The sequence below is a fragment of the Erithacus rubecula genome, assembly GCF_903797595.1.
Source record: "Erithacus rubecula genome assembly, chromosome: 1".
NCBI classification, from domain to species: Eukaryota; Metazoa; Chordata; class Aves; order Passeriformes; family Muscicapidae; genus Erithacus; species Erithacus rubecula.
Genome location: NC_136658.1, coordinates 9,773,209 through 9,831,760, shown reverse-complemented (window position 1 = coordinate 9,831,760; position 58,552 = coordinate 9,773,209). Strand labels below are relative to the sequence as shown.

Below are 58,552 nucleotides of genomic sequence, written 5' to 3'. Positions count from 1 at the left end.
TAATGTTCCCCACCCTGGTGAGATTTGTCCTACCCATGTTACTATTAAATGCCAGCAAGGGGTTTACTGCTTTTTTTCCCAGAATTGTTTATTTTGCCATCTGCCTTCCTGACAGGCTCTCTGACTTTAATGTATCTCTGTAGGTTTAGTGTCTTTAGATTTAGATTACAGCCAATGGCAAGACATCTCATTCTTTGCATCTTCATTCTACCAACTGGCTCAATTGAAGTTTACAAAAGCTGGATTTTCATTTTTGCTGTTTAAGGATCAAGAAGAGGACACTGGTGGTTTACTATGAGAGGGTCGGAGAGGGTTGTGCAGATGTTCTTTCTGATGTTGATTTATTTATTAGAGTAAAACCAATATATTCAATAATATTCTTCTCTATTCTGTGAGAAAGAAGGTATGGTTTCATTTTCTTGAGTTAGTAGCCCCTGTGTTGTCTCTGCTGCAGCAAGTTGTGCAGGAGACAGCTGGAGATGAACTATCAAAATGGTTGTTGGTATGTCCTGAATTGAGACCCAACTGACAGATGCAAAACAAAGATCCAAGACTCTGCTATTCCATCAGCAAACTGCTGCTGACCTGGCTTGGGGGACAGACAAATATCTAGATCAGACAAATATTATCCAGACATATCTCAGCAATGCACGCAAAGCTGATCGGGCCTGGCCTTTATTAAAGCTTGAATGGCAGATAGCAAATTAAGTAGTTCTCTTCTTTAATCACAATGAAAGACATGGATCTCCATGACAGATTGCTGTTTAGAGAGACAAAATATCCTAATCCTAATTCCCTTCCTCCAATTTCTTCTCTTGACTCCCTCTTCCTTTCTTCCTCATCAGCAGTGAAGACAGCGCCCTTATGGTGCTTCACATTGCCAGTTTCTGCCACCTAAACCAGTAAAGAGGCTGATGGAAGTTGTCTAGACAAGGACTGTGAGAGCAGACTCCAAAAAACATCTTCAGCTCCAGCAGGCTCCTCCAGCTACTCTTCCTTCAGCCTTCCCCAGTTAAGCCTTCAGTAACCACCTGGACAGTCTCTGGCACAGGAATATTGCAGACCACTCACATTCCACCCATCCTGTCATGGTGCCACTGTTAGATTCTTTGTGCAGAATTAACCACAGGTCTTTTTATATATATATATATATGTATGTATGTATATATATATTCATCATTCAGCTTCTTTAAATATAATTAGTGCTTGGTCAAAATTTTGCTAAGGGCAACATAAAGAATTTGGGGTTTTTTTGGTGAGTCAAGCTTGCCATGTTAAATTATTGTTACTGGTATTCTTTCCAGAGAGATTTAATTTATAAATAGTTCTTCCTTAGAAAGTAAAGAGTATATTTAAAAAATAGAGAGTACTTGAGGGAAAAAAAAAAAGAGAAAAATATCCTTGCATGCTTCCATAGTAACTACTCTGCTGAATATTTTTCTTTTATCACAAAGTATATTGGGAGATTTGGTCTGATGTTTGTGATGTTATGAATCAGCTGAAAAGCAGGCAGAGGATGGAAGAAAAGATTGTCCAGACACCACTTTAACAACCACTTGACCTCAATGGGAAAGGTTATTGGGGTTTTATACTTCTTTTTATTCCTCAGGCTTAACCCTGCAGAAAACAGTTAAGCTGTCTGTCTCAGACTAGTTGTTGGGTTTTTTTTGGGGTTTTTTTGTGTTTACTGAAAGCTGCCCTTCTGTCATCTGTATGCTAAGATACTCACTAGCCTAACAAAGTAGTATATTTGGAAGTGCCATGTTCATATGACTTTTATTCAAGCACTTTCAGCCTTCTGTTGCTTTTTCTTAGTCTGTACAATTTCATAAGACTTTTGCAACCTCATAAGGCAGGAAAGATCTACAGTCAGAGGATGGAAGCTACAGGAACTTGCAAGGCTTGAATGGACCTGAAAAGCACCATGGAGTATGGTGAGGTCACAGCTGAGGTCCTCTTCACAAAAGGGTTCCCAGACTATCCTGGACAGTCTGAGACAGAGAGAAGAGATGCAGATGAATCTTTTTCTCCTCTCCATCAATACTTTAATGTACTACATCACTGGCTGACCCATCCACTCCCCCAAAACCTGTGAAATATGGAAGATGTGTTTGTAGAATCACACAGGCGTCCTTTACAGGAAAGGGAGAGAAAAACAACATCCTCTGTTGGAGACAAATCAGCAGAGAGTTACTGGAAGTGGGTTTCTCTTCTTCACACACCTTAGCAGCATGGTTAAGTTTTACAGAAAAAGGATTTAGTCATTGATACCATAAGAATATTTACTTCTGCGACCTGTGTTTGGCATTCAATGAGAATGAAATACGAGGGACATTTCCCAAGACTAAAAAGACCTGGGATTTTGGTGAGGAGAAAGAAAAAAAAATCTAAAGGTACTGCAGAGAAAGATACATTTCCTCTCCCATTTTCAGGTTAAGAGGAGATTAGAAAGCTTCAAAAGATTGGCTTCTATCTGATATGAATGATTACATTGTGGCAGAATGGACAGTAAGTTTGGGGAAACTGCAAAAGATTTTATACCAATTCCCGTGTTCATTCTTTCTGTATTTATCTCAGGAAAGTGTTATGGTCTTATCACAGTTATGTTTACCCTGCTGTTACTGGCCATGGTCCTCTGCCATTTCAGTGACCTGGTGGCTTTTCCCTTTCCTCCTGGTCTGGCTTGCCTCCTAGTCAGACAAGCCATTTCTCAGCATCTCCATTTGACCCCCAGGAGACATGGCAAGTTTGAAATTCTTTTTTTTTGTTGAGAAACACTCTAATTGTCAACTCTGGTTTTGTCCATTTCCTTAGTCTAACTTTTCCTGACTGTACATAGTAGGTTCTGGTTGCTGGTTGCCCCATGTCAGCCTTGTTTCCTTGCTGTGGGTGCTCCTGCACTTCCCCTGCTGCTTTTTGATCATTTTGGTTCCCAAAAATGTGCTGCATTATTGCCTGGAGGATTCTGCAGGCATTGGGTGTCTGTGATACCAGTGACTGATCCCTGCTCCCTGGACTAGTGGAGTGGGGAGGAAGGGTGAGGACAGCTGGCAATGAACAAACAGGGCAGGGTGTTCTTCTCTAGCAAAATGTGCTCCAAAGCTGAAAGTTGTATTTGCACTGCCCAGAGAATTGCTGTGGGAATATTTCTGCTCCATTTCAGCCAGCAGTTTCTGCTGCACACCAGAATGCTGTGGGCTTTAATGGACTTTCTGACTGCTCAATTTTCTTAAGCAATTTGACTGTTTTCTGAAGTTTTTCCTTTTTTCAGCTAATACCTTTCTGTTGAGAGACACCTGAACATGCCTCAGAAGAGCTTTCTCAATTGCATTTTGAATCTTCATTTGGCACAAATATAGCACTGAAAAGAATGCCTGGAAATCCCCAAATTGCTTTTCTGAGACACCAATTTTCAACTGCTGTGGTCACTCTGGCTGCCTCACTGTCAGTAATAAGTGCTCCTTTTAAAAGCTATAGCTCTTGTTCCTATTTCAGTGACAAGGTAGGAAGCCAGATCCTCACCAAGAGTAAATCTATTTTCTATGGGTGTTAGAGAGTCCTGCTCAGCTGCAGCCAAGCTGAGTCCCAAAGTCTTTGCCCAGGGAGGAGATAAAGGGCAGCTGAAATGCAATAAATAAAACCAATCAAGACATGCATGTTCAGGTGACAAGCTGTGCCTAAGACATAAAAACACGATTTGTTTTCAAAGATATGAAACTGTCCCCAGCTGCTTCTCTTTCATCTTGTCATATCTTCATTTACAAGACCCTCGACAGGTTTCCTGTTGCTTTTTACAACATTCTGGCTAATTTCAGTGGTTACCCTGCTCTCCCCATTGGTTCACCAGCTCAGCCCTTCTCCCTCTGTATTCAGCACCTTTCTTGCAAGGTAAAGAGACAGCTGGAAACACCCCCATGCTCCCCAGACTGCAGACATGGGATATACAGGAACTGATGGACAAAAAGGAACACTGCTACAAAGGCAGTCATTGTTTCCCTATTCAAACCCCGTACCAGAAACTTGTGAAAACTTATTTTGAATTTTAAGAATTTGTGAGTGGGTAGGGATTGAGATTTATGCAAATCTGTTGTAGAAAAGTGCTGATGACATTTGAATGGCTTTGTTTTTTAAAGTGATGAAAAGCCAAGAGCCACAACTAAATTTTCAATGCTTTCTTTTCCTGGAAATATGTAGAAAAATAAAGACTCATAATAAAAAGACACAAATGCTAGTGAATTTGAGAACACTTATTTTCTTGATACTTCAGAGTCTGTAGAGTTTTACTTTTCCTTCTGTCACAGGGACCTTTATTCAAGAAACAGTTACAGCAACAAGTTGGTAAACATGATAAGGCTTGCTTCTGTTAAATATAAAAAGTTAGAGAAAATCACCTCTTAAAGTGCAAAGCTTCTCTCAAGCTTTGTGCTGGGAAAACAGGAAACTGGGAGGGTGTTCATCCTCACTAAAGATACACCATTGCACTGTGCTGATAGCAAATATCTGCTACTGCCACTCCACTTCCTACAGTGATTTTTGCTATTTCTTGCATTGTAACACAAAAATTTGGTGTCCTCATCTGTGATGACTTTGACCATGCACTCTTCAAGCAGGTTTTAAAAAAATGAGAAAAATCTGATGCTGTTATTCTTCACTATGGTAACTCTTTTTCCTATTTTTATTTTTAATACCTGACTAGAATTTTCATAGCTATATAGAAACTGATATAATATTTTCCATTAATCTTAGAAGCATAGATTCCTAACTACCAAAAAGATTCCCAAACTTTTTTTGCCACAAACTTCTGGGCTGTTTAGTGAAGTTTCATTGCTAGTACTTGCTTGTATACGAGGCAGTATGATAATGAAGTGAATTTATTTTCACTAAAAGATATTTTAGAATACCACAACATTTTTAATACCATTGCAAATAACTGCAGAAGAACATTGTGATTCACCTCAGCAGATTTCATGGGTTTGCTCCTGACATAGCTGCTAGGTCCTGCACAGCTACAGCTAGAGAGAGAAATGAAAGATTCTGAGTTACTGTCATGAATATAGTATGAAGGGCAATGTGATCATTGAAATTTCAGGGAAAACTGTGTATTTGGTAGACTTACTCTTTGTAAATAACATATGAATTCTTGATAGAAAAAGAAGAGTGCTACCTGCTTCATGAAACATGATTAAGAGTCAAAATATAATTAAGCTAAGTGATGCTGTTGGTAACAAACTGTCTGGTGAAAGGATGACTTCCAGCTAGCCTGCTTTAGAACTGCCAAAATGATGCACTTTTGCATACTGAAGGAAATAGATTGCATCACCTATCTGCTGTTTTATTTATTTACTTATTTATTTATTGACAATATTATCCTTATGTGGGTCTGCTGTCAGTCCAGTAGAAAAGACATTTTTCTTGTTGTTTTTTTAATTAAAAAATATATTTAAGGCTATTATTTCTTCCCATACACCATACAAAGTAAAAAAAACCCAAAAAAACAAAAAACCAAAATAAAACCCAACACATTACTCTGCTTGATCTCTTGCTGAATGAATCAGCTAATACAGGCTATGTTTTCATGCTGTGTTGTGCTAATGCATTAGCTCGTGGTGCTGGCAGGGACATCTTGACCAATGAAATCATCAGGCAACTTTTAAAATTTTTACAATGCAATTTACCTCCTCTCACAAATCAATGTAGTTTTGCCTCTGTGTAGAATCACTGCTGAAACCTAAATATTTTATAGATCTTTTGCTTGTTGAGTTGGTGACAAGCTTCCCATTTGTAGCCAAAATGTTCAATCTTCACTGTGCTTGCAGTAGCTCAGTGCACTGTTTGTGTGTGCTCATCCTCATGCAGGAGAACGAGCAAGCTTAGCTTCAGATTTCCTCAGAGTCCCTGATGAAGCTGAAATTAAAGTGCTGCCCATGTGGCTAATTAGGTAAGGATTTTGAGGCTTTGGTAAGGATGACTCAAGGATCCTTACTGACCCCAAGTTGCAAGAATAGCTGAGTGGTGGCTGGCAGTGCACACCACAGTGCCTGATGCTCCTTGTCTTCTCCTCTAGCTGACTGCAATGTCTGTTCTTTGGGACATCAGTTTTCTGGAGGTTCTGAGATGCTCAGAACCTGGTTATGTTTGCTTGCTTCTCTTATAAGTGTAGATTAAGCTTGTTTTTATCTTTGGTAAGTCACTTTCATATAAAGTGCTCCCTAAAGCCTATTTGTGAAATAAGCCTTTCATAAATCAGAAGAAATTAGTTCTGTTTTCATCCTCCTCACACAGAAAGGAAAGTCACATGAGATCAGTGCTCAGCAATGGCACAAATGGAAAAGTGAGGATTTCCAGTGCCAGAAAGGTACCAAGGTTTCCAGGGCTGCAGCATTGTTATAATGGATGTGTTTCAAAGCCCTTTAAAAGAAGCACTTCTGTTGTGACATTCTCCAAAAGCAGGGCATATCTTGCATAATTCCAAGCTTGTTTTTAGAAACTGAAAATTTAATGTGAAAACTGTGTGTTCATCCAACTTGGAAAAAATACTTGTGGGTGAAATGAACAAGAATGGGGCCTGGAAAATAAGACTAGAAATGAAACAATGAGCACAGAACGGACACACCTGTAATTCTGCTATTTAAATACTTTCAGATATATGGACAGATCATTGGAAAACAAAGACCAGGGCTTTTCAGAAAAAATGGACAGTGATTTGTATCTGAGTATTCACTTTTATTTTGAAAGGAATTCACATATGGTAATGAAATTTCTGGATGGTATTTCTGTAGACATTTAACTGATTGAAGAAGTTCACCTTCCCTAATACATAAGGAAAGCAAATTGGAAACTTGAACATAACGTAATTATTGCTGGAAGTGCTTACACTCCAGTCCATTTGAGGAAATCTGGCTGAATAATTTTTGCAAAATAACCAAATTAATTAGGTTAAATGATGTGAAACTTCTTGTTCGCTTCTACTTAAACTTATCTCTGATTGCATAGTACAAGAAATGATGAGAAACTGTGTGGGAAGTAGGAAAATTAGATAGCATAAGATCATGAGACAGAAACTTTTGCAGATATCTTGAGGGTTTCTATATTTAGTTCTAGATTGTGTAAGTGTTTTAATACCTAGATTTCCTTCTTCATATTTATGCTTTGACACAAAAATTATGGTAGGGTAATATTCAAATCTTCCAGTCTGAATGACATGAAATCAAACTCCCCAAACTTTGCTTGCAGCTATATTTGCTCAAATTTTCTGCACATCTAACCACAGGGTCACACCCTGAGAATTACATGCAGTTAATGATCAATTACAAAGTAAATAACTTTTAACACAGTTTCTTAGTGCTTGCCTGAACTGGAATGACAAAATAAATCCTTACTCCAGTTCCCTACAGCAGCACAGCTTCTTTAAAGTCATGAATCATGATCCAGTGATTAAGGATGTAGATAATGCAGATTCAATTCCCTGCACTACTACAGACCTCTTGTGTGAAATTAGACAAATCACTTCACTTGTCTGCCTCAGGCTTCATTTGCAGAATGGGGATGGTGTGTTCTTGTACACATCAAATGGCTGTTGCACAAGCAAGGATACACATTCCAACTTGTGCCCCAGAAGGGCTGCAGTTCAAACAGTTTATTTGCAGGCTCTGACACTGTCATTCCGATTCATAGTTTGCACTAAATTAGACAGACATTCAGTAGAGAAAATGTGGTAAATATTACAGTTGTCTTATTAAAACTGTACCAAGTAACACACATGTATGGGGTGAGAATCAGGTATCACAGACAGCAATAATTCTGCTTTTCCTTGGCTTCAAAAGTTTGGTTTTTTCCTCTAAAGAGTTTGAGTGTGTGTGGTATATAAGGGTGCTGATTTTTTAGGGGCTTAGGTATTATTCTTTCCACCTCTAGGGGTGTTTGTACCCAAATGTATTTAAAAGGTTCTTGTGAACTTTTTTCTCACAAACCAGAGGAGCATAATATTAATGTTTCTCTCCACCAGTTTGTATATATATTGAAAAACAAAAAAACTTGTTGTAAACTAGAGGCCTAAATCTAACTTTCAGAGTTTCCTCCTGAAGTGAGGATACTCTCCAGTTTGCTGTCTGTAGCTCTGTAGAACTTTTATCAGGTCATGGAGCTGTTTGAAAGAAAAGTTTTGTTGCCTTTTCATCAGCTTCTGCTTTCTGTGGCAGCAATAAGGCAAAGGAGGCAGAAAACATAAAATAATGCATGTTATACGAAAAAAAAAAATATATTAGTGAGAATAGATGGTAAAAAACATTCTGTAGAGAAGAGGTATGCAAGATGTGAGTCAAAAGCTCATACACTTTTTGGGAAGCGAGAGGGGAAGGAATTTGATAACAGATTGAAAAAAGGTAAAGATTGGTGGAAGGAATATGGAAGAAAAGTGGGATGTTTGTGAAGAGGTAAAAAACACTTATCTCTTTCTACAGAGCAGAGTTTTGGAGACAGCCTTCTATTTCCATTCCTTGTCTCCCCAAAGACAAGTTACTGACACATAAGTAATTACCTTAAACACACTGAGCTCTGTGACTGTCCCTGTGAGTGCCTTTAGCCCACAGCCTGAGATAAAACACACAATCTCAAACCCTTAATGAAATAAATGTATGTGACTGGGCTTCACTTCTTGTTGAGGGGCTGAGAGCAAGTCTCCACCCTGTTAGTGAGGCTCAGCTGGCCTGGGGCAGCTTATTCAGCTGTGACCATTCAGCCTGAAGCATCCCATGAAATCCTGAGTGAGCCAAGGGAGGCACTAGCCATGACCAGCACAGGGTGCAGCAATCACCTTGCCACTCCTTGGTGCCAAAATCCAGCAGGAAAAACATCCTCTCTCCTTTTTCAGGAAGCCCAATGTGGCTGCAGCTTGCCCAGCCTCCCTCATTCCTGCCCTGGATGGATCCAGGTAATCTCCTACAGCTGCCAGGCAAGCACAGAGCATGAGCCAGGCTGTCCTACTGAGGTTCAGACCTGGAAGTAGGAGCAAATCAGCCTCTCAAGTCTCATTCCCAGTGTGTGGGATTTGGAAGGTCTGCTGATGGAGCTAGTTTGACCCACATCCTGCCAGATTTTGAAGGTATTGCCATTCATGGTAGCTTGCTGCAGTAACCCTACAGCTCTAGTACAGAGCTTGGGGAGGAGAGATGAGAAGAAAAGATTAAGATTGCAGGTGATCACCTTTCCTCCATGATGACTTTGTTTCTGCTGGCTATCAGTGAGGTATCACATCATTTAAATGGCTAGAAATAGATTTTTAAAACCAATTACAAACAAAACCATCTTGTCCTTCTCTGTCACTTCCAAATTACAATTTTCACCCACTTTAAACCATGTTAAAGGAGAAAGGGAGAATAACATTTTCCTGTAGAATCAGTATGAAATACAAGCCCAGTAAGTGAATGGATGTGCAGGGTGCTGTGTTATTCCTTTTCCTGTTAGCTTTTATAGCAGTCCCAATGCTGTGATGGCACAGCAATGTGACACTCTGACACCAGTGAAGAAATTCAGCAGGAGATGTTTACTGGGAAAAGATGGTTCCAACTGCAGAGTGTTCTGACAGCAGGCTGGCATTATAGTTAATCAGAATTTACTTCTGTTGATCTTGATTCTAATCAGAGATAGGCTGGCAGACATCATGTACATACCTTGAAAAAATCCCCTGCTGCACTGTCAGTGCTCCTGTGTTAAGCTGGTCTTCTAAATAGCAAATGAAGCATGTCATGTTTTGTGTATGAGATTAAAACAGAGAGACTAAATTTATTTCTATATCACTTTCCTTTATTGAAAATCTCATATTTGAGCTTTTAAAATAGATGCACAAGGCAACCGTCACTATTTATCTGTAAGTGCATTTCTGGTAGGCTGATCTTCAGCTAGATGACTATAAAACAAGTCATACAAACCTGCAAATTCTGTGGGATAAAATGCCCTTGTAGCTGATTAGTAATCATGGTGTTCACCAACAGAATCCACTGAGATGTTCTAGGTATGAGCACTGCAGTGTAGCCTTGATTTTAACATTCACTCTGAGAAACAGCGTGGCTGCTCCCCTGCACGTCTGAACTCACAGCAGCAGCATCCTGCCAGTGGCTCTCTGCTGTTGATGACAGACTGTAAAGTGTACTCTGCTTGCAGAGTACAGGAATTGGACAGGAAAACCACCAGTGACGCAGGTTTCTGTAGAAAATTATTACAGGATGCTGGATAAGGCTGTGGCTTCTGCTTTACAAGACACCAACCTTGCTGACTTTGAGTTTTCTCAACAGGAACACCTGGAGGATATAGACACAGCTTTGGCTCTTACTCTTCAGGCTAATAAGAAAGGGATTTGTTCAATAGGTGAAAGCCAATCTCCTTGAGAATCCTTATGTCACAGTAGTATAGATTTTTATTAGTGTTAGGGCTAACCTGACACAGTGTAGGTATGACTGATCTGTTCATCTACTGCTAATGCAAGAGAATGTGTTGGGATCAAAGCTTGAGATAAGTTCCTGGTACTTCAATTTCCCTTCAGGCCAGCTGGAGCTGGGAATATGCCAAGGACACAGTCTGAGGGCCTGGCAATGAGACACTTTTTCTTACTCACAGAGTATCAACCACTCTTTTGGACTAGACACTTCTTTAAACTCTGCTAGTGGTGTTCTATAGCCTGTCCCTGCCATAATTCTTCATGACTCCATTGACCTTAAAGGGCAAGGATTAGCATAAAAGAAGGAAGAATCACAGTAACATTTTTTTTTTTTCAGGGAGAGAAGGAAACCCAATAGTCTGAGAAGCCAAAATCACATTTCCTGGGACCTGGCATGATGAGGGTATTTCTGTTCCTCTGCATCCTGATGGTTGCTTAAACAAGCTTAGACTCTCATTCTTTGTGGTGTCTTATGCCTTTTCTTTTTATGTATGTCATTAAAAATCCACCCAATGTAAATGATTTAACAAAAACTTAGTTTTTGAAGCACAATTTAGATGTTATTCACTTTGCTGCATAGCCTGATTTCAAATATATTATAATTTGTATGGGATAGGAGTCTTCTTTATATAGGGTCAACAGAACCACACATCAAAACTGTATGCATAAAATATTCCTTAATCGTGTCCTATCTCTCTAGGACTCTGAGGTTCTGTAGCTTCTCCATTTTCTATTCCTGATGAGGAAAGCACATGGGAGCCTATTCAATAGGAAATCATACACGTTGTTTGAAGTCCCTAAGTATTTTGGACCAATATTCAATACTAAATTCTGAATTAAGAGTTCTCAGATAGTGTGGGAGTCTTAAATATGGGGCTTTAAGCATCCAGTTCCATTCCCCAGCATCCCAGTGGAAAAGTCACAGCCTTGATCTTTTGAATTAAAATTAGAGTGTGTTGTTTAAATAGTTCAGCCTCTGTTTTCTTTCATGGGTTGTTGTCAGTGGAGGGAGGGCTTGATTTCACTTTTCCACACTTGTTCCTTTTAGTTTCTGAAGAGTCTTTGCTGTGGTAGTTTCTGGAGAGAGCTCTGCTGAGAATTAGCAATGACTGTAACTGTGGCTGGCTCAAATCAGACCAGGAGAGGGAAGTATCTAGCTAAATTCTGGCCCATAATTAATACATTTGAGGAAATTGTGTTCTGCTCACGAACATTCCTTGAGGAAATAAAGATTAAATTTGTTGCGTAAATTATTCACTGCAAATTATTCACTCGGCTTCACTTGCTATTCTGAGATTTCTGCAATATCTGAGTGAGTTAGATGGCACAGGGAGACACATGGCCATAAAACCACAGGATGAAGGCAGGATTCCTTTCTTGTGCAAAATATGTCTTCTTTTAATTAAAATAAATAGACTAAGACACTCTAGGCTTGTTTAGTATTAGGGAAAGCAGGTATCTGTGAGCCTCCAGTTAAACTTGGACCAGAGAAAGTCTAATTTCATTTGCTTTTTGACAGATAGCCAGTGTGCTAAACCCTTTAATTTACTTCATGCCCTACTTTCTAGTTTTATCAGAATAATCAAGTATTGGAAGGACAAGTTTACTCTTGCAGTTTATTCTGGAAGAGATCTCTCCTCCCAGGGAAGGAAACTGGATGGAGCCCCTGAGGGAATATGATACCATGTGGGAGGGAGGCACATAAAGCACTTGAACATCCAGGACCATTCATCACGGTCCATTCATTAGAAGTGAGTAATGATAATAATAAGCTATAAAGGATGTTGCCTTTTATAAATATAATGGCAGTGGGAATCATTCTCATGGGGTCATCTTAATTATTTTTAAGTGGATAGCCTTTTTGCCCATAAGACTTTCCAGATAAAAGAGTGACATTGCCTGGTTGTTTCAGGATAGAGGAGTCAGTCCAAGCCCCATAAAAATTACCTGAAAAACTTCTATTGATTTCACTAGGATTTGGATCAGATTCAAAGTCCAGCAAGGAAATGAAATAAGTTACATGCAGTCATGTCCAACAGAAAACTAAGTATAAGAATTTTTCTTGTAATTTTACACAGGTACTCATTCCCCTTTGAAAAATTGTCTTCAAATACAGAGGATATAAGCACCAAGCTTATTATTAATTTTTAATTCAAAAGAGCTTCTTTGAAACTTAATGGTTAACTAAATTAACTTAATGTTATATATGTTTGATTTTCTTCACTTTGTTACTTTTTAAAACTGGTGGGTCAACCTTCCAAGGGCAAGAACATAATCAGGTCAGCCTTCAAGCTGCTATAATTTTTCTGATATGTGGATGAGGAAAGGAAATAGATATGGGTGGGTACTATATCTCTTGAAATAGCCTCTTTCTTCCTGTTTAACAATAAATATTCTACAGAAAGGAAGCTCATATATTACTCTTCAGCTGAGTTCCCATTTTATTAATCATGAAGATTTTAACAGTGGCCTGAGACAGGAAATCACAGTCTAATGATCAGCAGAGTCTGATTTAATCCTCACTTTTGGATCAGATTAAAAAGAAAACCAATATACTGCAATGTAAATCTATGGAGATAGTAATCAAGTTTAATTACTATTAAACATACATACAGCTTTTGTAACAACTTATGGCTCTACTGAATTATTAAGGCTGATTAAATATCCAAGGTAAAACCTCCTTCTGTGTAGAAATTTAAACTGTTGTTTCTAGTGGAGTTTTCAAATATAGGGAAAAAAACCCCCTGAGTTAAACTTTATTATTATTTAATTATTATTACTAATCTCAATTATTGGGAACTCTGATGGATATGTTATTTTCAATAAAAACCCCTCATTTTCAGCTTTGGTTTAAATTAGTGTTGTTCTGATTAAAATGTGAAGTGAAGCATCATGGGCTGAGGTTCAAAACATGGCCCACTGCAACCCACTAACCTAGAGAGTTTTGGGCTATTCTTGACAGAATTTTGGTACCTGAACTGCAGCTCCTCCTCCCCTTCTTACCAACCTCCAGCTTAGAAGGCCTGGAAAGTAAAATCCCATAATACCATCAGTGTGTAAAATGTATTCCTTCATCAGTCAGTCTCTGTCCATCCAGCTGCCCATCCACCAGAATCCAAAATACCCTCCAGAACTTCTCTGCAACATTTAAAGAGAAATCCAAATAGCAAACCAAAATGGGAATTCATCTAATGGGCAATGTCTTATCCCTCCTTGGAATATTCATATGGTAGAAGAGAAAGAAGAGTATTTTTAAAAGAGCTTTCATTTATGCCAAAATTATGAGTTAAGGCTGCTTAGAATATATTTGCTTGGAAAAAGATCATTTTGAAAAAATAACAAAATTTTGAAAAAAAAAAAAAAATTACTGAAGTATTTTCTTGGCAGTTACTCCTGAAACTTTCCCTTACAACTTACTAAGATACTTCTTTTACTTTTGTAGTAATCCTAAATTAAGATTTAAATGAAGCTCTGTGGGGAGCCTGAAAATTTGGGGGTTGGAACTGAGAATGTACCTCCATTGTTCAGCAAAAAGTTGGGAATATTTCATAGTTTCAAGGTTTATGGCCTATGATTCACTACAAATACGTTTTACTTAGGATGCTCAAGACTTTTGTTTGTTTCCCTAAGATGAAAAAAATTCAAGAAAAATGAAGCAAGAATTTAAGCTATTTTAATAGTTCCACTTTCTTTTGCCTTTTGGGCTGATTTTCAAGGGTTATAGAAGATCTCTGCCATTTCCCTCAGCCTCTTGTTTAAAATCTTTTGTAAGACTTGCCTTTTCTCTCGTGACTTTTTCAGCAAATCAAGGAAAATTCTGTGATGAATGGCAAGAAATTACTTAACCATGCAAGAGAAAAAGATGGCTTTAGGTAATTCCCTTCCCTGCCAAACAGCAACCTTTAACCTTATGGCTTTTATTGCATTGCTGGAGAGCCAAGAGAGGAATGGAGGAGTTAGGGGCCAGCTACACCCACAGTGTACCTCACATCTGATATCAACAATATCTCTTGGTCCTCTGAATATCAGCACACCTTCTTCACACACAGGTCCCAGCACAGGTGGAAATAAAGGTGCACTTAGTGCCATAAGGCTGAGAGGGAAAAATTGAGAGAGGAAAAGAGAATTATTTTCTTGAGGGTGTCTTGAGGCCTGATGGTGAGCCAGCAGCAGATAAGTTTTAAAGCATCTCTCACTTTGACCCCTGCCCTAATTCTCAGCTCATCTCCTTGGTGCATCTCTCTCTTCTTATCCCCGTCACTCCCTCCCTTCCTTCCTCACCCCCTCCCCAAAGGGAGAGTTCAGTTTACTCCCCCATGCAACAAGCTGTGTGAAGTCACATCCTGACAGAACAAGGAACTGCATAACCCATGTGCACGTCCAGAGTGCCCTCCCTTGCTCTTAGTTTGGTTGCAAACTTGTAGCAGTTGCACATCCAGTGGATTAACGTGAGCTAAACATGCTGAAGAGAAAACCATCTAATGTGTCTGATAAGGAGAAAAGTCAAAAGCCAAAGGTAAGAATGTCTCATTCTTGTCATCAATTAATAATAATAGGAATTCTTAACAATTTTTAATATGAGGGTTTCCTCTTAAATCCTAACTTTAGGATTTTCTTAAATGCTTGCAAATGCATCAGTGCTATAATCTCAGGAATCTGTTTGCATATACTCACTTTCTAATAGTAGAGATCCAATTCAAGGGATCAGCATTGTGAAACTGCTATAGCTGTGCTAAAGAATTTGGGTGCTGGACTTTGTTGCTTTATGCTCTGCATCAGTCTTTCAGCAGATGGGCACACAAAATCCCCTTTCTTCATTTCATCTATGATAAACAAGTGATGTCCCAGAATGGAGTGTGAGAATGAGTGAAGAATTAGAAAAGTTTTTAAATTAATTCCTTATTTTAATAAATGTGCTTTTGCATCACCATAACCACTGGAGAAGAGGGTACTTGGCAATCAGTGTTTACCATTTTAATTTCTCTGGGAATCATTAAAACACCAGCCCGAAAGAAATGCTCTGAACAGATTGACTATGTGCTACATTGGATACTTTCCACAACCTGGAATTGTAAGAAAGGAAGTTAGAGTTTTGCAAGACACACAAGGATTTATCCAATGCTTGAAATTTATTTTCAGTCCCTGGACTGAGTGCAAAATGATCTCTGTGCATTGTATTGTACAAGTGCTGTAGAGTATTGCAAGGCTGCAGTGCCACAGCTACTGCTCGACCTGAGCACTTCAGTCTCCATTTCTGCCTCAGTTTATTGGTGCTGAAAATTTAACAAGGAGATTAGAAAAGCCTTCCAGGATTTCTCTGCTCTCAACAACTGGTGTCTCCCAGTTTACAGGCCCACCTTCACATTGTTTGGGAATAGAGCTCCCTTAGTGACTTCTGTGTCCTAAGAGATTACTGCAGACACTGTTTCTGCAAGGATGCCTTCTGGTTTTACACAGCATTGGCTTTTGTGGATTGTGCTTGCAATTTTAGACTATGACTCACTAACAATTAAAATTAACAACTTTTCCCATGGATTTGAAGTGATTTTGATAACATTTACCTCACATTTTAATATATTTTTTAAGCGTTGCACAAATTGGTTTGATATGCATTGTTTTTCTGCTCATGCTGTGTTTTAATGACAAGGAAGAATTATAATTAATATCTAATTACATTATCAATTAAACAAGAAATGACCATGAAAGTCTCTGGGTGTGGGCTTTGTTTCCCTGTCTGTCAAATATTTTCAAAAGCCAGTTTTGTCCATTTTATTCTTCCAGAGTAACACATTCTTTAACAATAGTCTGATTTTTTTTTTTTTAAAGCCCACTTTTGCTCACAACTGTGAAAACTTTGCACAAGGAGAATGCCTTTGCTGAATGTGCTGCTCACAATCAGGGCAGGGGAGCAGACAGTCCCATGTTGCATAGAATGGGAATCTTGGTTTGTTGTAGCACATTTTGAAACTTGTCCCGGGGAAGCAACGTAAATACTGCAGTTGCTTAATGCTGAATTGGGTAAGATTAGGTCCTCATCCCTTGGAGAAGTTACAGGATTTCACAAGTGACCTCTGAAGGTCACATCCTGGCTGTCCCTGCTCTGTGCCAGAAACATTTGGCACCTCCTTCTGCTCACAGGGCACAATACCAATGACCCTGGGCAGCTCTTGGGCTACCTCATCCTTCCTTTAGGCCACTTAGACATCCCAGTGTCTCCAACATCCACACAGACCTGTGCCAGAGTCATAATGCCTATTTAAATTTTAAATGAAAATCATGTTTGGAGCCTTAGACCCTCAAAGAGTCACCAAAAATATTTTAGGTAATTGAACCTTAACCATGGTGACTAATTTTCTGTATCATAACTGTACACATTTCTGTGCTTTAATTAGTGTTTCAACAATATTTTCTTTTTAACCCTTTTGGTTTTCTTACTTTCTAATGTGAAGAATAGTGGCATGAGTTTAAAGATGGATGAATATCACAGAAGGCTGGTGTTAAAGCCTTTCTCAAGGCAGTTTTCTGTCCCTATATAAAACCCCTCATAATGGTGTACAATTCAATGACCAATGCAAGAGTAATACAGGTTCAGTATCTCACTGTTCACTGTGTGCAATGCATTTACCTTAGTTATTATTCTGGTGCTTAAGGGAATTCTGCAGATGTGTTAGATGCTGCATAGACAAAAATCTATTTTAACACTCTCAGTGTACACTATGGAAAAGTTGATCTATGCCACAAAAGAATAGTTTTGCAGGGTTTTTTTGTCATGCAGCAAGATTTCAATAGTGCTTCAGCCATGCTAATAACTTATTTGAATGTCTGGCAGCTTTTGTGTATTCATGGGTATGCATATAACTACTGAATGGATTTATATAAATAAACATTCATTGTTAGGCAAAAAGACATCTGAACCAGGTGTCATTCCAGAGAAAACTGGGAGACAAATGAGAGAGAAATGCATTTCAAGGAGATACTGGAGGGATTCTGATCCTTTGCAAATGTTTATCGTTGTAGCTGCACACACATTTATACCTTGTGTAGGAGCTGAGGAAGCTGAATTATAAAGGAAAAGTCCTAAGGGATAAAAACACCCTGGTTAATGTTGAAGAAATTAAATTTCAATTCACTTGAAGGGCTAAGCTCTCTAATCCAAGCGTATCTAACCTAACCTATGTGTCTATCCAGGACCTTAAATGACTTTATATCACCACAGAAGCTGTGCATCTCCCATCCCTCCCTTTGGGGAGTCCTTACCTGCCCTCCTTTCCTTTCTGCCAGATCAGACACGGCTTGGTATACGTGGTGTAGCTGCTCAGAGCTGTGGAATTATCTGTGGGCAGGTGAGGTCAGGCAAAGTAGGTCTTGCACAAAGCCCTGAGGTCCCTGGTCACGCTGGTGGCTGGGGCAGCTCACTGCAGGGACAGTGTGTGGCTCCTGCAATCCTGGAGCACTGCAGAGAGGGAACACAAGGGGGGAAAAGTGTCCTAGATGTGTTTCAGCTATGGGTCTGTCTGTCCCACCATCTCTCAGAGAGCTGGGGAGGATGGGAGCAGCTCATTTGGAGGATGAAGGAAAGTCCTGAAATCACCTGGATTTCAGCCTCTTTGCACTGTTTTACACATTTGTTCAGGTGCAAATAATCTGTAAAACAACCCTGCATTGTTTTGCCCACTTGCCAGCACATGTAATGTGCTGGGCAGAACCTGCTCCTTCCTCTTTCTCTCTGTCTCTTCCCCTTTCCTCCGGACACAGCAAACTTGAGAACTGCCTGATGATTCTCGGCTTTACTTCAACGTGAAGCAAAGATGACTTTGTGCCATTTTTCTGGCTTGACTGAAGAAAGTCTTGTGTCATTATTCTACATGACAGTTGATCTATGTTTATGCTAAAGGTTTGAGACATTTTTGTTCCCTTATTCTGCTTCCAAATGCACTTGGTGCTTTAAACTCAGCTTACTTCTGGTGTCTAAGACAATTCAGGGTCAGTGCCTCTACTTTTTGTTTAGGCAAAAAGATGTCCAAGCTTCTAATTAAATCAATATTTGCTTACTTAAGTAATAAACCATTATTTGTTTTCAGGGCTAAGAGAAAAGAGTTGCAAATCCAATGGGAGGAGGCATTTTAATATGCAAATCTATTCCCTAGTACCATTTCAATTTCACCAGTAATTTTACTTTATGTAAGCTTAAAATGAAACCCTGACACTGCTGAAATAAATGCACATTTTTGCCATAGACTTGAGGCCAGAATTTCACCTTTTTCTATATTCTTCATAGAAGGCCTGATCCTGATTCTGACTTAAATGAATAAATTAGCTGTGATCCCATTGATTTCAGCAGGATTATCTGAGTAAAGTTTATCGCTTGCCTAAGTGTTTGGAGCCTGTAATGCAGCCAGATGCTATAAGCAAGTTTTTTTTGGTGCCACATTCTTCTCAGACAGTGACTCATGCCTCTCCAATGGGGAATACTTCTTAAAAAAAAAAAAAAAAAAAAAAAAAAAAAAAAAAAAAAAAAAAAAAAAATAGGTACAGGAAGCCTAAACACCGAAAATAATTCGAGACATAATTAGATCTTCTGTAGGACAAGATATGCAGTGAAGAGATTGCTCAGTATTAATGAATATTAACTAGGGTTTATCCTTGAGTGGGGAAAGCTGAAGGTTTTAATTTTATTTCAAAGGTAAAGACTGGTAAAGTTATGAAGTTTTATATTCTTTTCTTTCCCCCTGAAATTTCGAGTGCATAATAGATGAGCCAGTGCTAATGTCACAGATGTTAATTTTCACAGCCATGACTGAAGTGCTGTTTGTTTCCATTTGCATTTCATTCTAACAATGATGAGAGGTGATGAGTTGATGATAAGCTGTTTGCACCGCACTGCCCGCTGTGCAAATTTATGCTCATAGGCAAAGATGACACATAGTTCTGTCATTAAAGGGCTTTACTGCCTTGCCTCTTGAAGAAAGACTGTTTGTCAAAATCCATTTGAACTCTGGTAAATAAGCAGGGGCAGATGACAACATCTGGGAAGTATTTTTAAGAACCTGGTTTATGGTGTAAATACCTGTGGGCCTTTAGTGGGGGGGTTCAGAGAGAGAATAATGATACTTGTAAAAACCATGTGTGTGTAGATGGGGAAAGGAGGGATTGCAGGTGACACTTCAGAAGATGTTTTCTGTCTCCTCTAGGCTTCATAAAACACTGGAACAAGGTTAGAGTGAACCTTGGGTTGTTTTCCTTGTGTGAGTGGGTGGTTCTACATATTACAGCTCCTCTTACTTCTGCTATTTTCTCTTTATTTATATTATCATCATGCTTCTTGGTCATCACTCTTTATTTTCAAGAGCAGCTTCAGAAAGTGGTGTCTTAACTATATATGTTAAAACTATATATGTGTCTTAACTAATATATGTTAAAATTCCTCTTCTAGAAAGCTATTGAAATTTGAGGAATTTTGTTTTCTCAGCAGGAAGCAAAGGTCCAGAGTGTTTCTGGGGAAAGAACAGCCACCTCTGACCTGGCCCTTGGCAGAAGGCTGATTAGGATGACCATACTCCCCATTTTGATGCTCACATCAAGATATAGTCTTATTAAGGACTCTCACAACTCTTGGCTAACTTTTGTTACAAAGGAAAAATTATATCCGTGGCTTGTTCCAGTACTGATGCATTTCATGTATTCTCTTGATTAAAGCATCTTTTACATTTTCAGCAATTTTACACAATACTAATTTAATTTTCTTGTTTCTTCCCTATCTTGGTTTCCTTCACTAGCCAGGCTTAAGTCCTTAAGAGCAGAATATTTTAAAACAAGTGAGAGCAATCTTCCAAAGAGAATATTTGCACATTAATATTCATTTTGCTTACAGTAACAAATCCAGGGTTTTGTTTGTTTTCTTAAGCAAGTAGGAGCATTTCAAGAAGTCTGCCTGAACCACCTTATCCAGGCATTTTTAGAAACCAGACTATCAGCCACAGCAATATAACTGTGCTCTGTGATAAATAACGTAGCACAACCACCAAGGTGACATAAATCAACATTAGGTGCCTCTTAATTCTTTAAGAGTTGTTTAAGAGCACTTGACTTACTTACTGTGTTTCTAGGAAAACCAAAATACCCCAAAGTAAACAGTGGTCAGGATATCTGTCATTGCTGGGAAAAAAGCAGTAACAATGTATGGGCAGGACTAGCAGAGGATGTGGCCTACAGTTTCCTGTAGTTCAATATTCATCTAGTAATCTATGTCACAGCATAAATTCAGACAAAAGCTGTTACAAAGCCATCACCTGGCAGCTGTATAAGCACTTTCTAGGTGGCTACAAATGCTTCAGCCAGAAGAATCAAACCCCTTGATCTGTGGGCAGAACCCAATGGGAATACCAACTCCAGAGAAGGAAAAAAGTCTTCTGAGTCTCTGTAATCACAATATCCCTCAAGCCTTCTCTTCTGAAAGGCTGCAACAAAGGCAGCAGAGTTACTCCAGTTGTTAGAAACAGTTATACTCTGTTCCACAAATTGGCAGTGTCAGTGGTTTTGCTCAACATTTGCTGCTTGGCACCAAGCTACAGATTATATATGCTCTGAATATTTAGAATACCATATTTCCTTTAAACCATACTAATAGAAAACTTTTTTTTTCATTAATCAGATAGATTGTGTATGTGTTGTTATTCCACGGGAAGATGAATGACCGCTTACCTTTTTCCTAAGTGAAATATTTTCTGTATTCATGCTTACTCTTACCCTTGTAGCTTTTAAAAATTTTTATTCCACTGACAGTTCACCCAAGACCATGTTCTTAATATTTTTCTTCTTAACTTGAGAGTGAAATTCAAGCCTGAGAAAAAGTTTGGAGACTTCTTCAGGAAAGCTGCTTCTTTGATTATGCACAATATACATCTTTCTGCCAGCTTTCCTCTTCATATTTTCTTTGGCTTATTCCATGGATACACAGAACTCTGGATAATGACTTCACCTGTGCAGAGTTTTCAGGCTGCTTATTGTCAGTCATAACATCTTCTGGCTCTTTCTGGAAAGCTGAAGGTCAAGAGCAATGGGTCTTCTATCTCATCACCCAGCACTGAAGCTGACAGGTTTTCTCTGGCAAGAAGCTCTAGTTCTGCATCATTCTGTCTTCTGGGTGGAGTTTTAGTCCTTTTCCTACCTTTCTATGCCTTCATCTCTTTTATCACCTTCACAAGAACAACCATGTAACCTAGCACTGTTGAACTTGATTTCCATGAGGTGCTGCATGGTCACTTCCTTGAGCACTGTAAGAAGTGACTCTACTTGTCCCTGCTGACCTCATCAGAAAGTGTGGTAGGTTTGCTGTTCTTCCAGGTATGTTGAAGGACAAGTGGGATATGAGTCCCTGAATACTTGAGTACTTGGCTTTAGGTTTTTCTGCAGTGCTCTTCATGGCTTCTCCAGGGAGAAGATAAACACTAGAGGAGTTCTGCTCAACCTGAGAACACGGTGCAGTTTCCTGTCTTCCCTCTACCACTATGTTTGAGACAGGGATGGAGATGTGTCACTGACAGGCTGCAGCCATGAGATAGAGAAATCAGCTCCACTCAGCAACAGCACAGCCAAAAGCAGATGTGTGAAGAGGAGACAACACAGCGGCTGAGACAGCTGAGTGAGCTCACACAGCTTCTCTGCTGCCTCTACCTGTGCAAAGGGGATGCTCAGCTCCACTGCTCCTGAGCTGTTTCACTCAGAGCCACAGCTCTGCTCTTTGGCTCTTACACTCTGTCTCTCTTCCTCCTTCTTTAAGATCAGATGTAAAGTTCAAAAACCTCTTCAAAAAGCTGGAAAGGGGACGTTGTTCACTGCTGGATAAGCAGCTCAGAACCTGTGGAGAGGATGCATGAAGTGACTGATGATGGTAGAGCAGGCATTCAGCTCTAGCACAAGCATGTGGCAGGGCTCTTCTGATTTTGGCTATTGGCATGTTTACATTATTTTCCTCCTGTCTCTATAATGAAGTTTATATTTGCTTGACTAATGCATCTTGATAATTGTGATAAAATATTTTAAAATGTCTTTGTGTTTGTGATTTTAGCCAGTATCTGAAGGAATGGGAAGAGGCAACATCTTCCTACCCCTTCATGACAGCTTAAAATCGTGTAGTTGGCACAGTTGCCTTTGCAGTGATAGGGCTGATTTCAATAGGATTTGGAGTATTAAATCTGGGGCTCAAAGCACACCTCAAAGCCATCAGTGCTGTTGCTGCCCCACTGGGGAGTGTCTCTTCACTACGTGTGGTTCTCGTGGAGGCTGTGGGAGCAGGGCAGGAGGGAAATTCTCAGTCTCACTTTTCTCATGTGTCAGGATGAAAACACACTGCAGGCACCTGGAACACTTGTTTTTCATGAAATGAAGCTGTAGTTTTCCACTGAGCTGTGCTCACAAGGACTCATGCCACAGAGATAATCAAATGGAGAGGGGGGAATTGATGTGCCCTTACTGGCACCCTGGTGAGCTGTTGATTGTATTAATTCCTTTCCTGGAGTGACCTAAGCAGAATAAGGATGATATCTTCAGATTCCTAGATTTTCTTTTTTTCCTAGAATTGTTATTATTAAGTTTACATTACAAAGCAAAGATAGAATTTAATGCATTATAATTTGAACACTAAGAAGGATTATTACACACTCCCAAATTATATGAAAACCCTGAGCTGGCAACCTTCTTTCAGCTTCCATACAAAACCAAAAGCCTTGCTGAACTTATGAGATCAAAATTCCAAGGAGCATATTTAGGATTCCCAGGCATAAACTGTGTGAGCATGTCCAGTTTTTGAGGCCTGAGAAGCTGCAATGAAGTGCCACATGTGCTTTCTTCAACTGGGCAATCAGGATAACTTTGGCCTGTGTATGATAATAAGCCAATGCTGGAACACAGCCATTTGACAAGGGAGGAAACCAGATAAGGGAAAAAATGGTGACCCTAGTCTACATTTCAAAGGAGTCAAAAGTTAACCCACTCTAATGAGTGTAGTATTTTATTTCTTTGTTGTTTTTTCCCTTTGTTTTCCAATATAAAAATAATTTAAATAAATGAACATCTAGATCTGATGAACCACTCAAATTCACAGTGAGTGATGATAGATACTGCACTGAATTTTGCTTCTCTACTGTAGTGCCTCTCCATTAAGGCAATTTCAGCTAATCTCACTATGGATTCATTAATCAAGTGCAGTCAGGATGTCTGAAGGGAGATAATGAGGGGGAAAATGGCCTACAGTTTGGATCTTATTCTTCAGCTAGTTATTTTGTTTATCATGTTCCATAATATTTGTACCCCGATAAATAAATTCCAGTTGCAATTAGTTGTCATAACAGATGACTAGGACATCTTTATTTACAAATTCAAAATCATCCCATAAATAGATCAATTAATTTTGTGTTCTCTTTTACATCACATGCCTATACAGTATCAGTTAGCAGGGAAATGGAAATGAGGTGGACTGGTACATTTTAAAATTTTCTCCCTTTATCCAAAGATGCAAGAATCTGTGGAGATAAAGTCTCTAATCCCACATCTTTTTCTCTAAGCACTAACATCCTGCAGTATCAGCAGTTCTTAGTGTCTTCCAAAATTTCTCCTCTGAAATGCCCAAGAAAAGATTTGTTCATTTTTTACTTACTTTTTACTCATTTAGGATTACATATGGTATATCTGCCCCACATAAAGCTGTCACTATATTACTTTAAAAAAAAAAAAAAAGTTGAGATTCTAAGAGCCTGGTGGGTTTGGAGACTGCTGAAGATGGGAATGTTTATAAGCTCTGTGATATTAACTGCAGCACTCAACCTCAGGTGACATAAAGCATGCAAAAAAGAACTTTCTGTCAGTTTTATTATTTCTAAAAAGGTTCCCCTTGAAAGAGAAGAGTGACCTTGCTCTGCTGAGCTGACATATGCCACTGAATTAATGGCTAGGCTTTGCTGTAGGGAAGCTTGCAGAAACATTACAACTCCAATGGCTGAGTTCGCTGCGAACATTAATCAGGGGAACCAAGATGATGTATCAAACACTCATTTAAAAGTAATAAAAACTAACTCTCTTTCTGCCCCCCTCCCCCAAGTTTCTTAGAATTAGCTTGTTGTTGGTCATTACCTGTTGTCAAGGGTAAGGCTGCAGTAGGGCAGTAAAACTCGTGCAAGGGCTTTCTGAAGTTTGCTTACTCTTCAGAAAAAGAACAAACGAGCTTTCGGGACGGTCAGACTTGACCGTGACTTAGAGGTGATTTTTTTTTAATCATGTTTTCATCTGGAAGGTCATTTGAAGGAAGACCTTCCCCTGAAGAGCCACATTCCCACCTCCTCTGCCAGAGCACACTGGTTATCCCACTTGTGGGAGTGCTGGCCAGGCGTGGGGGAAACTGAACCTTTGGGGCTGGATTCCTCTCAGCTCCTCTTTGGCCATAGGTATTTTTGCCTTCACTTAAAGCAAACATGTTTATGAGTAATTTTTCTCAGACAGGAAATCCAGCAAAACCCTGCAAGATCAGGACCTAGATAACACACAGCATTATTAAAATTATGCTGCATATGTAAGCAGGAAAAGGACCTTAATTGAAGCTGCTAGGTGATTTGGTTTTGAAATGTGAGAATTCGTCTGTGAACTCAGCTAGTTTGAAGAGGAGGAAGTTTCAGGAGAGGAAAGATGTTGGTATTTAAGGGATTAAAGATCAAAGCCTGCAATGCTTACCAAGTGTTTAACCAGCCTTTACCCAGGCAGTGCTCCCCTCGGCTGCAGGGATGGTTTTGTGGAGGGTGGATTTCAAGGCTCATCTCTCAGTGCTTCTGCCCATGTGTAAATGAAGGGTAAAAAAAGGATAGCAGGGAGGTGGAAGTGCACATCATGCCAAATCCTTAACTGTCATTTTCATAGCTCCTCTGAGTTTGTCACACATCCTTAACCTTCTTTTAAAGTCATTTTCTTTTCATGGTTTTCTGTGCCACTGAAAGTCACTTTTAATTAAATGTCATATAAATAATAAAGTCTTAATTGCATAATTATTGCAAATACCTGTGTGCACACTCCCAGAATTGGACAGACTGCCAGGAGAGCACTTGGAGTGACTTTTCTCACTGGGAACTGAGAGTGCTCTGCAGCAACTGGGCAGGAATGATGGTGCTCAACATTCAGGGTCAATGTGTATTTAAAGAAAGTGGACTCAGATCCCTTCCCCCCTTGCACATTTTGCAATGCTCACTTGCAGAAAACTTTCTGAGTGTTAAGACTGGCATTTCCTAAACTGCTTCCTTACTTAGTCCCTCACAAAGTAGTTTAATCATCGCAGCACTTTCTTTTTTTTTTTTTTTTTTTTTTTTTTTTGCCAGACTAAACTGCCTCTTTGCTCAGATGTCCTACATGTCCTCTTTCCAGAGGAACACCTTGCCAGCAATCCCACCCTGGTTTAACTCCAGGAGCAGCAGCTGTGCCCTGTTCTCAGCAGCCCCAGTGCCTGCCCAGGGCAAGGTGTCCCTGGGAAGGAATCTGGGTTTGCAGTGGAGACTCTGGCTGGGTTTTTGGGAGCTATGTGCCATGTGTCAGCAGGGATTGAGGCTGCAGAGACCGAGGCTGGCACCACTGAGAGGCACTGATAAAACAGCTGCTCAGTGTTTACTTTGGAGAGCACAGTTTGTTCACCTGGGGTAGTGTTAGGTATGATTAACTCTTTTTTTTTTTTTTTTTTTTTTTAATTCACCTTTGCTTTTCCAGTCCTTTTCCACGTTAGAGTTAGGGTGTTTGATCTGAGGCTTCATGGTGGCAGTTCTGTTCAAAGTTCACTTTGCTTCCCTCTCTCCCCCACTTCCATGCAGCTTCTGAACACCAGGCCACGATAACAACCAGTCTTTTATAGAGTCATTTTTAAGCCAGTTAAAAATGCCATTTCAGTAGATTGCTCTATTTGAGTTAGCAGGAACAAGCTGTATCTTTTTTATTGCTTTTGTCTGGTGAAGTGCAAGGTTTAGGCCGTGTTTCATGTGGGCTATAAAGTTATATTAATGTGTTGGTTAGTGGTCAGAAGTTCTCTATGTGTAACTAATGTGTAAATAGGAAAAATTCCATGTGGTAGAGAGGTCATGATGTTTTTTATCGCTTCCCTTACCCTTTGGAGAGTTGTTTAATCTTTTATGCAAATTCTCATTCTTTATACAGAAGTGAGGAATTTTTCAGTGGTGCTTGGTTTGTGGGGTTTTTTTTCCACAGAACATCCAAAAAGCTATAAATTGCTATCTTGCCATCTGGGAAAGTAGGAGACAATTCTTTTGATTATCTATGCAAGAAGAGAAGCTAGCAGAGTGGAAATATTTATCCCTACTTGGTAACTCTTTCATTCTCAGAGTGATTCCCTCCTTCTGAAGGGACTGGAACCATCAGAGAATAGAACAAATGAATCAAATCCTGATCTCCACTTATCTCCATCAATCAGAGCAGCAAGAACAGGCTGTTCTCTTGAAGGCTGCTGTGTCTGCTTTCAAAAAAGAGGGAAGCAGACAAGTGTCTGTGGCAGGCAAGGAAATTGAGCAACATGCTGAGCTCTCTTTTTATTACTTCCAGTGTCCACATTTGCTCCTATACAGCTTACATGGTTTGGGTAGTCAAAAGATGAATGGAAACTAAAAATTAAAATGCATGGAGGAATTTTAAGAGATTTACTTGTGTGAGAGGGTCAGTACAAAGCCTTTGACACATGTGGGACTTAAAAGATATTTTGAATAGACTAGAAGCAAAATATAATGGGCCAGGATTTCTGACAGCAGGCAACCAGATTGCTGAGCAGTGTGAATTGTCCAAAGAAAAATATGGGATTAATATCTCCAACAATGATTATTTATCAGGATAACTGCTGTCAGTTTTGGCTCAAAGGTCGTTTTTAGACACAGGGAAGCTCTGACTAGTTTGTTGCAGACAAGAACTCACTTCTCCTATGATATGTCCTACAAGGGAAAGATGTTTCATAACAGAAAGACATGGATTGCAGAACCTGTTGTTGTCTTACTATTTGCATACCATACCATATTATTTTCTAGGGAAAAATAATAGGCTATTTACAGACAAACCAGACAATCAACTCCAGACTGTCCAAATTAAAATAAACAACAATTACAAGCACTTATCCCTTTAAAAGGATTATTTAAAGTTTCTGGATTTCAGGGAATAAATTATATAGGAGAAGATGGAAGAAGGTTTTCAAATACTTGAAAGTATATTTGATATTTTTTATTATGTTAGTTTGGAATACTGAATGGAAGAGATGAAAGTTAATGTGTTGATTTATAGAAATCATTTGATCAGTCCTTGTGCGGGAAAACACAGTTGTTTCTCCCTCTGCCCATGCCTCCATTAGATTTTACTGAGCAAATTCATATTTGCTTAACATATCCCTGGGTAGCTCTTGCATGAATTGAGCCAGAAAAACCACTTAACTTTATAGGATGCTGAATCCTGGTATCAAAAGTCAATAGCGTATTTTCTCTTAGTAGCTTTGCATTTACTTTAAAAGCTTCCCTTCACCTGGAAATAAGGCCTGTCCATATCTTCACAAAGTAGGTGTTCCCTGACACTAATGCAGTGACTGACACTACTGAAAGTAATAGTCCCATTTCCTTTGCAGCCAGGAGCTCCTAAATCTGCTTTTCGTTATCAGTATAATGGGGTTGGATACATTTTTAAAAGGTGGTGCCTATTGATTACTTAATGGAAAAAGTTAGTGTAGAGAACTGCTGAAGTAGCCCTATTCAGTGCTCTCCAGTGCAGCAAGACCATTATCTAGAACAGTGGAAATCATCCTGTAACCCTTATTAATATTTAATAAGGATGAAGCAACACTGAAGAGCACTACCAAATAGCCCAAGGCTCCTGCACATGTAGGATATGAGGTTGTTTCAAGGGTCAAAAAAGAATAACTGATTTCCCTGTGCTCAAGCTGTTTATAGGTAAGACCAACACTAAATAATTTTTTTTCTCTTGTTCATTTAAAACTATTTCAACCACATCTGTACTTTAATATGCACTTATTCCTACTAGGCATATTGAAGTGTTGGAATGCAACAGAAAGGTCAGTGTATGTTTTGAGATTGCTGAGACAATTTTATACTTTCTCTTCCCAGTATTGCTGTGAATCCCAGGCTCCCTTCTCCCTCCTGCTCTGTGCTGCAGGGTACATTTGGCTGGGTTGACAAGCTAGTGAAAGGTGTTAATCCTGTCTAATAGAACCATAATCCTCAGGGCTATGTTTTTATATCATACTATTGAGATAACCCCTTGTCACAGGATGTTCTTCATCTACTTAATAGCAAAGCTCTTTATGGGAATTTTAGATAAAAATTAAATGTAGAATTCAAATTGTCTTTTTTAATTTCACAATGTAAAAAGAAACAAACACACCACAACGTTTAGACAACAGAGATTTTACAATCAATTAAGAGGACAGCTGTGATTTTTGTCTTTTTTTTTTTTTTTTTTTTCTCTGAGTGAATAGTAAATGTCATTATAGTTGTCCAAAAATATTCACAAATCTAGGTCAGTTTCTTCAAATAACCTCTGGCTGGAAGTATTTTTCAGGTTAGATGTGCCCAGAAATATAGAGGGGGAGAGAAGAGGATGTTATTATTCTTTTAAGCTGTGCTGCTTAGATTATGGACCCAAAATATAGGTAGTCTTTCCTTTTCCATCTGACTCTGCTCAGGCTCCCATTGCTATGTCCACATTCATTTTTTTGGGGAGGTGGCAGAGCTGGTTAATAATAAGTTTGGAGAAACAGGGAAATACATCAATGAGGGATTTCTCCTTAACTTCTCTGGAAGCAGGTCCATGCCAGCATTAGGCAGTGTGAAGGTTCCCAAACCATCCCTTTGCTCCTCCTCTTTCGTTGCCCAAAGGATGCTCCACATCTGTTGTTTCTGAGGATGTTCCACCTCTGCTGTTTCTGAGGCTGCCTCATGACAATTCTTGCCTGATGGAGAAGACTGGAACTCTGTCATAGTAAAGCTGGGAGCTCACAAGCCTTTTGAGGTTTGTGAAGTTCCTGGATTGACAGCAAAAGCAGGGAGATGCCAGGTGAAGAGTGCACAGCAGGGGCTTTAGAAACGTGGGGGAGATGAAAATATGACTCATGTGGTCAGGGTGGGGGAAGAAAGCAATGGAACAAGGAACTAGTTCAGCTGAGATCACATGGGCAAGGCAAAAGGATGAAAAAGTACAGGAAAATCTGAAGCCCAGTCTGAAGTCACTTATTAAATCAGACAGAATGTATTTATTTTGTGGTTTGCTATTTTAGTTTGGTGGTTTTTTTCTTCAGAGGGGATTTTGAATACTCAAAAGCAGATTGAGATTGCATTACCTCATATATAATAGTGAACCCTGCTCAAGAGCTCTCATACTGCATTAAAGACTTTCATTTAGCATGGAAAAGGGAAGTGCTTATAAAAACACGAGTTATTCTAGATTGAGCTGTGAGTATTGGTGAAGACATAAAAACAAGCCCTTAAAGACAGTGTAGAGTGGAGAGATGTCCAAATTCTGGCTGTTTCTGGAAGCAAACTCCCAACTTGTCATCAATGCCAATTTTATACATTTTGCCACCAAGGGCAGTGCAGTGTCAGGCAGCTCTGCCTGGTCATGTCTGACAGGTATTTCTGTATGACCCCTCTCCTCAAAATCTGCTGTGCTACTTCCCTCCTTTCCATGTCATCTATCCACATGCAGAAAGAGTAAAAACTAGAGGGAGGTCAGAGCAATCCATTCACTGTCTCTTAATGCACAGCTCAGGTGATGCAGCTTTGTTAAGCCAAGTAAAGCCGTGGCATGGCAGAAAATTGTACCCATTTATGTTTAAAAGCCAGAATTTCTCATTGAAAAATTGGGAAGAAAAGCATGAGGCCTGCCTGATTATTCTGTTACTTACTCCCTCTGCAATGTGTGCATTCTGGACAGGATGTGTTCATAATCCTCAGCAGTCCTTGCTCATTCCTGATGGTGAATAACCATAAATTGTCTCCCCAGCTGCAAAAATACATTGTATAAATTGCCACAATTTACACCACCAAAACCAAGACTATTGCTTGTATCATATTTATGAAAACACCTTTTGTAAACTCATAAAAAAGTCTTTCTTACCTGCAAATAATGCATGGTTATCTATATACAGAAATAATGTGAAACAGATGTAGAAGACCTCATAATCATATTCATTACCTTATTTAAAGGAGTATTGTTTCTCTTGCTTGTATTTTTCTACTTCTTCCTGTACAGTCACATTTTTTTCCTCTACAGTCACCTTGTATTTTGTTTCTGGCAGGATGTAGCAGTCCATGGTCCACTGATATGGGACACCAACAGGTGGCTTGAAAGTTTTATTTAAGTCTTAATTAAATTTAATTTGTTTGAGTCTGAATAGCAGAACAAAGCAAAACACCAGCAGTGAGTGAAGGTTTGTCTTTTCTTTTGCAGCGCACAAGCAGCTTTGGAAGCTTTGACCGTTTCAGGCATCACTCAATATCCAAGGCAGATGACTCAGCTGAGGTCTGTACAACACAAACTTTAAATTTCTGCAGCTCCCTTTCCCACTACAGTTATGCAAATAATTGGAAAGCCGTTGTGTAAATTTTACAGTGGTGAGAACTTTGCTTGTATACGTGCATCTGAGTGATTGAGACCTTGACAAAATATACAAGAGAATCACACCTGAACTTTGGCACTTTGATGTGAAAACAGAAATAATAAAAAAAAAATAAAAATCACTTCACACCAGTGCATGCCCAAAGTAACCAGCACTTTACAAGTAACCCACAGATGTCTCACTTTTGTTTTCAAGACCTCTGCAAAATTTCCTTCAATTCTTATTGATGTTAGGGACAATAAATAATGGGAAACAGCATTACCTACCATAAAACAGATTTTCTTTCTATCATTCATACATAGAGCATTGTGATGCAAACCAGTTTAGGTACACAGTTTCCAAGGAAAATGGCCATGACTGAATTTTGTCATGCTAACTTTGTTAGTGTCCTTAATATTTCCCAGTAATTCCTGCTTCAGTATGCTGCATTTTATTTTTATGGTGAGTTATTGCTTGCTTTTTGATTTCCAAACAGATATCTGAGCTGGAGACTATAAGTGACATTGGGGAAGCAGTACAAATCAAAGCAGCAAACAATGGAGGAAGTCTGAGTAAGAAGATGAGAGCCATTTCACTTACCATGAAGAAAAAGATGGGTAAAAAATACATCAAGGCACTCTCTGAGGAGATGGTAAGTACAGCCTAAGAGCCTTGTGTTTGTTGGAAATACATGTATAGCAAAAATATTATGTGCATTTTTTTCTGTTCATGTTTCAACTGTCCTCAGTTGTGACAAACCATAAAACCAGGGTAACAACACTAGCGGAATTTAGCCAGCTTTTGGTATGTAGCTGTTCTTTCATGTGGATTTTAATATACACAGAAATCAATAGTAAGGGCCCAAGAGAGTCATAAGAGTTTTACATCATTTAATTTTGCTTTTTCATCAAGGAACATTTGTATGAGCATGTGTGTACAAGCATAAAAAAACCCTCCTCATGTGGAGACAGGGGAGTATTGGTTGAACTCCATGATCAACCTGATGCTCAGTTTGTACAAAGAGCTTAATTAGAAGAATTTATCTCCCTATACAAGAATTATTTCTGAAGTCCACTTTGTAAAGGTCAGCCAGCATCCTAGAGAATTCCAACTCATATACCTTATCTCCTTTTACCTTATCTAATCTCAGTGAAACTATCTTTATTAAACATAAAAAACATAATCTTGCACATACTGCAAACCCTGTTTTCTCAGTACTTTTTATCAGTAAGTTCCAAAATTTAAAAACATAAGGAGAAAAACTTGTCACACTTTACAATCCTAAAAAATCTAGCTAGTCTGCATCCTAGCTCATGTGTCAATATCAAGTAAGGAAAATAAATGAGGAACCTCACAAGTAGAAAATAATTTTTGCAGGGTACCTTTAAATGGTTTTGGAGAACCAAGACAAGGATCCGTTTTTTTTTTTTGTTTTTTTTTTTTTTTTTCGTAAAATCCAACCCACAATCTTTATATTATATTTTTTTATTTCCTTTCTGCACATTTAAAGCAACAATTCTCATGACAGAAATTCAATGGATTATCTGGTTGGACACACATGTGGCATGATCTTCATTCCTGCAGGAGATGATGACAATCAATACCAGCCTCCTGATTAAACTGTTATGCTGCTGGCTGGTGTAACAAGCACAATTCTTATTGAAAACCAGTATAGTTCTTCATTTCAATGCTCTACCTGATATGAGTATGGGTCTCTGCTTCACACATCCATCTTTGCTTCATCATCTAATTGGTGAATAAGTAATTTTTCCCCAAATAAATTGTGCTAAAGGAAGTTTCAGTTGCACAGGGATATCACATGCACTGGCAACAGGATGAATTCTGCTGGAAAATCCCTCAGTTTGAAAGATCATCCCTCTTTCATTTATCTGTTACATTGGCTTCAACTTAACAAACTTGTTGTTTTGAACAGGTGTGATTTCTTGGTATAAACTCAAGGGGCCAATTCCACACACTGCTAGACTTTGTGAGAGCAACATGTGCCTGTTAATTCTGGAATGCACTGGGTTTGGAGGACAGGGTGAATGCTGGGCAGTGTGGTGAGCACAGTGCTAGAACACACCAGTGTGTGTGCAAGCTGTCCCCAGCCTGCCACCAAACAACCAGCATCTTCAGAAGTTCAGTGCAAAGCACAGCTTTAAAAAAGTTCAGTGTAAAACACAGCTGTGTCAGCCAGCTCCTCACCACCTGCTCTCAGAACTGAGCTTTACATTCCCTTCTCTGACAAGCAGGCAAAATCTTATCAGGCTGCCTACAAATTTCCCATTACAAGCTTTCAGCTCTGCCATGGTGTGTTGCAGTCTTTCTAGCTCAGCTGTTTGAGCAGGGGTGTGATGGAGTGAGAGGGGCAGAAAAAAGACAGGGAATTTTTCCAGGATCATAAAATACTGGGGGTGATTGTTGGTCATGGTAAGTACCAGCAATCAACTTCTAAAATGCCTTCTCTCTCAAAGGAGTTCTTAATAAAGTGCAATGATGAGCTAATCTCCAACAGTGCTTTAAAACAAAAAATAAATTTATTTAAAATACATTTCTTGGGGGTTAACATTTGATTTTTGTGTTAAAGAATGAAGAGGGAAAAGATGACAATGATCCTGGTGGTGGAACACACACTGAGAAGGTCTCCCTAAAAACCAGTGACTCTTTGGAAAGTCTCTACAGTCTGAACAGTGGCCAGAGCTCATCTAGTAAGTACAAGACACCTATACTTCTTATTCAGTCACTGGATCAATATAGTTATTGCTTGTCTGTGGAATCAGAGTTGCTGGTCAAAAATGTGATGGTAGAGAGCTCTTCATTCTGGCAGACAAAGTATAATTTGGTTAAATGGGTAGCAGGGTAGATATGCATCTATCCAGAAATAAATTGAGTGTTTTTAGGAGTGGAAATACTAACGGAAGAAAAAAAAAATAAAATAACATGAATTATAGGGCATATTGCTGGTATATATGCCATGAATTTTTGTGGGGTTATCACAGCCATAGTGCTGGATTTGCAATCACTGGGTGCAGCCACACAAGCATCCTGTCCTGCTGGCCTGGCTGTGAGTTCATCCTTTGCCCTGGAGATGGGAGGCAGACAAAGTCTCTCTGACATGGTGGGGGATGTGGGTCTGACCTGGCAGCTTTGGGGCACGGGGCAGGGAGACACAGCCCCCCTGAAACCCACTGAGAACCCTCCCCCATCAGGGCAGTCTCATTTGGAGGGCAGAGGAGTCTGATGAGAAATGTGTCTCAGCCCTCTCTGTGTTGCTCTGCTGTGGATATTTGCTGGGTGGCAGGCCACTGCTATCCCTGGTGACATTGCTGTGCCACCCTGAGCACAGCCTGGAGCTGCAGTCCAGACCATTTGCACTTAGTTAATCTGGCCCTGAGATGGAGCTGTGCACTTAAGCAATCACCTCAAACAAAACCATTTTTATGATCATTTTCTGTGATGTGATTTGTGAAAATCGTATATGGGAGTTTACTTCCAACACACTGCTGCTCTTATCTAAGAACATATTTGGATGGGATATTGCAGAGCTTGCTCAAATTTGCTTGAATTACTCTGCTGATATTTTATTGCTCAACTTGGATAAAATGACAGGCAGAAATGTTGATAAGATTAAAATTTCCCTCTGCAATGCAGGTTCCTTTGATGTTTCAGCTAGCTGTGGAATGAAATAAAATAACTTCTACAGCACTTGTTTTCACTTCTCTGAATAAACAGCAGAAGTTCAGCAGAATTATTTTCCTAAATTGCACTTTTAGGGTACATTTTATTAATCTGCAGAGGCAATATTTCAAAAAGTCTGTAAATAAAATGTGTGGTCTATTAGTATCATCACCAGAAAAAGATTACTTTAGGGAAGATATTAATGAAAGATCTCCTACCCATTTTCTTCTGTCTCTTGTAGCATGATTGTTATTGAATGTAGTTATCCTGCTGTCCTGGTTTGAAGGACAGGTGGCTGCCAATAAAGGCAGAAGCTTCTCTTTGAAATGGAGAATGTAAACCCCCTCCCTCCAAATTATTATAATTTGGGAATTAATGGGCTCTCAGGCAAAGATATGGGAATTAGGAATAAGAGTTCTTTACTAGAAAAATTAAAATAGAAATACAGTATTACAAAGAGCAATTCCAAAACACTGGCAGAGTCAGAATGCAACCTGACACCCTGTCAGTCAGGGTGTTGGTAGCAGTCCCATGAAATGGTGGCTGCATCCTCCTGCAGTGGCAGATGTGGTTCAGCTGGAGCAGTGCTCCTGTAGAAGGGTACAGCCTTCCTCCAGAAGTCCAGGAATGATGTAGAAAGGTCTGGCTTCTCCTCTGGAATCCAGTGGAAAGATGGTAACTTTTAGTCCAAAATCTCAGTTTTATCTAGGTAGGAAAGGCTTGGCTGCTCCCCCTGGCTGGAGCATCTCCCAATGGGATGATGTAATTTTATCAGTCATACAGTGGGACTCAATGGCCCATCAGCAGATGATATCTTCCTGGAAGGAGGATGGGTTGTGGAAAAGATAAAGATGATTCCCCATCTTGTCTTTAAGATGGCCCATTAGCAGATAGTATATGCCATGGAGATAAGGGTCACTGCCCCACCTGGTTTTAATAGATGGTGATGGAATACACATTTCTGGTCACATCAACCCAGCACACCCGGAATGTGCCAAACCCACACAGAATACGCTCTGTGTGGTGTTGAACGTTCCCTTTGGGTGGGATGTGTGGGCACTTGGTGCAGGGGTGTCTCAAGCTGTGTCTCTGCCAGGTGGGGTGACCAGCTGCTCGGATGGCACCAGCAACAGGGACAGCCTGCGCCTGGAGGACGAGGTGCCCTACACCGGCCCCTTCTGCGGCCGCGCCAAGGTGCACACCGACTTCACCCCCAGCCCCTACGACACCGACTCCCTCAAAATCAAGGTAACAGCCACCAGGACTCCTTCCTTCCCTCCAGCAATGCCAGGGGACCAGATTTTACATGCCAGTCATACATTTAGTAATGAATTTTTAACTGCCTAAGCATGTAAAATACTCTAAAATCAAGCTGATCTGGTTTCGCAGTGCTCGGTTTAGCTGCTAAAGTGCTGCTAAAAGATTTTTAAGGCACAGGTTCCAGGTAGTAACCTCTTCATGGTATCTCCCTAAATACCCCAGCTTTCCTCAGAGTAAAATACATATTGCTACCCATATACATTTTCTGGAGTAAGAAAGAGTACAGTCTCATAGGATGTGAAGTTGTCTCCTCAAGCTTTCACTATCACAACTGGGATATATTCAAATCTCAGTGGCACTCATTGCCTTTTGCCTTTTCATTAAACTTTTCTTTAAGGAAAACAGTTTGGCTTTCCATTAAACTTTTCTCTAAGCCTGTGTTTGAATGTTCTTCAGACATGGCAAGGGCTGTCTGGGCTGTGTGAGTGAGGATGAGAAGCAACAAACAGGGGCCCAGCTGAACATTACTAAAAAAACCCAGCCCTTCTTTTCTTCTTCACAGCTTCTTGTTTCTGCCAAGTCCTGTATCTCACACAAACTCCCTCTCCTCCTCTCTGGCCTACATGAGAACTGTTGCTCTTCTGGTACTTGCAGTCTTCATCACTTGCCCTCCACTTCCATCCACATCAAAGGCATTTCTTTTAATACAGTTTAACTGTTTTAACTATTTAACTGGTTATGAAATGGCAAATATCTCCTGCATCATACAGGTATCTTTTTTAGTCACTAGGGTGGTGTATTTTGGAATTATAAACTAATACTTAGGGTTGAAATTCCCCATACTTATCACACAAAATTTCAGTACCCTGAATCTGCATTCAAAGTGCATCTGCAGTTGGCTTGGAGCCACTGCCTAATCCTGACCTGCATCCACATCAATGCATGAGTTTGTAGAATAGCATGTGCCTATAGAGCTTTAAATAAATGTTTGTTTAATTTCCATTTCAAATGTGCTCACAGCTCTGAGCCCCATGTTCTAACTAAACCAGGTCACCAGCTCACAATCAATTTTGTACTTGGGTTTCTACCAAAACTAGGGTGACCACTTGACCTGCTGTTCCTTGACCAGACAGAAAAGATGTCAGTGTTGGAGCTGTGGACACATCTTAACAAACTGATTTTGATTTCTAACTTTGTAACACAATCCCAAACGAAGAAGAAATTTGTTGGATAACTCTTCAAAGGCTTTCAACATTTTTCTATGATATGTGCCAAGAATAGAGGGCTCATTTCTGAGGTCCTTGGGAGCGAGTTGTGTAGGGTATATGACTTTGTAAGAGCCTTTTTACTATGAGAATTACTCAGAATGACAATTTTCTTGAGCTGAGACCTTGGTTCCCACAGTGTGGCTTTGAACACCTTTACCAAAAAGCCCTCTTGATATAGCTGTGTTGTCACCCTTTTAAGCACTCATATTTGTTAAGGGAGTTAAATGTTCTTTATTGTCTTTGAGAAAAGTAGACAGTGTTTTTTACTGTAAAATGGGTAGGAGTCCACCTTTCACATAGGTCAGCTATGTGTTTTAGAAGACCCTTGAGAGGCTAGATAATAAGATTATTCTGTAAATGCTATGGCACATATTTTGAAAATAACCTTACAGTAATTTTTCGTTTTTTGCCAAAACTACACCCACTGCCCATGACAAAAGTTAATTGCTGAAGCAACCCTATCCCTTTTCAGGGACCAAGTAGAGCACAAAAACAGTGAGGGGGCTGCTTATGCTCACCTCTCTTTTGCAAAGGTTTGGAGATAAGGACTAGCTCCACTTTCTGTAATTATTTTCCTGGGATTTTATAAAAGCAAAAGCACTAAATCTAGGTAATTAAAAAAAGTTACTTCGCACTGACTCATGCTGGTTTTGGTCCATAGAGGAAAAGCTACATATAACAAAGCAGAGGTTTTTTATAAGCAGTGGTGTGCTTTTTTTTATTGTTGTAGAAAGGAGACATCATAGATATCATCTGCAAAACTCCCATGGGCATATGGACAGGCATGCTGAACAACAAAGTAGGAAATTTCAAGTTCATTTACGTGGATATTATCTTGGAAGAAGAAGCTGCACCCAGAAAGACAAACCCACACAGAGGAAGCAAAAGGACCAAGCCTAAAACATTGCAAGAGCTCCTGGAATGTGTCCACCTGCAGGTCAGCCAAGGCATTTCCCAGCTCTATTTGAAACGTTCCCGTTCTGTGCGCTCGGGTTTGAATGTCATTTACAGGCTGGAGGAGAAAGGCAGGTTTCAGCAGTTTTGATGTCAGCAAAGCAAAGCAAAGTAAAGCAAAGCAACCTCATGCCTCTCTTTTATCTGATGTGAGCAATGCCAAGATGATTTTTTGTATTTTCTTTTATATGCCTTTTATATAACTTCAATGTGTCCTCAGTATTCTTAGCATGCAAGATTGTATTTCCTTTAAAAAAAAGAAAAAGAAAGAAAAAGAAAGAATTTCTTTGTAATTCCTTAAGCCTGATAATTTAGCATAGCCCTAGTATTTTGTTAAGCCAGGAGACCAATAGCAGGAGGCCAGAAAACCCTACACTATCTTGGGAAACCAAGGTTCTCTCTAGAACATGTCCTGTAAACCAGAGATTTGGCCGATCCAGGGGGAATTCCATGGATGGGAGCATATCATACCAGTCATCCAGGCCTCCCATTGGGGCATCCTTGTTAGATATACTAATTTTTAAGGTCTATAAATTGAATATGGGATCTATCATGTGTGTGCATTGTGGCACATTCCACCTTGGTCAAGTGGCACACCATAAGGATCCTTATTAAAATATTGAGGTAAAAGCCCCTTATCACTTAACTGTGCCTGGCTCTCAATTTTTAAGACGTGGAAAGGCAACATGAGTGGCTTTCAGAACTGCATTTTACCTCATCATGTGGCTGGGCTAGGAGACTCCACTCAGAGAGGGACACTGGTGAGGTGTCAGGTCAGCCTGACTGCAGCTGTGTGCTCAAGGACAGATGTGTGGCTGTGGATATTTCAGGAGCAGGGCTGCAGCCTGACTCCAGTGCCAAAACTGAGAATTTGTGTTTCTGATTTCTTATGCTCTTTAGGGAACAATAGTGTTTTTGCACTATGCTCTCTCCCTCTCTGCAGCCCTAGATCTTGACTGAGTGTCAAAGTGTAATGAGGTCATGATTTACAAGTAACATTTTTAATAAGGGTAATTGCTTTGCTGCTGATGCAAACACTCCTTTCCCTGGAGCATGCACAGAGTTCTGTACTGAGTCAACACACAGCTCAAGAGGGACCTTGTGTGACACAGCAGGGCCCAGGGCTCCCTCTGCTTCTCCCCTTGCTTGTATCCAGAGTTTCCTCCTATGAAAAGGCAGAGCACTTCTTTCCTCAGAGGCTCTCCTGGCCTCAGCATGGGAGACACTCATGGAGTGACCCACAACAGTCCAGACACTCAGCAGATTAAACAGTTTCTGGAAGAGCTCTGTCCTGGTCCTGCTTGCTGCTGGACTGTGCTGTAGAGCTCAGGCACAGATGCTGCCATGGCCAGGAGGGTCCCAGGCATCTCTGCCTCTGCTCCCTCTTGCTCTCCACCTCTGCCAAAGGTAAATCAACTGGACTGGAGCCCATTTCAACCTGGCCAAAAAGAAAAAGTGAAATTGTGCCTATTCATCCACTGAACATAGTGCTTGTTTCCATGAGAGGATTTCCTTGTTTCCTTTCGTAGGAATATGCCTCAAGCCTCCTGCTGAATGGCTATGAGACTCTAGAGGACTTAAAGGATCTACAGGAAAGCCACCTTATTGAATTAAATATTTCGGACCCAGAAGACAGGGCAAGATTGTTATCAGTCATTGAAAATCTACAAGACTGTGACAGTAAGTGTTTAAGATTTGTTAAGAGTATATGCACTAGGATCTTAAGCAAAAGAATTAGTTCAAACAGCTCTAGTAAAGAATTTTCTTTCATTTTTTAAGCAACATTCTGAAGATAATTACAATTTTTTTTCTTCCCTCACTTCATCGCACACTTAAATCCTTATCCAAATTAGCTTTTTATTTTTTTTGTAAGAAAGTATTGTTAAAAAAAAAACAAACAAAAACCAACCAAACAAAAAAACCAAAAACCACTAATAGCTTATTTTCATTCTTCTCTCAAAATTAATCTAACCTGTGTTTCTGGTGAGCTTCCAAGAGTTGAACATATGGGGTGTGTATATGCACATATCTTGATCACCATTTTGTTTTCTTTACTATTTCCTTTTGTGAGGACTGGAAAAGCTAGGATATGGAACAGGAAAACTTTTCTCATGATATTTTAATGATATTTCCAGTCTGACTTCGAATTGTAAATAATTTATATCAATTTTCTAGAAACTACAGATAAGCATCTACTTAATTAGGCACTCAGCCAAAACAGGAGGGGTTTTTATCGTCATTAATATTTGTGCATACTCCCCCTATGCTGAACAGTCATGTAATCAAATGTGCACTTCCAATTGAGAAGCATGGAAAAGAGAGAGAAGGATAAACAATGCCTTCCTGGGGTAGTTTAATATCAATTTTTGTCAGACATCCACTTATTATCTCCTCAGTAGGTAGGCAGTTTTCCATTTTTTTGCTGAATGGGCTTTTTTTGGAACTCCATTTGTACATTAAGTTGTTCCTGTTCTTATTCAGATTCCAGAGAAAGGCTCTTGCAGACATGCTGGAGTGGCATTGGAAAGGTTCTCTTTGCCCTCCAGGTTCAAAAGATCTTTCTGGTCCATAGCTTTGTGAGAATACAGGTTTGAAAAGCACTCTTGAAGGGCTGTCTATGTAGAAGCAATAACTGAAAAAGCGAATCCAGAAAAAAAAGGGTTACATTTTGCAGTTTTATCACAGGGATCTGCCAGGAAGTCACCTGAAAACGTATATACTGAGTAAAGTGTGTTTTTTGTGGTAACCAGCTTGTTGCACTTTCTGCACCTTTTACTGTGAATGTTTTTACACCAGAAAAATAGTAAAGAAAAATGTTAGATTGTAATTTTGCAGTTTTGCATCATTGTGAAAGCCAAAACTGAAACATAATGGTTTCTAACAGACCACACAAGCGCCAGACTATTCTGTAGTGGCGACAGTGTGGTTTGCTGTTCGTGTTTGCTGGGTGACAAAAAGCAGAGCAAGTAGCTTTTGAAAATGAAGGTGTTGTAACATTTGACGTTCTACATGCACCTGTGCAAGAACCAAACCTAACAACAAGGTCCTTACATATACTGAAAATTAATATATTCACCTTTATTATCCAAATTGGAATCTTCCTACATTGGCAGCACAGGATTAAGTCACTTCTCCAGGCAAAATAGTGTCCCTGATGTTATCTGCATGGTAGTCTAATAGTTCAAATTATTGTAACAGCTCTGGGAATAATAACATTAAATCTTATAAAGTGGTCCATGCTTCAGGATCAGTGACAATAATGTAGTCTTATTTCAAGAGATGAAACGAACATTTGTTTCGTGTGCACTTTAGATAGGCATAGAAAATCTTGCCAGTATTCAAATTCAATAAGATAATTTTCCCAGAATTTATGAATGCTCACAGGGACCAAAACCACAACAGCATTTTGTGTCATGCCAGCTATAAACATTCATAAGTCTAGTTAAATTCTGTAAGACTCGTGTATATTTTAAGGTGACCCAGGAGTAAATACTGTCCTAGTTTGATTCTTGAATCTTGCCATTTCTGGTTACAAAGGGATCAGAGCATTTGAGTGGTGGGGACAGAACTGAACAACCTGTTCCAGAAAGGAGGATACTAAAGACCAAAATGGATAGAAGCTATCTGTTAAGTTGTTATAACAAAAGACAGGGAGTCAAGATGATCTTGGGGATAAGCTCCACATGAGTCTGACATTGTACGAATCATTTGACCTCTTTGTCCTTCTGTCAATCAGATTGGAAAATTGGGTTGAAAGAGCTGGGTCCTACTGTGAAAGTGAATTCTGCATCTGGACTGAACTTTCCTGCATAATTTTTTTTTTTCCTAAATGGGCATGTCTCAGTCTGGCATAAATGATTTTTTAATTAAAATTGATTTTATGCATTGCTTAGAAGTGAGCTGCATAATTACCCACAGCTACAATGTAATCTGTTTACTGGCCAAGAGAATTCTAGATAGAATTTCAGCACTTTCCAGGTAAAAAGTTCACTTTAAAAAAATGAGCTTTCTGAAAAAATAAGCTAAGGCCATAGACTGTGTTTACTGTTCTAGGCCCATCTTTCTCACAGAGCTTGGAAGACTTCCATGTCTCTGCATTCCATTCATGCTTTCATGAAGCACGTGTTTGAATAATGGATGGAGAGTCAGGTATGGCCCAGAGTTGAAATACAAGGGTTTCTGAATTTTTGTGACACTGCTATTACTCAGAACAGCCAAGTGTGCTGGAACATAGCTTCATTTTACTAGACCCTCCTATAAATGCAGTAAAACAAGATTTCATATTTCTTTCATGTGAAATCTGATCTTGTGAGATGTCCAGAGGTTTTTACAAGGCTTTTAATTTCTTTGTCATTCCTTGGCTTTTTCGTGACATTTATTGTATGTTATACTAAGTAATTTCTTCATGACACATACTTGTGTATAACTCATTTTGCAGAATAAACATTTATGGAGTTTTCTAACCAAAAGACCTACAGAAGTAGTTTCCACATTATATACTGCTTAAAGCCATGCAAAATATAGGATTTTTGGCAGTGACATTTTTTAATCCTACATTTGATTTAGACCTGAATGAATTTGAAAGAATAAATTTAACCCATCTCATACAATGAATTTTAAAAAGTAAGTTTTATTTAGCAAATGCTACCACACAGTGTTTTTAAGCAGATTTTTCTTTCTATTACTGCACTCTCTTCTTTCTCCCTTTCCTGGGAGTCCAGGCCCAAAATCATCATCTTCATGTAGTTCATGTAGCAACACTATTGTAGAACTGCAAGGATTTTTAAGCTCCTCATGACCTCCCTCTCCTTCTCAGACATCTTTTTAGATTTTCTATAAGTTGGTCAGACCTATATATTTGAGGCAAAAATCTTGGTTTCCATGAATTCATGGCTGTGAGAAAAAAAAAAATAAAGTTTTTTCATAAACTATTTCTTAATAGCTTTCCATTCTTCTCCCAGATGGCTTCTAGACAGGAGATGGATGTCTGTGCTTTTGTAGGATGCTATTTTTAAAGTGAAGCAGTTGCTGGATGGTTAATGAATAAAGTAATAAAAGAAGTTTGGAACTTCTTTTCTTGACCTCTTCCCAGGACACATGTTTGTGTGTGTGCAAAATAGGCTCGATTCTCTTCCCAGATAGATGATTTTAATCAAGAGGTTCATCCCTGAAATCCACTAGGTTACACTAATCCAAAGTTATTCTCAGCTAAAAAAAAATTAGACTTCATTGTGCATACAGTTAATTTTATGGAAAAAATTCACCAAAAGGTGAATATGTACAATTAGAAGGTTAATATTTTACATTTATCTCCCCAAATCAATTTCCTTACCTTACTTTTCATATATAAGTGCAGATCATACTTTAAATTCCACTACTAATACCAAATAAGGTTTATTCTTTATTTATTGTTCTTTGACAGCAAGATAGGAGATAGACAAGGACATGACTTTCAGTTCTCAGTCACATTCTTTATGTGAGGATCAGGCACCAAGAGTTTCATTTTACACTGGGCAGTCCTTTCAATACATGGGATCACACAATATCTTGTCAAGGTCAAATAGTGCTCAAATACAATCTCCCCTTTTGTACTGTGGTACAACTCATTGGCCTAAACACAATATTGCCAGATTTCCAGGAAGCTTATCCTTGCATGGATATTAGTATTTTTCACCTTTTTATTTTTCAGGCACATCTGCTTGCTTTCACATTTTAGATTAGAAAAGAAGCTTCTCATTTCTGTTCTCACCACAAGTTCTCACATCAGTTCAATATCTTTTCCCTCCCACAAAAGCTATGCCACTGATTTCAGTGAATGCAATATTATAAGCTGTGTATCTGTAAATATCCACAAATATTTATTTTTTTGAATGCCCAAAATATTGCACTTCAGGTTTCTCTGCATCTTTCCCAAGAATTACCACCCTTTACTGCTCCAAAATGATCCTTTCTGAGTTTGAATCTTTGTGAGTTCTCATTTCATTTTCACACTTAGATGGTATTACTGGTGCAGGTGATACATGTCCTATGTACATACACAGGTCTGGTTTCATCCTCCAAAACTCACTTTGTTCCATGGGGCCCAGCAGCAGGGCAAGGAGCAATGGCCATAAATTAAAATACAACAAGTTTCACCTCAACATGAAGAACTTCTTTGCAATGAGGGTGGCAGAGCACTGCAGCAGCTGCCCAGGGAGGGTGCAGAGTCTCCTTTTCTGGAGACATTCCAAACCCACCTGGACACATTCCTGTGCACCTGCTCCAGGTGACCCTGCCTGGTCAGGATGCTCCCCAGAGGTCTGTTCCAAGTATGCTGTGACTCTGTGATTTTGAGTCTTTAGTTATTGAAGGTTCTGCTCAGTACCAGGAGTCAAACTCTCAGAGAGCACACTCATGAAGTTTGGCTTGCTCTCATGTGACCTTTCTGTCCAAGACAAAATCCAAGCCTCCTGACACTCATCTGGTTTAAACTGACACAACTGCACAGAAGTCAGAGTGACCTCTGAGCATTCTTGAGTTGAATTCCCTTAAACCCAAGCCTAAAGTGCTTCCCTAATCAGGACTTTAACCTCATTAGGAAGGGAAAAAGCGCTGGTGAAGGAAAAAAGAAATCTATCCTTGCACGTGTCATGCACATCTAAGTCATTGAATAACAAAAAACTCATTTTAAAGGTCTAAATAGTGAGGAAGATAAGGGATGCATCACACATCTCTTACCAAGGCTAAAGGCCTCATATTTTTTTTCAGAAGTCTGAATATAATCCTACTGTCTAAAAGAGTACTGGAATATATGTGTCAAAATGATGCATATCTTGGGCTCTTCTGGCCATATCATAGACAACAGTGACTGAGAGCCATTTATCTTATGTGAAACTGCTTTACTGTAGAAAAATGATAGGACTTCCATTTGTTGATAAGATAGTTATTTCTGATGATTCCGCAACATCTAACGGCAGTTTAATTTTATCAATTCCTGTTTTCTGTGCAACGTGCCTTTCTTCTGATGTCCAAAAGATTAAGGCAGCAAACCTACCTTTTCTAATGTAGAACTTGAGGGTGTACATGTTAGAGAAATGACTTAAGTAAAGCAGGGTAGAAGAGTCAAAAGCTTAAAAAAATAAAAAAAAAAAAGAAAAAAGGAAAAAGAGCAAAAGTTGCTTTGCTCTTCTCATGCAGCAGCTTCTAAAATTGCATGTTATGTATTTTTATAATACTCAGCATCCTGTTCAAGTGGTTTAGTAGTTACTGCATAATATTTTTGACTGTTTTAAAGAGAAAAAAAAGGCACCAAAGTTTGCTTTCAGACTTTTCTTCACAAAAATGGAGGGGGAGGGATGTTGTTCCAACTTTTTTGTGCTTAGAATGAAAAATAGAAAACATAACATTTTTACTGTCTCAAACAAATGAATATTTTTTATTTTCAGTTTTTCATGTAAGAAAATATGACTGTTTTTGCAAGAAGTTATACATATACCTATGTGTTCTAATAGGAATTTATTATTTTCCTAACTGACCTCAATTCAGATTTAAAAAAAAAGAGAAGGAGAGAGAGAGAGAAATCTCAGCTCTAGGCTTGTCTGTGCATTTTTGCCTGAAACACACTAGGGAGATTGATAAAAAAATAAATTAGGATCTGTTGTTCACATAGGAACTGCTCAGATTATCTAGACAACCAGTTACAAGGCACTAATACAGTGACTGAGACCACATTTTCCTTTTAATCCACTGGTTACTCAGTCTTCTTTCCATTGTAAAACAAGCAAAGTGGATGGAGGCTCCTCTCTGACCTTGAAAATGTAAACAGGATTAACACTTTTGAGGTCAGTGCCTGCCAGGGCAGCAGATGATGCTGGAGCAGCAGATGAAAAGGCAGCAAGCAGCACTAGGCAGCCGGGATTAGGGGGAGGCAGCAGGGCAGGAGGGCTCCCAGGGCTGCAGGCACTTGGTTCCCTTTGCCCTGGTGGGATGTGCTGCAGGAGCTGGAACACTCTCAGGACAAGGCTTTGCAGTCATTTGTGCTGAGCTGCTTCTGTCGCTGCCAGCAGCAGTGGGAATACCTTCACCCGTGTGATGCCTTTGTAATTCCTTCCTGACTTCAATCAGAAATCAATTGGAACCCTACATGATCAAATATTTTCCCTGCAAAGAGAAAGATAACATTTGACATGACAAACTGTGTTCTGTAAAGTGAGAAGGAGATCAAACAGTTACAGATATCAATTAAATCTGCTGCAACGTGTACTCTTTCACACAAGTGCAATTAACCATTAATTTATTTGGGAACAAGATGGAACTTTTATTCCTTGGAAAATATTTAAAGTGATTTTTTTTTATTATTATTATTCTAAACACATCTGGCTAGGCCTATACGCTCAGACTTTATTGAAAACATAACTAAGCTGAGACTTTGGATTCCTTAAAAAATCAGCTTAGTTTTTCAATTTATTAGGCAACTGGAAGTTAGAAGATATTAAGCAGATTTAATCAGGCCAAACAAATTGACAAGACTTCCATCAAGACCTCAAAATGTTTCTCAATAAATCCCAATGCTTTGTGAAATAAGCTTGTTGAAATCTCACACAATGAAAAAGGTCTCCAAATAAACTCTCCCAGTGTTCCATTTCACTCTAAAAGAGTGAAAAAATTTAAATCTTTCATTTCTGATTTATTCTGTGTTATTCAATACAAGATAGAAAAAAAAATCTAATTTACAGTATTTCCCATTGTACCAAATAGTATAATTTCCAACAATTGAAATAAAAGTCAGTATGGGTGTTCTTCAAGGAAATTTTAAAATTCTAGGAACTAAAACAGGTTTAGACTTTGACACAGCATTAAATCCTTCATATCTTTGAACTTCCATTCTGCCTGAACTTAAATTGAGACTGTTTAAATATGACTAAAGATCCAGAGCTGACTGTTCAACCAAGGAGTAACAAATCAAGTGGAAGAAGGGAACTTTCTTTGCAAAAGCAAAAAGGTACCATTTTTCTGAAGGGCCAAAAATCTGGAGTAAAACCATCTGTTTCCTCTGAGATGTGTTCCCTATACTCTTGAAACAAAACTACAGCTACAGGAGGTTGATAGCAGCACAAGAAAAAAAAGTAGGAAATGGAAAGATTTGTATTTAGTAGTTTACTTTCTTAAGAAATTCACTGTGAGTAAACATGTACTTCATAGCCAGAGAACAGGAAGAGGAAATTTAAAACCAGTACATATAAGAGTCACTATATATATGTATGTCTTCTCTTGTTGAGCTTTTCTTGAGAGGTCTGTTGATACTGCCACTGAGTTCCAGATTTTTGAATTTGAACAGATTAGTCATACAGCAGCTAAACAAGGGCAAATTATTTGCAAGATAATTTGCTTCTACTTAGTTTTGGAACAGCGTTCAAAAACCATACAGCAGAAATTAGGCATCTTAGCTTCCTCTGAGGTTTCTGAGTTTTGGAAAATAACCTTCTGGATATGAAGCTAAGCTTAGGAAGTTTCCATCAGCCACCCACTCTGCTGAAAAGCTCGGTTACCACGTCTTTGTGCTGAGCTCTTCTGAAGGCCAGCACGTTCTCTCTCCCTGCAGAGAGCACATCAGGTGGTGGGGGCTGCACTCAAAAGACACAGATCTGCAGTGCAGTGTGTTATAAACAAGGCACAGCAGGCTCTGTGGCTAATTCAGCATCCCACTCTGCAACACACGAGCATGGGATGGGGAAAGGGTCCATCCCTGCAGTGACCACACCTGGGACTGGTGCTCTGTGCACTGAAGAGCCTCAGCACAAAGGATCAGGCCAAAGCCTCCAGCATTCACCTCTGAGAAACATCCAGAAGGGAAAAGACCAACCTCAATGTCAACTCAGATGTTGCTGCCCTCGTGTAATCATACTTTTAATTCTCTGATGCTGAGGTTTCTGTTTCTGATGGACAAAAGATATCGATATGGTCATGTGTAGATTAACAGTTCTGTTTCCAAAGCTCTTCCAGAGCACTCATGCTGCTATCTCAGCTCTTCCCCAAGGTACTTGTATTGACAGTTTTTTCTTTCTTTTTCTGTTCTTTCTAGCTGAAGAACAGCAGAAAAGTGAGGGTGGTCAGGAGACGCAGAACTTAAGCCCTCACCAGAGTTTTGACAAATCACAGTTAAATGACTGTCCAAGAGATTCTGGCTGTTACATCTCATCAGAAAATTCAGATAATGGTAAAGAAGAAGCAGACTCAGAAGCCCTGTCTGACATGATGCAGTCAATAACAATCAGTGAGTCAAACTGATTTGGTCCTGCTGCTTTCCTGCAGATTTTCAGAAAAGACAATCACATTTGCCAGTGTGATGGCACAGAAGCAGAACACAAAATGTTCTCAACACTGAAAATCTACTTTTTTCTGATTTATGATGCTGTAAACTGTTTCATATGTGCACACTTGATAGTTAAATGTTAGTTGATAATAATGTTTTTCTTTTCATGTTTTTCTTTTCAATGAATCTACAGGTGTTTCCCTGTAGAAAAGTTTATACAGAAGTATTTATAAATATTTGTACAGCGAATGCATTTTCTATAATAACAGAGAATTTTTTAGGCAGTGGTTCATAATCTGGAGATGTTCATTTATGGAACTGTCCAAAATGTAAATATTGTACATATTTATTTTGAAAATACATGGATTAATTACATTGTCTCTATTTTCAGCTGTGTTTTGCTGATTTGTGTACAGAATGTATTTTCACTGATATATCATCATCATAAAAAGGTGGATACAGTCACACCCTACTTTGGAAAGCACCAAGCCAATTCTCACTAATATTAAAGACGTTACCACTTTTCTCCAAAATGAGCTCTAAAGTAGGCTGTCATTTCCTGTACTTTTTCCTGGAGGCATAAGAGAACTGTAGGGTGAGTCTGAATTTAGCTCTCTGTGATCCTTGTCCTGTGGAAGAACAGAGCCATTCAAATGGCTTGTGCAGTGACAATTTTTTTATGGTTCTTTTCACACCTGTTCTCATTTGTCCCAAGCATTATACAGAGAATTCAAACTTGGAGGAAAAAACCCATCAGGATCAATGCTATATTTTATGATAACGTTTTGTGAAGATGTTGCCTTTTGTGTGTGGTGTGAAGTTTGTTAATAGAGTATTTGTTTGTGTATAAAACTCAGAAGTTAACATGGTTATTGTACATGGTTGTCTTTTATAATGAGATTTTATTGTCTTTTCCCAATATATTTCACACTGGCATACACATTTTCACTGCCTGTCTTCTTTTAGAGTACTTCTTTCAATAATAAACAGAATCATGTGTTTAAGCTCTTTAAAAATACTTGATTTTTAATGTGGTCATTGCATTTCAAAGACTACTCTCTTCTAAGACTAACTCAGTAAATAGTAATTCCACTGAGCATTTTTAGCATGCATAAGAATCGGTGTATCAAATCAACAGAGAGACTTTTTGCTCAGTCATTAGTCACACAGTTTTCACACAATTTAAGGCATTTTGCATTTATGTTAAAAAGTTTCCACATGTTGCTGACAGCTTGAAAGAAAATCACCTTCAGAAGAGATGAAACACAAAATGTTCCACTCCAAAAAGAGTATTTCTGAAGAAGCTATGAACAATGGAAAACTTTTCTCCCTTTCTTTTTTCTCTTCCCCAACGTTGTGTTTTCTGTACTTTTCATGACTTCTCAAAAACCTACTGCTGTAGTACTCCTAATACACAAATCTCCTTTGAAGGCTGTAATATAAAAATTGCAATTTTAGAAAATTGCATTAACAAGATTTTAAAGATTTGGAGTAAATAAACTCTGCTTAGAAAAAATACACCAGAAAAAGAGCTACTATAATTTGTTTCTGGTTTTAACTTACTTTTCATGCCAGCAAAAAATCTCACTGTTTAGCAGCAATGACCCCATATTGCCAGGTGTGGTGGGGATGCAGAACCCTTGGTGGGATGATGTGAGAGCTTGTATCAGGAAGCTTTATTTGTTTCTTAATGCTTTTCCAGCCAGAACTGTATCATGACATGCAGTACTGACATTACTTAATATGACTTAACTTCTGAAATAATGGGTTTGAATTGGATTCTGTCATCTCCTCATTCTAGAGAAGGACTAAATTCAGCTTGAATTCCTCTCAGAGGGGCTTATCTTTTGGCTTTTGTGGCAGAGGCACTGAGTCTTCAGGTTCTGAAGACATCCACAAAATTGCTGAACCTGTAAAAGTATGTTAAGGTGAGCTTAAACATGATTGTGACTGTCTAGAAGTAGCTCAGTTAGCTGCGTCAAGGACTAACAACCACAGAGACCAGAGTTGTGCCCTGGTATAAATACTTTGAGAAATGTTAATTTGCACAGGTTTGCAAATGAAAATAGGCTTCCCTAGCCAGTTGCAGTGAGACAGGCAAAGCTTTCAACAGAGCAAAATACCCAACAGCTGCTATATTTTACAGGAATTAAACTCTGCCTATTGGGCTGACAGCAAGGGGATACAGGTATAAGGTTAAGTGGTTGGGGACAAAGAGCATGAGTTATAACCACTCTGATCTGTAATCAGTAAGGCTTTGTCCAAAGGGCTTCTTAGAAAAATATGTCAACTGAAAGCTTGCTTGAGACTTTTGTAGCTTCCTGCGAAGGCAGAGCAGATTAGATCTCAAACTTGAGACACTTCCTCTCTCTCACACTGTTCTGAGAAAAAGAATGAGGAAATTTTGTGCCACAAAGAAAAAAAAAATATGTTTCTTACAAGAAGCAGACCCAACTTTCTTTCCCCCCTTGGTGGTCTCATTAATCACATTGATCATGAATTAAACTGTTTGGAATAGAAGAAGCATTTCTCCAACTGGTTTAAGTGCTGGGTAGTCTGAATAAAAGGTTATTTTAGGAACTCTTGAAAAAAGTCTGGTGGAGATATGAGTGACTTTCAAGTAATCCTTGAAATGTCCCTGAGATAGGGAAGAGAAGAAAGCAGTAGAGGATTTGTTGCTGTCTGTCACTTGCTCAAGAGTGTCACGTCCCTTTTCATTTTTAATAACCTTCCTCTACATTTAAGGAGGACTAAAACATTTGCATGTTTCTTATTTGTAACTGCAGTTGCAAAGAGATGCAAAACCAGTCAGTAATAGCAGAGGCAAAGCTAAGAAGGGCAGCCCTTGTAGCCTTTAGGCAGTGGGGATTTCCTGGCTGTGCAGGGCTGTGGTGCAGGTGCAGCAGGCTCTGGGGCTGACTGCTGACACGTGTGCTGCTGCTGCCCACAGTGAAAGCCACAACTCAGAAAGGCTTTGGCGACTCCCACAAAAATTCAGGGGGTGGCAAAACCCAAAGCAAAACCATCTCTGGTCAAAGTTAGCAGTGTTTAACAGTGCTACCCTATGCTCAGCTCCATGTTACTGCCATCCACAGCTGGCATCACTTTAAAGGAGGGCTGCTCTACCGTCAGAAAGAGGAGCTGGGTGCCAGCTCAGCCCTATGATCCATGTGGATTAGCCTGCAGATCCCAAGAGGCAGCATCCTGCTCTCCAGAATTTGTAACAACACTTCTAAAAGTGTGTGAATGCAGCAGCAAAGGGGCTACCAGCATGGTTGTTTTAATTTTGCTGAGGTGCCCGTGAGCACAGGAAGCACAAAAAAGAATATGGAAAGCTCTGTGGAAATTCTGGAGAAGGTTCATCTCTGAGGGTCTCAGCCAACTCCAGGCTGCCAGCTAGACTTTACAGCACTCATATGACCCCGAGCCCAGCCAACTTTTCACCCACCTTTCCACTCATTTCCATGCCATACCTCACCAATTCTACCCCTGAGTGTTTGGTCTGTGATGTGCAGAAGCCCACAGCTCATCAGCTTTGATATAAAGGGCACCTTTATACCACAGCACTTTCTCCTACGTAGTGCAATTGAAATAATTTCTGGCATTGACACAGAGCTGCATCACACTGGTAGACCCATTTGTAAAGACGGCTAGTGCACAGATAACAAGGCAATATTGAAAGAATAAATGGGTGCTGTGAAACAGGCAAGGCAGTTTGTAGATGTCACCGTGTTCACAGGATGAGTACAGCCTGCCCCTCTCCTGGAAATCAGCGTTTCCATCGAGTCAAGGCCAGTACAGCTCTTTCTGCCCACACACACACAGATCTGTGGTCAACAGGTAAGGGAAGATGACACAGACTGATCCAGTGCCTTGGGTCACAGTGGCACTTGGTATCTGTCCTAAGACAGCTTTGATGGCAATTGTGCAACTGAGTCACAGTGTCACAGATGCCTGAGCCTTTCGTCACGTCAGAGAGAAGCAGTCTCAACATGTCGAGTAACAGCATGGCAAGCACTCTGCCTTTTTCACAGCTCCAAGACAAGGTTTTGGGCTATGTTAGCATCTGAATAGATTATTTGCATCATGTTCTGACTGTGTATGTTGTAGTACTGCTTTGTACAGTGACACTCTTTGTGCAGATCCAGGAATAGGTGACATCAATGGTACAAGTATATCCCTTTGCTTTAACAGTTCCTGCATGAGATGTTCATCTCTGGCCCTGATCCTTGGATCCTGGTAGGCAATAAGCAGAGTTTTTGCCTACAATTGAGGAGGTGGAGTAGTCTATAATGTGGCTGTATGGAGCATTTAGTCTGTATGTCTCCAGAACTACCTGATGAACTCACCAGCCTGCAGCTCCTCATCTGCCTGTGCCAGTCCTGAGGATTGGCAGAAGACTGACACAGGAATCCTTGCTACAGGCATAGGCTGGAATTCTTCCTGCAGGTTGACAACCCTTAAACTGAACCCAATTTTGGGGTTCCTAGCATAGATAGGACAGGAACCTGTTGGAGCTAGCCCAGAGGAGGCACCAAGATGATCAGAGGGATGGAGCAGATCTGCTGGGAGAAAAGGCTGGGAGAATTTCCAGTCTGGAGAAGAGAAGGCTTTGAGATGACCTAATTGTGGCCTTTCAGTACCTGAAGGGACGCCAGAGGAAAGATGGAGAGAGACTATTTACAAGGGCTTGGAATGACAGGACAAGGGTGAATGGCTTCAAACTGACAGAGTAGGTTTAGATTAGAGATTAGGAAAAAATTATTTGTGGTGAGGCACTGGCACAGGTTTCTCAGAAAAGTTGTGGATGCCCCATCCCTGGAAGTTCAAGGCCAGGTTGGATGGAGCTCTGAGCAACCAGGTCCTCTGAAAGGTGTTCTTGCCCAGGGTAGGGAGTTGGAATAGCTAATCTGTAAGGTTCCTTTCAACTCAAACCATTCTATGGTTCTATAATTCTATGATTCTATGATTAACTGATCCAAGAGGAAGGGCTGATCTGTCCACTGCAAAACCAATAAAAATGGTTTCAAACCTATTTTCTCCTGGCTAGGAAAGGTCAAAAAATGCCACTACAATACATGGGAAAAAGGGGTGGAGAACAGTAGTAAACCCAGGGCAACACATCTGTTGAATCTACAGAGTTGCATCATGTATGCATAAACAGCAGCCATTGCAATGAGCATGAATTATGTATTCAGGGAAATACATATTCTCTAGAAGGGGGACACAGGTGGGAGGAGGTCCATGACAGGCTTGGAGGGTCTGAGAGGGTAATTTTATTTTTTTGTGGCTAGGCAGAATTTCTGTGACATGCTCAGAAATCTCTGATAGGCATGAGAACTGTCTGCTGACAGCAAGAGCACAGAAAATCTGCCTGTGCCAAGAAGTCCTACACAAATGAGGGACAAGAGGGCTGGAGGGCAAGTGGTGTTCCTTACCAGTTCACATACCTTAGCTGTTTAATTTAAGCCTGGCCAGTGTCCCACAAAGTGCATGCTTCCTGGGCAGAGCACATGTCCTCAGCTCCCAAGGCCCTCTCCTCATGCCAATCAGAATATTCCTCTGGAGCACCTCTCTTGCTGTGTGCCATGCACAGGTTTTTAGGGGGGAACATCAAAGATGAAGCCATGTTGTGCAACCCAGCATTAGGACATGGAGACAGCTCAGGACTGTGCAGGGCCATCAGGTAATTTTGAGAGACTGTAGCCAAACTGGTTGACACTCTGGTGTCATGTCCATGTGGCTGAGGGAGGGCTTCAACCTGAATCATTCCCAAGCCTCAGCTTTCCTGCAGAAGAAACCAAACAGCGTGAATTGCAGATATTCTGAATACAATCATAAACAAACATAAGTGTGTTGAGGGTTACTCAGTGGCTTGGGGTGGAGTTTGCATGCAGTGTACACCCTGCCACCAGGACAGACAGCCTGTGCTGCTTCTATTCCCACTGTCTGCAGCACCTCATCCAGACACTGCTGACCTGCTCTGCCCTGATGCCCAGTACCCAGTGCAAGTCACAGTGACTGCTCCTGCAGCTGGTTAGCTCAGCCAGAGCTGAAAATCAGGCCCCAGCCTTTTGCCACTTCTCTTTGAAAAGAAACAAGGTCTTCATGCCTGTGATGCACATTATATCACAAATCTATCCAAAATGTTCACGATCATATTTGAGAGCAGTCCCTTGCTACCTATATAAAAAAAAATCCTCCAGGGAAAGCACTTCTCAAAATACTGTTGGCAATAACCTTAGACTTCAGAGAGTGCAAATGTAAAAGAAGTGGAAATAGAAAGCCACTCATGTGGGAAAAAAACACTTTAGAGAAAAATGAATACATCAAACCCGAGGAACTTGCACTCTTTTAAAGAAATCTCTCTGTATATTATTACCTAACTATGTTGCCTCCTAAGTTTGTTCTCATCTCCAACATAAGAACTGAATGACTATCATTATTTACATGGGCATATTAAAATAAAATGTAACTCACTCAAGAACAGTTATTTCTCTTTAAATGTCTCTGGTAAAAATACATGGCAAATACTTTCTTATTGATGTTTTGGGCTGCATGGCTATTTAAAGAGTGCTGAACTATCAGAAGGAGCAAAAAGATCATAACAGCTAACTAATAGCTGTGCACCACTCAATTGTATGTACATGCCTGCAGGTCATCTACCTGTCTTAGCTCTGCTTTATTTTTCAGCCAGAATGTAATAGCAGTCTTTTCTTATTTTAACTTGGTTAAGAAAAACGTGCTTTGTGACCTAGAAAAGGCTTTGGAGGGGCTGCTTTTTCATTTTGCTTGCAGAGTGGAGGGAAAGGCATCATCAGTGGAAGGAGCTGGGTGACCAGTGACTTTGTCAGCTACAGTTTCATATTGTTAGACAAAAAAAAAAAAACAAAAGGAAAATGGACTGGTTTGGACGGAATTTGTAGATATATTTAAAATTTTGTTAAGGTATGAGAAACTTGGTATGTTGTGAAAAGCATGAAGACTGTAGCTAAATGGGTCAGGCCTACAGCTGTTTAGTGAGGTCTGTGAATGGAAAATGATGGCTGAGTGTCAAGCAGAACAGGAGCTGTGCATGAATGTATGCAGACCAGTCACCTATAATTCTTGCATAAATTCAATCTCTCCAACACTGTAATTTTGTTTTTTCCATTGGCAAAAAAACTAAATTTTGCCCAACTGGCAGAAAAAGTAGGCCTTATTTGACAAAAATAAACAAATTAGTGTGAGACATTATTCAACAATATAAGATCCTAGATAAGAGGTTTAGGTACATACTGCACAGTACTTCATAGTTTCAAAATTGAATACAGGGGATCATTTAATTAAAACCTATTCAACTGAAAATCCTATTTATCTGAAACAAATGTTTGTCCTATCTATAATATCAACAAACTATTCACACGAGCAAGTAGCAATAAACAACAGAAAGATGCACAATGAATGTCAATTAACACAATTTGCTATCAAATAAACTTTCAGTTTATGTATACAGCTTTAGCACTGTCCTGTGTATCCATTATAAAGGTCAATTAACCTCAATTGCAGCTAGTCAGCTTGTTCTAAAACAAAATCAACATAAGATAGCTTTCATTTTTTTTAAATCAGTATCTCAGCAATTTGGTTGCCTGGCACTGAAGAACTTCTAAATTGCTAAAAGTCTTTGCTAAAAGTTTTATATTACCAAATGTCAAAAAAAAAAAAAAAAAGTGAGATTGGCTGAAATTGTCAAGGTATCACAGTGTGACTGCATAAGACTTTTAAAATATTCATTATTCAGCACATAATCATGGATTCAGAACAACAAAGAGCTTTGGTATGTGTGTGCCTCAAAGGATGAAAATCTTCCTAAGTAAAGCTTTCGATGCACACACTAATCCAAGACTACACTAACAAATCTCTTGAAATGGAAATCCTTGCTGAAAATGCCTGTGTGCTTTAAACACTATCAAAAGGTTTTTTTCTCCCCCCTCCCCTTTGGCTGCAGAATGTCAGCATTTATGGTAAAAGTCAATCAGGTGCTCACTTGTTCTGCTTAATCAGGAAGAAGTGGTGCCACGTGAGCACAGGGAGCTCTCATCTGGAATTGCACAAGCATCACTAACTCAAAGGGCCAGCAGTGCTGGAGAAAGCAAAGGCAAGTGGTTAGAAATTTGACATACTGGTCTGTCAAAGTGGCTTTAGATATTTGAAATCACACTTGGAAACACAGGTGAATCCCTGGATTTAGAGAAATGCTGGTTTTATCAAAGTTAATTACACTGTTAACTAAAAACCCCAAACAAACCATCAAAAACAAACAAACCAGAAAAACAACACACACAAAAATAAACTCCCAAACCAAAGCCCAAAAACCTGATATGGATTATTGATCACTTAGCAGGACATTCTCCAGTGGATACTTAGCCACCAGCCATTGAGTTAGGCTGCTATGCAACCTGTCTCTGTTTGAGAGGTTGTTTAACTCAATTCTGAAAAAATAATGGGCAAGGTGGTGGCTGACATGATGAATCACAACTCTGGCCCTGCCAGATTCTTCTACAGTCTTTTTAAAGCTGATGATAGTTATGAAATGACTACAGTAGTGTCTTCTCTTTTTAGAAGGAAATCATAGGAGACTGTATCAAGACCTAAGGCAAAAAAAAAGATTGCTTTCTTGGAGTGTACAAACACACCTTCCTTCTCAGAAGGTTAACAGGGATCTGTGCTTTCTGTGTCCTTTATGAACTTTGCCTTTGCTGTAGGCAGACAGTGTTCAGTACTAAAAAGCAATTTTTCCAGTGCTACTGCAGCCCATAGAAAATAAAAAAAAATAAAAAGAAGTCAGAACTTTAGAACATAATTATACCAGACATAAACCTGTGGGAAAAGGCTTTGTTTTCTGGGTAAAATTCACCTGTGTCCCTAAGGCCTGTGAAATACTTGCCTACAATTGTAGTCTGAAAACTCCAGCCTCTTAACTACATTAGAGTATCCTGACTCACTACTCCATTCGACTTCAGTGCTTAATTCTTCCTAGAGGTGATTTTTACTTACCACTTCATTGCTACAGCAAACATCAAACTGCATTACACTGTTTAACTCATCAGGATTACAGCAGTAAAAAGAACAATGAGCATTCATAAAAAAGTAAGAGTCACTTCCCTGGCTGATGTGTGTGTGCCTTCAAAGCTCAGCTACAAACACGAACACAGTTCATGACTACAGAAGCAGCAAGAAGGATTTTTTTTTGCATTTTTTTTCACATTGTAAAAGAAGCCCTCCTAAAAGCAAGTCAGTGTCTGAATCTTAGCAATATGGTTTCAGTGTGAGATAGAGTTAAAACAGATATTTGGCTTGTCCAGCTAACAATGAATGGGTGATCTGTACAGACCTGGCAGAAATCTTCAGATAATCCTTGAGTTTCATGGAAAAAGAGTCAATGTTCAGTTATTGATTCAGGATATGTGGGGATGTTGCAGTTCCTTCAACTAAAAAAAAAAAAAACAACTATGTACTGTGATTTCTCTCTAGTTGTTAAACTTTTTAATCAAATCATTTTTCACCCTCACAGGAACTAGCTAGAGGAAAGCAAGCTCATAAATCATGGGGCTTGGTCTGGTAACATTATAAGAAAAAGACCACCTGAGTCAGCCAGCTTGGTGTAAGGTAATACCTCCTAAAAGGCATCCTGAACATCATCAGGGTCTTGTGAAACAACATTTTGATTAGCTAAGTGAAAATGAATCACAAGTGTTGGCATACAGCTATGCTATCATTTTATTCAAAGAATGATCAATCGGTGGCAGAGTGATGAAACATTAAACAGACAGATCAATTCAAGACATTATATTCTTACAAGTCTCCTAGATCCTCTACTCAAGATCTGATAGTTTCCACAAGACTTATCAGACAGGGATGATAATTACAAAGATATGGTAATTGAGGGCATTATATCAAGCGTGTGAGCTGGATCTGCTGTCACAGCAAGAACTTCCTCACTGAGAACTGGCAGAGAAGGATTTTCTTCCCCTGTGACTGGCACAGCAGGATCCTCATCCAGCCAC

At 39.5% G+C, this 58,552-nt stretch overlaps 1 protein-coding gene across 2 annotated transcripts; it reads left to right on the top strand.

Annotated features, from left to right (window-relative positions):
* The first annotated feature begins 14,791 nt into the window (after positions 1 to 14,791).
* On the top strand, positions 14,792 to 50,025 carry LOC306810328 (SAM domain-containing protein SAMSN-1-like). Of its 2 annotated transcripts, XM_079322793.1 has the most exons (8): positions 14,792 to 14,948; positions 30,908 to 30,979; positions 31,552 to 31,707; positions 33,643 to 33,763; positions 35,830 to 35,981; positions 37,992 to 38,198; positions 39,745 to 39,895; positions 48,276 to 50,021. In XM_079322793.1, the coding sequence occupies exons 1-8, from the start codon at positions 14,892 to 14,894 to the stop codon at positions 48,479 to 48,481; spliced, it is 1,122 nt and encodes a 373-aa protein (XP_079178919.1). In that variant the 5' UTR covers positions 14,792 to 14,891; the 3' UTR covers positions 48,482 to 50,021. The 2 variants fall into 2 exon arrangements, with proteins under 2 accessions (XP_079178919.1, XP_079178920.1); XM_079322794.1 differs by lacking the exon at positions 30,908 to 30,979 and having other exon boundaries at positions 14,847 to 14,948; positions 48,276 to 50,025.
* The last annotated feature ends 8,527 nt before the right edge of the window (positions 50,026 to 58,552 follow it).

Coding starts and splice junctions, on each gene's coding strand:
- LOC306810328 (XM_079322793.1), top strand. CDS start 14,892: ATGCTGAAGAGAAAACCATCTAATGTGTCTGATAAGGAGAAAAGTCAA. Junction 33,764..35,829: donor CAGTGGCCAGAGCTCATCTA/GTAAGTACAAGA, acceptor TGTCTCTGCCAG/GTGGGGTGACCAGCTGCTCG. Junction 35,982..37,991: donor CCGACTCCCTCAAAATCAAG/GTAACAGCCACC, acceptor TTATTGTTGTAG/AAAGGAGACATCATAGATAT.